At 37.3% G+C, this 61,949-nt stretch overlaps 1 protein-coding gene across 1 annotated transcript; it reads left to right on the top strand.

The window, feature by feature from the left end:
- The first annotated feature begins 2,366 nt into the window (after positions 1–2,366).
- Positions 2,367–39,513, top strand: SLC6A15 (solute carrier family 6 member 15). The gene is made up of 12 exons (XM_059473198.1): positions 2,367–2,524; positions 13,082–13,558; positions 22,238–22,395; positions 22,877–23,003; positions 24,540–24,721; positions 25,960–26,070; positions 29,472–29,713; positions 29,820–30,012; positions 31,237–31,429; positions 33,892–34,051; positions 36,644–36,806; positions 38,162–39,513. Exons 2-12 carry the CDS (start codon positions 13,270–13,272, stop codon positions 38,531–38,533), a joined length of 2,190 nt encoding a protein of 729 aa, XP_059329181.1. The 5' UTR covers positions 2,367–2,524; positions 13,082–13,269; the 3' UTR covers positions 38,534–39,513.
- Positions 39,514–61,949: the final 22,436 nt, after the last annotated feature.

The raw sequence follows: 61,949 nt of genomic DNA, 5'->3' as shown, positions 1-61,949 counted from the left end.
GAGTTGAACATGAGTCAGCAGTGCCCTGGCAGCCAGGAGGGCCAGCCCTGTCCTGGGGACATCAGGCACAGCATCACAGCTGGGAAAGGGAGGGGATTGTCCCACTCTGCTCTGCACTGGGGCAGCCTCACCTTGAGTGCTGGGGGCAGTTTTGGGCACCACCATATCGGAAAGACATGAAACCCTTAGAGGGCCTCCAGGGTAAGGACATGAGGTTGGTGAAGGGCTTTGAGGGAAAGCCACATGAGGAGTGGCTGAGGTCACTTGGTCTGCTCAGCCTGGAGAAGACTGAGGGGAGACCTCACTGGAGTTACAGCTTCCTCGTGAGGGGAAGAGGAGGGGCAGGCACTGATCTCTTCTCTGTGGTGCCCAGTGACAGGGCCCGAGGGAATGGCCTGAAGTTACGTCAGGGTTTAGGTTGGATATTAAGAAAAGTTTCTTCACCCAGTGGGTGGCTTGGTATTGGAACAGGCTCCCCAGAGAAGTGGTCCCAGCATGGAGCCTGACAGAGCTTGAGAAGTGTTCAAACAGTGCTCTCAGACACACGCTGTGTGAGGGGTTGTCCTGTGCAGAGCCAGGACTTTGGACTTGGATGACCCCTGTGGGTCTCTTCCAACTCACAGCATTTAAAACTCTACACGAGTGACAAGATAGCAAAACCTAGCAGAAAAATAAAATTGGCATAACTGCTTTTCTTCCAGTCATTTTCTCTCCTGCATTTTTTTTTCTCTAAAGGTTTGATGGTGTAGAACTATTGTACATCAGCATTTGGGCTTTGCTTTTTATGATAATGATTTTTGTCTTGCTGGCATTTCTTGCTTTCCACTTAGATTTTTTTCTCTCTGTCCTCAGATCTCCTGAGTCACAAGCAGAGACACTTGGAGAGTCAGACCAGCAATGAGGCTTCCTCTGTGTCTGTGCAACACACCACATCAGACCTAAGCTCACCATTAAGGGCACACAGAACTTAAAGGGATCCAGAAATGACCTCTTCCTGTTTCAATTAACTATGCAGTCATATGATCAACATTACTAGTTAATTTACCAAATAGAAGTATCACTCATGATCTGGCAAATGAAAGCATAAATTCTTCCTTTTATTAGTACTTAGTGTAAAAGAAACAATTCACAGTTAGAAACTTACTCAAGGCAAGTTCATTTTTTCTGAGTCGCAAAGAATATTCAGTGAGTACATAATCTATTATCTACAGGGCTAGTTTTACACATAATTGAAATACACTGTGGAAATTATTAGTTAAGTGAACTAGCACCAATAGCAAGAGACACACAATGCTCTGATTAATTACTTTTAATAATGAAGCCAAAATGAAAATAAGTTTGTATCACAGGTTTTGCAGTACAAGATGAAGGAAATACAAATCATACAGGCAGACTATCTTCCATACTCTGGAATTATTCTGCTTGATTCACGAGGTGTAATAAGACTATGTATGTTAAAACTGAAGCTGTTGCAATAATTGTTCTTACAGCGAGCATTAAAACCAGTTCATTCTCCATTCGATCGTGCCCATCGTCAGCAAAGCCAATGGGCCTCTCCCACCTGGCAGCCGCGCCTTCGAACAGCTCACTTCCTCATCTTTACTACGTCTTCCTTGCTAGGCAGGATCGATCTGCCTTTTTTTTTTTTTTTTCTCCCCAAAAGAGAAGTGCAAGCAGTGAAAAAACTGTCCGAAGGGCAGTGAAGACTTTAAGACAGAACCTTTCGGGGAGGCCTTGAAGCCAAACATCACCTTCCTGCGACTGCAGGAGTCAGGGCTACAAGAGCTGTGCCCCATCACCACGGGGATGGCCGCTGCCTTCCCCTCCTCTCACCGCCTCCCCATCCCTCCATCCCGCAGGTGTTGCACTTGCTGCGGCCGCCCCCCTGCTTCCGACAGACCTCTCTTCCTTCCTGGCTCCCACAGCCCTCATTCCCACTAACTCCCTTTTCTAGGAAAACCTACGCGTTCCCCAGGAAGCTCTCTCCTGTGTTCCTGCCTCCCGCCTCCAGGCCGCGCCCGCCCGTGTGCCGCTAGCCCACCAGAGGAAGGCCAGGGCGGGCCGCTCCAGCCCGCCTGAGCGCCACACGGACCTGGGGACCGCCACGAGTCTGGGCGCAGAGAGGCGGAGGCGGCAAGGAATGAGGATGAGGATAACAACGAGGAACCCGCCGTGCCTAAGTGTGGCCGCGGGCATTTTGGCGCGGCGGCCTCCTTGTCCTCTGGCTGCCGCGCCTGCCTCCTGCCCGCCCGCCTCCGGCAGAGATGCTGCTGCAGGCGGGTGGGTGGGCGCTCCTCCCTGCGTCAGGAGGTGCGGCTCCCCCGGCCCGGCGCTGCCCTCCCCTTTCCTCTCCCCCCGCCGCTTTTATGTCTGTCTTTAAACGCCGCCGCAGTGAGGGTTGGGCACATGTGGCTGCCGCCGCCTGCCCGCCGCTGAGCCCCGCGCCCGCACGGCCCCGCTCGCCATCCTCGCCCGCGGGGGCACCCGGCCCCCCTTTTCCGCAGCTGGCGCCCGGCGGGCGGAGGTAAGGCACGGCATGGCACGGCAGGGCAAGGCACGACATGGCATGGCAGGGCACTGCACGGCATGGCAGGGCACGGCGCTGAGCGTGGCTGCGCGGGGCGGCCCGCGCCTTCCCAGCCCTGCCATGCGGCTGGGGCCGCGGGGGAGCGTGGCCGCCTCCGTGTGTCGCCGGGCGGGAAGGGGGAGGATGTACGGGGGGTTCCTTTCCGCCCGGTGTCCGCCTTCCTGCGGCTCGGGGTCTCCCCAGCCCAGGGGGCTTTCGCCGTGGTGCCAGCCTCTCGCTGGCGCGGAGAGAGCCGGCGCCTCGGGAAACAATAGCGAGCGCCGGTTAGAAGCCGCCCATGTGTTTTAGCTCGGCGGTGGGTTAAAAGGATGTACGGGGCTGTTTTAATCAGTTTTATTATTATTATTGCTATTGGCATGGACGAGAAACTTATATCATTTTCCGAGTGAAAGAAATTTAATTCATCTCCCGTGTGTTGCGTAAAAAACCTCCGATGCAAGTGTAGCGCGTGTTCCGGGCAGCGCGGGCTGTCCCCGCCGGAGCACCGCGGTGATGCATGCGCCTCGCCGCACGGACGAGCCCGGCTCGGGGGGAGCCGGGTACCCCGGGAGCGGGGTCCAGCCCCGGCATGTGCCCGGGCGGACGCGCTGCATTGTTGCTGCGGAGCGTGGGCGTCGCCCGGCGGGGCCGCCCGGAGCCTCCCGCGGCTCTCGCCCCGCCAGGGCGGTGGCAACCCCCGGCCGGGGGCTGCTGCGCCCCGGTGTCAGCCATGTTTGGGTGGGTATGGTAATGAGGACCTTCTCCCCACCTTTGTGCCTCTGGGATGTATTTGCTGTGCGGGATTTTGATGGTTGCAGCCCGCCGTGTACTACGACATGTCCACAGGGTTGATTCATACCTACAGTGTTCTCCCAGTGATTCTTTTTCTCTTCGATTTGCTTATTAATCCTTCTGATTTTCTATGCCTGCATTGCCCGGTTTTGTTCTCGTTTTCCTAGTGTTAGAGCGAAGTGGAATTTCTTCGTAAGGCTTTGCTTTTGTTGTGGAAGCAAATGAGATGATTGTAATATGTCTGCACAGTCACACTGATCTGGCACACGTGAGAGTTGTGATGGGATTTCATCTATTTAAGTAAATTGCGCTGTGTTTTACTTGTTAAAGACCACATTATCATCAACGATTTCATTTTCAGTGTGCTACTGCTGCATAACAAGCTCACTGCTGTAGTGTTGTTTTCTAAGATAAGTCTAATAATTTCTAAATAGTATGTTACCATCCGTGTATCACTGTGGAGTACCATAGGATATGGACCCGATTTCCCCCCTACAAAGTGTAAATGAAGTTAAGATTTTGTTATCTGATGTCATATAAATGTATGCTGGCTATATTGTGAAGGCAGCTTTCTCCATTTGATTAAAAAGTGATGACAACATAATCAGTTTCTGTCTATTTAATAGTATATTTCCAATTATCTGCCTAACCTTAGAAAGGAAACTATGAAAAATACTTAGGAAAGATTGTTTCATTTCATTTTGGCTAATATACAAGTGGGTTTTTTTACCCACACCCCATATTAAGATAACTATAGACTCACAGCCTGCGCGCAGTGCATGTTGGACACTCCCTTTGGGCTCAGCTCTGCCTCAGACTCAAGAACAAACAATCTCATTGGTTTTGATCTGTGCATGAAGAACCAAACCATTCATAGCTGTTCAGATGTGTCACCAGTACAGGAAACTGAGAATGTGAAACTGCCAAGATATCTTGAAACTAGTTTTACAGCATAATCTGATTCCTTTTGACCTTTCATGTCTTGTCGTTCTTACTGTTGTCTTTTTTCCATATTGCAAAAGCCCATATGCACAAAATGTTTCAAATGCTGAATTAGTCAGAAAAAAAAATCACAAATTATTCAGAAACACAATCTACTGATTGCACCTCTTCCTTTTGATTTAGATGAGTAGTCACTGCTCAAGTGGTATGGAATTACCACTTGAAGTATTTGTGGTGGAATTTTTCTGGGAAGATTTTTTTTTTTAAATTCTCTAGAATAGCGTACCAGAAGTGTACGCAACATTAAGGACATTTTTACCTGTTTTCCCAACTACTTTCCATTCTTCTGACCATTTCACTCATCTCCATTAGTAATGTTCTTAAAAGACAAAATACCTGTTGATATTGGAAGAAGTTTTCAGTCTCAAATTTTAATAGATCAGCATAGTAGTGGTAGCAGCTTTTACACGTGACTTTAGAGATCTCTGAAATCTCAGTTGCAGAATAACTTTGACATATCAGCAGGTGGCTGCTTGGGCAACTTCATTTGTCCTTGAAAATTGATTCAAGGTAACCTTGCCATTACTCAGGAAACACATTGAAGTAATTTAGGGGAAAAAAAAAAGCATCATTGACAAATGACAACCAAATGCTATTCCACTGAAGAGCTGGAAGCACAAATCCTGGTGAGGCAGTACAAAGTGGTGTGAAAATGCAGTGGTAACTGCCAGAACGGTTGCATTAGGCAATGGCAGTAACCGGACTGAGCTTCCCATAACCCTACACTGAAGCAGAGCTCTGTGTTCTTATCCTTCACTCCTCAGGCTAGGGATGCCTTGTTTGTATGGGAGAAAGCAAAGAAAAAGTTAGTGTTATGTTGTGGACAGCAGTGCCTCGAGATTTGGTGCCAGTAGTCTATTTCCCACTTTGGGGAAAGAGTTTCTTGCTGCTGGCAAATGATAGTTTTGCATTTCAAGTGTCAGAAATGTGTACTGCAATATTAATAATTCAGCTTGCCTTAAGCCAAAATGGAGACGAGATGAAAATTGTAGTGGGACATTTACAGTGTTCATAACTTGAAAGCATGATTTGTGCAATGAAATCAAATAATCAGATGTGATGAGAAGTAAGATTTCTGCTAAAGCATATGTTCAGTTTGGCTTTTTGCTTGTATATAAAAATGAGGAAGAAGTAATCACATAAATTCTTCCCAAGGACAACTTGATTTACTTATTGATGCATTCTGAAGCACAGAGGTCAGAGAGTTAGGGTCTCAGGGCAACTATGTATCTGGTAATATCTAATTTTCAGTAATTGATTTTGCAACTTAAGTAACTTTAATACTTTATTGAAATAGCAAACATACTTTTGCAACCTCTCACTTCTGAGAAGTGTGATAAAATTGAACAATAAATTCACGGTTCTCTTGTATCTTATATGATGAGTTTTGAATATGGATATTTCGTTTCAAGTTGCCAATAGTTACATCTTTTCAGTTTGACCAACCAGGGGTAGAATTTCTTCATAATTGCTGATATTGCTTCACTTGAAGGAGTGGTACCACTAAATTTGTTCCTTCAATGAAGTACATATAAGAAAAGACCGCTGAATTAGTGACATACTTTCTCCATTTGAAAAGGAGGTTGCAGTTAGCTTATCCTGTAAGTCTCTGAAATAGTGAGGTTGATTTGAGAGAAGAAAATACTGAGAAACCTGTACAGAAGTGAGAAACTACAATAAGGCAAATTAATTCTTTAGAGATTATGTGCAGTGAAAAAAACCCTGACATTTAAGAGCTCTAGGTTGTAACACTCTGTCTCTAGATGTTTCTGTTGGGCCAGGGATTTGGCAGTAGTCATACAAGCTGTTAAGATCAAGTTTATTGATAATGAACAAACCTGGAAAAGAAACTTTGCTGTTTTTATTGTGTTTGTTCTATAATAGTAGGAAGTATTGTCCTGTAACTAAAATGTAAGGAGACTAATCTGGATGAGAATTTTTTTCCATTTGAGTCTGTGCAGGGTTTTGTTGTAGGATAAAGCCACGAACGATATTTTGTACGAATGGAGAACAAATTTCCCAGCAGTATGGAACATGCACTGTCACTGAAAACTGTATAACCTGTATGTGCAGCAGGTGTGAATTCAGTCTGGCATTTTTAAATAGTTTTCCCCTAATATAAATGATTCTGTTGTAGACACCAGAATAAAAACTTTCTTCTGATGCATTTAAGTCTCCCATAGCCCACAGAGCTCTTATTTTTTTTTTACAGTGTTGTGAATGTGTAACAGATTTCTCTGCATTCTTCAGTGATGTTTTCTGAGACATGCTAATACAAGTATAACTGTATAGAATATAATTATCTTTAATTGCAATTGAGTTAAGCACCTATTGAATCTAAATCTTACTGACAGGCTGTATTAAACTAGGTAGGGAAGAATGCTAGCTCATGTAGTTCATGCTGAAAAGCAGCATGATGGTTGCATCAGTTTATAGCTAGAGATGGGCTTGACTGGGCAAAAAGTTTATGGTGTGTATTCCTATTTCCACCAAAGAACACAATGCTGCATTGCAGCAGTAATTCAGTCTGTGCAATGAGTACTGTAACACAGTGTAACCCTTCCTGAAATAATTATCTGTACACAGATTCCCCCAGCGATAGCCGTTCTTCACAGTCACAGTACTCCCGTGAAACCTGGTTTGCTCCTGCAGTCTTCTTCCTCTCTTTTTCACTAGGTATTCCCCACATCCTGTCTGCATAGATTTCTTTTTTGCAGACTTACAGCCATCCATAGCTCCTAAAACTTCAGTTTTCATTTTCTGTATTGCTTGTTCCCATCATGCTTTTTCTTCCCAGCTTGTCAACTCATATTTGAGATGCATTTTGTACATTTCTTTTTAGTGCAAAAGGCTCCTCTTCTGCACTTTTGCATATGATTCTTCTCCAGTGATTTCATACAGACTGAAACATTTGGCATGAATACCAATAAAAATCATTTATGAACATGTGTCATGGTGACAATCCTGACTTTTAGTTCCATGTCCTCTGCTTAACCATACTGCTTTCTTCATTGGGAGTCAAAGGGAAGACTTGGTGAACAGCAATGTAGGACACAAGCTTGTGGGACTGGACTGGTACACTACACTAGCATAATCTACTTTCAAAACTGAGATTATAGTGATGTGAACTGGCTGCAGCTTTTTATTGCATTTTGCCTCCCTCACAGCAGCATGTTGGTATGTAACTGCTTCCTCAGGGAAGAAAGCAGTGTGCTGAAGAATAGAATGTTGATCTCTTTAACCCCTTCAATGGTAAACATTGAACCAAAAAAAGGTATTGAGGATTATTTGTAAAGCAATAAAAATGAAATGTAAGTAATTTTGTGAAATCACTGTGTTTCCATCAGAAGTAAAAATAAGATTATAAAATAAAAAAGTGCACTGTGTTAAAAAATAATATTTTTCACTCTCCTTTTCCGAGGGAAGTGCTGGTTTTAAGAAGAAATGCGATGTAAGAATTATTGTGTTGTAATTTATATTTGAAAAACACTGCTAGAAGTTCGTTAATACTTAGTTATATCAGTTGTTGCAATAGTATTGTGGGATGTTTTAAACATGAAATTGCCTTACAAATGGTTTTTTATAGAGGTTTGTGCTGAATTTCCAGGAACGTGGGGCAGCTGTTCTCATTATACTTTCAAATCTGTAAGTGAGGGGATTTTTTTTGTGCCTCTTTTTTTGTACATGTTGGGAAAATCTCCAGCCTTGTAACTTTAATTGTTTATTGGTATTAGACAGCTGAGAGAACCAGAAGTACAGTGTTCTTCTAGTAGGTATCTCTATATTGATTGGCATGCAGATCTGTCTGATAGAGATGCATGGGAAGGAGCCCAGCACAAGATTCACTGCCAGTGTAATGGTGAAGAGGAGCAGCAGTGCTGAACAGAACCAGGACAACTCCCTTACTAGGCATTCCTTGCAACAAAGATTGTGAGAAAAGGACATGCAGCAGTGTGTTTCAATGTATCTTTTGGTGCTTTGACTAATGACGTTCCTTTGGGTCTTACTGCAAATGCTTGCAAGTTTTGTCAGTGGAGGCATTGCAAGTCTTATCTTCCTGTGCCAGCATTTCTGAATGCAGGCCTGAAGCTGAAGCAAAAGTTCTATAGTGAGCTTGGATCTCCCAGGGAGCTAATTTGGGTCTGAATTCCCTGTGGCAAAGGATTATTATTGCTTAATCTGCTAGTGGTGTGGAGGTCTAATAAGGTTACTTTACTTGTGCATGCTGGTGCATTGGGTTGATTCTTTTTCCATGGAAAAAAATAACAAAATTCCTGCTGTGTTCTGAGAGAGAAAGGTGGGGTCTGTAGTTTGCTTGGTATCAAAAAAGTCAGAAAATACTTACTGTTTTATCTTTCAGTATGTGAAAGAATATTAGCATATCAAGGACAATGCTAGTAAGACGTAATTAAAATCTAGCTCATATGTTTGTTTTAGTAAAGTTTTTGCAAAAGTTTGTTTATGCCAACTCAGATTATTGATTGCGCTTATTTCAGTGACAGAATAATTTTCTAAATGTTCCTTTAACTGAACCATGTACTGTTCATCAATTTCCATTCTGTTAAATTCCATCAAACAATACAGATGTTTGTCAGGTCAGTTTAAGAGTAATTTTAGATTTCTTTATAAATGGAATTTTACATAAAAAAAGGAAAATCATTCTTATTTGCTCATTTCAGTCGTGGGAAATTCCAGAATAATAGTATATTCTCCAATAAAGGTGGTAATAAAAATTTCCCTTCAGTGTTTTCATCTGACAGGTTACGTCGTTTGAGTCATGAAAAGGATGAGATGCTGAGAACATAATCAATTGGTCAAATTCCGTTATCTAAATTGAAGACAGAAAAAAAATACAACCTACAAACAAACAGCTTTAATAAGGCTAAATTATATTTTAGGCATTTTACTTTTAATCCCAGGTACTGGTTAAGTCATAGTAATGTTTTAAAATAGCTTACAAGATTTAGGACTTGGAATCCTAATATAATGATAGTTTCTCCTAAGTATAATTTGAAAATTGACATAGCAAATCCCCATTTTACTAAGGATTTACAAAATTACCTGTCTCATCATATAGTGTTGAAGTGAGGGGAGAACGACCATCCTATAATGCATCGAACTCCAATTTATTGATCGATCAGTCACTTTAAATAACAGTGTTAATTAACTTCATGCATATTCCAAAATCCAGGCTTACGATAGGCTAACAGAGAAAACTCTAACCACTCCTTTTGTTTTACGATACCGACAATTGTTTACACAAAACAAAACCAGTGTTCCCACTGTGATATGAAAGGTTCCCAAAACTTCCATATCTGTTCCCAGGGTGCCATCTTTTCCCAGAGAGGGTGTTTTGCTTGTTATGGGAAGACTGCCTGAGAACCTTATTGTTTATAGAGTGACGCCTGAGAGAGTCTAATTGTTTATAGAAATCAGGCTGGGAACTGCTTTTGGAACTGCTTTGCAACTACCTTTTACTTTTCTCTCAATTGCATGGCTTCATGGCCTTTTTCTTTAAGCCATGCTTGAACTAAACTCTCGACAATATAGTTCTGTATTTATTTACAAGGCAATGTAGAAGGTAACAAGTACTGGAACTAACTGAAGATGTTTAACAGAATTTGGTGTCATATTTCCTAGTTTAATGCTGATGAGCTTCAGTACCGGATTGCATCCAAGTGGTGTGGGAGCATAGAATAGCATTTTATGTGGTGAGGTGCTCAGGTTCAATAATCTGATGAGGAAAAAGAAAGCTTGTTTAGTGGTTCGTGTTTAGCTAATCAGTGCTGGTGAGTAACTCTACTCTTCTCCCTATTCAGACTTGACACAGGAGCATTCATGTCTATACCTGGCTCAAGCTGAGTAGTTTGATATCAGTCTTCTTTGGATATCAGTCTTCTGTGCAGGTTTGTTCTGGATCAAAGAGCAGCTTCTGTGTGTGTCACTGACTGCGCTCTGGGAGTGCTGAGCACGGAGCAGTGGACTCCTTGCACAAACCTGCTGGGCTCGCACTTCAAACATTTGTACCTGGTGGTAGTATCTCTTGAGAGAGGACTCCTTATTTGCTTTAGTACCAGCTCCTTTAGTACAGAGAAAAGTTGTTAAATCTGACAGTAGGAGAGTGCTTTGGATCTGTGGTGTGTCCAGAAGGACTGTCCTCCATCCTTGGTGCAGTCTGGCCAGTGATAATGTGCTGAGTTAGGAAAGCAGTCCTGTTAGAACCATGCACCAGTCTGCTGAGCATGCCTCCCGCATTTTCTCAAGCCCTGCAAGTGTTGCAGTCTATACAGGGATATTTCTGTGGATAACATACTGCTTAATGGAAGGTTAATGAAAGGGAAGTTATTATGATACTGTGCTAGGAGTAGAAGTCTCAAGCCCAGCTTATCCTGAAGCGTAGCAGTGCAATGTTTAATGCATGACAGGATAGAGTGATGCAATTTTTGTTGGAATTGACTCATCAGTGGGAGCTCCAGAAAATCATATTGCTGCTCTGCAAGTTACTCTATCTAAAATAATTAAAACAGGTATGACCTTTTAAAACATTTCAGTAAATACCTATGTATGGCTTGTGTCTTTTTGACTGAAAATCTCTTTTTGTTATTACAGTTAGAGAAGGATTTTAGACTTAGAGACAACTACTGATGTCGTTTCACATGTGCAGCTGTTTCATTTTAATGTAATCCCTGAACTTATTACTAATTACTGGAACTGAGAAGCTGCTTTCTAATTTACATCAGTGGAACAAAGGGAAAAACAAGTTTGAAATGTGACAAAAAGTAATATTTGAAGTACCAGGTGCTGTGCCTTGTAGTCCCAGAGCTCCATTAGGATTGCTTAAATGCTTCAGCTTAATATATTGTTTGCATTTTGGTTCTACATAGGTATCTCAGTCAGAACTCAGAGCCACTGAATCATGTATGAACTAGAAGAGGATGTTGTCCTTTGAAGACTGCAATGCAAAAGACAGAACAGATGAAAAGAGGCCCACACAGACATTCATTTAGCCCAGATACACAGGATAGAGTATTAGGATTTCTCTCCTGTACAAACAAACAACTTTTCCCCTATTTTACTGTTCTCTGTATAGCTCATACACCTTTTTTTTTTTTTTTTTTTGAAGAACTGGTATCAGTCAAAGCAAAGCCTTGTGCTAGCTAGTCCCACCACATGTCAGAAGGAAGGTTTATAGGACCCTGAGCCGTTCAGTGACAGTAGTGAACATGAAGCAGATTACAAGCCAAGTAGGTTCTACTATGTTTTAAAAATTTGGGCTGACTGCCAGAGCTAGAGTTGCTGAGAGGAGGCAGTAACAGAAGGGAAAGTGAGAAGACAGTGACCGGAGTCTGGGGAATCAGTGAAAAGAGGTTACAACAAGAGTTCAGTAGGCAACTGGAGTGAACTTCAACTTCCCAATCCTTGGGAATTATTGGAAAAAGTAATTGCCTTGTTGGCTGGGAGGCTGGTGCTAGGACTTGTGGTGCAGAGGTTTTGTTCTGGTGCTGTGAAGTCGCATCTTGATAAGCTGCGGGCTGGGTTCCAGTGGCTTATCGCCTCTGCCGTGGCTCTGGCGCAGAAGCGGCTGCGAGGTGCTTGCCCTCTCAGTGACTGTGTGAGCAGTACCTTGCAGCTCTCCACTGCATGGCATTTTGTCAGGACATGATGCAGCCTTCATGCTATGGATCACATAGACGTTGCAGCAAGTCCATAAGCAAAAGCTGTAAGGTCTCATTTTTCCTGAAGTAATTTCTGATTCTCATCAGTTAGCAGTTCTTGATTAGACTTCTTGTGTATTCTTTACAGAAACCCTCTTTAGAGCTTTCATGAAGCTTAACACATAATCTAAATCCTTTTTAAGACTCTTAATTGTGCAGATGGCTTTGCACACACTAGTTTTATCCCATGTGATTAGTGAAGAATTTAGTGAAATACATTCCTACCCAAAATCTTATGGTTACCTTTTGTATGGCAGCTGCAAGCAAGTCTGTCTTTTTAAATGATTGTGTTTAAGAAAAACAAGTATTCAAATGCAGGCATTTTTGTTTCTGTGCATGCACATTTGAAGCAGTAGGCTTTTAAAATGGATTTGGCATTTCAAATATTTCAGATAGCTTCTTAGAAAGAGGAAATAATTAAAAAATATCTAAAGTATCAAAGCTTATAAGAGATGAGCATCTCTCCTTTCAAACTATGACTGTGATTATATATTCCAGGATGGAGAATAACAAGAAAATAAGTTACCATTGCTTTTGAACTACTAGGTGCATCCTCTCTATCAAAATTTTAATTGCTGCCTGACTTTATGAAATGGTCTGAAAAACTTAATTTACTTTGGTTAAAATATACTTTAATAAATTCAAGTAAAGCCATTAAATCAGGAAGTAAGGGAGTTGGGCTCCTGCATTTTATGCAAAGTGCATACCCTTTTATGCCTGATGTGAAGAATCTTGTTATGGTATCAAAGTATGAGCAGCTAGCCTATCAGTCCTTAGGAACTAAAACAAAACAAGTGAATGAAATGTAATTTATAAAACATTTTAGACCAAATAGTGGACTTACTTCCTACAATTTGAAAGTGGTCTAACATCCCTTTCTTCTTGTTTTGCCCTCTTGTCAAATCAATGAGCTATGCAAAAATGGGTAAAACAAAGGACACAATTTCAAAATTAAGTTTCTTCTGCATAATAATATAAAATCATTTTTAATTTCTTTTTTCCACAGATACTTTCAGTAGAGCAAGTGTTGAGAAACAGAAGGCCTTACTCTTGATTCCCTGGTATCAAGGACCCATCAGGCACCATCTTCAGTCTTTTTATTCAGTATTTTATCCCAAGCAGAGGGAGAGTCTGCTTCAGTGCCCATCTGTTTCAGCTGAACGTCATCTCCTTGCTGTTTGTTTCAAATCACAAATGCCTAAGAACAGCAAGGTAGTGAAAAGAGATCTAGATGATGAGGTCATTGAGTCAGTTAAGGACCTGCTCTCTAATGAGGACTCTTCAGATGATGCCTTCAAGAAGAGTGAACTTATGGTTGAGGATCCAGAAGAAAAAGATGTAGATGTTGAAGAAGGCTCAGATGTAGAAGATGAAAGACCTGCTTGGAACAGCAAACTCCAATATATTCTGGCACAAGTCGGATTTTCTGTGGGATTGGGGAATGTGTGGCGATTCCCCTATCTGTGTCAGAAGAATGGTGGAGGTAAGTTTTGTGATACAGCTGGTTGTACCTAGATGATGATGCTGACCTTTCAGATTTCAAAGTTAGCAGAGAGAGCCACAGTCAAACCTGCTCCAACATGTCAAGTTTTTCTTTTAGTTTTTGCCAGAGCCTATGAGGAAAAACCCACATTCTCTTTATTTAGAAAGAGGCATTTGTTAAAGTAAGTAGCAGATCCTTCCAAGATGCCATTTACTCATTTTAGGGTAGAAAGCTCTTGATACAGCCTTAGCTACTGCTCAAACCAGTGGCTACCCATAACACATAATTATGGAGGGTTGCAATGTTTAGGACCTGGTTATTGTGCTTAAGTGTTCTTTATAGTAATTTGACAATAAATCAAGACATTAAAGCTACATCCACTTTAAAGACCAAAGCAGCATTTATCTTTTAGTATTTAATGGTACTAAGTTTCACAGCTTTACTTTCTAATTGCTTTTAACTCCTGGCCATTTGATTGTTATTTACTTCTGGCAAGAACTTCAGAATACTCTGAAAGGGAAAAAGTAGGGGCTTTGTTTTGTTTTGTTTTGCTTTTTTACTGATGATCTGTTTTTGTGCTGTTAGACAGTTTACTATTTTTGTAAATAACAAGGTACCTTTCACTTAAAACAACGGCATCAAGCTGTTTCTTAGTTGACCATCTGTGGTCTTGAATGCAGTTTCAAGTATGAGGCTGGAAACTTTCCTTCCTCTATGAATGCAGGATTAGTATTTCATCCAATGCTATACCATACCCAAATGTACTACATTAATGCACACTCTGTTGCAGTTGATCACTAAGCTGAATTCAAAACAAACCTCTCACTTTTTGTGATACAGAAAGTGAATGTGTACAGAAAAAGAAGAAGAGAATTCTACTCCTGCTTTTTTGAAAGCTGAATGAAACAACTGATGTAATTGAGGAGTATAGAAATGAACTTGGAATATGATAAAAGTGTAATTCTTTATTTGTTTTGTCTCAATTCAAGCACTAAAAATTAAGTTTATGCATTTATGCTTTTAGGATAAAGTTAAATCCTTTTATATCAGTAGTTTGTTGGGTTTTTTTTTGCTATCATTTAAGTTTTGTTTTTTCTCTTATTGTGGAGAGAAAGTAATTTAATGATTGATTTAAAGTATGGTGTCAAGATGTAGTCTCAGAGACAATGGACTGCAGCAGTTTATTTTGTGAAGTTGTGTCCCTTTGAAAGTCTGTCTAATGTCAGGAATTTTGCAAGCCAGTCGGATTCTCCTTTGAACCAAGAGAAGGGATCCATTGGTGTGTTCCTTGGGCTGTTGGTTTCATGGCCTCAGGTGCTTTTAAAGTTACTCTGTCAGTGAGGGTAAATTTAATTCTGGTCAAATATAAATAAATTTAGTTAATAATTTCACATTTCAGGAAAAGAAAACCAAGAAAACCAAGAAAAACCACAACAGAACCCCTAAAACAGTAAACTAGCCAATCTTCAAGGATTATGACACTTAATTAATTATATTTGAAAAAGTCACTATGATGTCACTTGAGATTGTAGTTAAGTGTTTTCTCCTGTGCTGTGATTGCAGGAAATTGGATGCATAGCACAGCCTGTGGAGATACAGTGCTTTCTGCTCATGCTGAGACAAGAGTGTATTTGGCTTTTAACAATAATTTTGCACCATTTTAGCAAATGGCAGCCTTCTGAGCAACAGAGGAAAGGAATTTATCATTAGAGCTGAAGCTTACTTGGTTTTCAAGTTAATCATAATGCAAGATGGAGAAGGTGACACAAAGCTTGGAAATATGTAAAGTACATTGGTGCCTGTATGTGTGTGCAGATGGACAGATAATTGTCACAAGTGCATAGAAAAATAGGGGGAGGGAGTGAAAACTTCAAGCACATGGTAAGAAAACCTACACACATTTTGTATGAGATTCTGTTTTCTGCTACACATAATATTTCAAATAAGTTTCCTAGGTCAAATTGGAGTGGTTTTATGTGACCCATGTAAACGTTAGTGTCAGAACTGTTCTGTAATCTTCTGCTGATAAAGTTGATAAATACCTGTTGAAGTCTCTTTGTATAAGGTAAACTTTCCTAGTGTATACTAGGTCTCTACCTTCAGTTTAGACCTTCATTTTCTTCCCTGTGTTTAAGGAACTTATATCTGAAAAATACCATATGAGGGGAAGGAAGTATATTGAAAAGTAGTAAACCAATAGATTCAGTTCCAATTTAACCAAAAAGAAGTAAAAACCATAGTTACCTATTAGTTTCCTTCACAGCCTTCTTACAACACTAAAGCCACCAGTAAAAGAAAAGGCAAATCCTAACTGTGAAATAATCTCAATTTTTATCTTTTTTTTTAACTTCTGTGACAAGAACAGCACAATAAAGATAGGTAATACACAGCAAGGTTAGCCCAAATAGATATATGTTATTCAGGAATTTTGTGGAAGAAAATTTGTGTGTTTCCCACCCTGTTTTCAGTAGAGATCTAGTTTGTTTATGGCTGTGGCCCATGGTATAATGGCACTCCTAATGTCAGAGCTCTCTACTGCTTCAGTGAGATGCTTGTGATACAATCTTTAAAAGTAACTTGGGCAGCACTATGCTGCAGAGGGAATTTGGATGTCTGTAGATATGTTTGCAATCTCTGTTTCTGGGTCTGGTCTGTTTTAACCAAACCAACTTCCTTCAGTTTATTTCTTGTGATTATTGCTTTAATTCATAGCAGCTCATAAATATTTAGAGTATTACCTGGTATTTTTTGTAGTTAACTAAGTTAAAACTAGACTGAGAAGCTCTTTGCTGACTTTCACTCTTTTATTCCCAGAAAAATGTTTGTTGGGAGAGGTGAGAGAAAAGGCTGATATACAGCTGGGAGATACTTGGCTCCACTCTGGGGATGTAACTGTAATGCCAAAAGTATCAAGTGGAAAAAAGAGTCTGGGAGCAGCTAAGAGCACTCCAGGGTGCTGGTTTTCTTGACTTTGAGAGGGAGGGCGCAAAGGAGTTTTAGGCTCTGTGAAACATGGGCTGAAGATGTTCAGTAAAGTTTTGAGAACTGACTGTGGATCTCTCTGTCCTCACCACAGGCCCTTCTTACCCCTGGCAGACAATGCCCAGACTCCACCTGGCACTTAAGGCACCTCTGCCACTCTTTGCAGCCTAACAGATAAAAAAGCTGTTTCATTCTTGATTCTTGATAAAGACAATTTATGCTGGAGCTGAGTATGCTCAGTTTCATTTCTGCGCTGTAGGATTCGTTTGTTCCTCCTTTGCTCCATGAAGGTGAATATGTGTGTTTGTTCAGATAAGCACAGTAACTATATAACAATTTCATAACCTCTGTTAGCATAGCATAGGTTCAGAGCTGCCTCAGCTTCCTGTGCTTCATAGCCTTGAAAATGAACTGCTCAAGTCTACCCAGTCTTGCCAAGATGCTCATAAATAGTGACAAACTAGATTTACAATTTCCTGCTGCTCCTGTCATCTGGAGGAGATTACACACCTTTCACTATTTTCAAACAAAGAAAATATTTAAAGTTTCTTCTGTTTGGTTGTCTTTTCCCTTTAGGATTAGCAGATGTATAATGATACTGTTACATAATTAGAAGTAACAAAAGCAAAATACATTAGCTATTCTGCTAAAACGACTAAGTATTACTTTGAAGAAAAGTGAGGAGTCTCCAAGGTACTATATGTCCAAAGATTTTGTGTTGCATTTTTGTGAGCATTAACTTAATTTTTCCTTTCTTTTTTCCTTTTCTTTTTTTTAAGGTAAGTCTTTTTTAATATCTCTGTGATTTAAAAAGTCAAAAGAACTAAACAATTATAGATAAAAGTTGTAAGCAAAATAGGAGAGATGGTAGCAGATGATGCTGTCATTATGTTTTGAAAAGATTGACTTGGGTAGAGTCACATTGTGAGTTTTTACAGTTAATTAGTCTGAATTTTTTACTGAAACACCAACAGATTGACATTAAAGTTCTTTTCTCTAATGAAAAATCATGGCAGTTGTACTTTTCCTCTTAGAAGCAAACAACTAATGAAGAAGAAATGGGAGCAAAGCAAATATTCCCTTGTACTCCAACACTCGAGTATGGATTCAGAGGCTTTATTATGTAGCTTTGGATCAGTAATTTATATTCAGTGCCTTGAGTTCGCTGATAACTACAGTATAATCTTTTTGAGTTCAGTATTATCAGACTCAAAATTTAGTTGTACTTTGGTGTACTGAAAATGTTGTGTTTCTATTTTGCACGTGTAATTCTTCATTGAGGCGATTTGGCTAAGGTGATACTCACCCTTTAAGCACAATTCTGTAAACAGGCACACCTGAACATTCTGAAACTGAAACTAGTGACAGGAAGACTATGATATCTCAGGATACAGATAAAAACCTACAGATAAAACATAAAACCATTTATCAGAGTTTTCCTGACAGAAGCAGTTTCCATTTTGTAGAGGTAAATAATTTTACTTATGGAAGCTTAGTATACTGTTAATTTATAGTGTTTTGTTGCTCACTTGTAACTTCAAAAATTTAAGTATTTGATATTGAAAATCAGGTTATCCTCATCTGAATGTCAGCTTCTTGATCGCATTCTGTTAGAAAGCATCTAGTAAGCATTAAGAGCTGGGATCACTCTTCAAGACAGTAGTAAACTATCTTGATTGAATAAGAATTAAATCAGACACCAGACACTTAATTAAAATCTAGTCCAGCAGCAGCTGAAACAAATGTGGAAAGTTAATAAGTTTTTCAGGTTACAGCAAGAATTGCTAGGAGAAGAAAATTTGTCTGTAGTATCAGGGTGGTAATGGTTATGTTGCCTTGGGTTACTGCTTTTGAAAGTATTTTCTAACTCTTTAATCACTAATGAATCATGTAATTTTATGATTTTTTGGAGCATTTTTAAGAGCTTAAGTCAAAACCAAGGTCATTATTCCACTTTTGTCAATAATATTGCCAAATGCAGTCCTTATGGTAATCTCAAGACAGACAGTTTACCAGATATCACTTTCTGGTGCTTGATTAAATAAAATTAAAAAAAAAGGAAATCAAAGTAGTGCACAGTTTTAACAATCATGAAATCTTCCTGAAATCTCTTATATCTTTGTCATTCATTCTAGTAAAGAAGGATGAGGGTTTCTTTTTCTTATTGAGATTATTTTTCTAATATGGAAGCCAATGTTTAAGATCACAACAGGCAAAAACAAAAGTGACTTCACAGTTAAATAATTTCGTAAGCGTAGAATGGAGACCTGAGGATCCTGAACTACACAGAATTGTAATATTCTGAAGGCAGCTTAGATGATAGGTGTAGCAGACAACTGATTGTAGGATGTTGTTCAAGGCCAATTTATTATTCAAATTCTAATTAGAATTGTCCTTTTCCAGTATAATAACTGCAAGGTTCCATGTTTTCATGCACAGGCAAGAGTCGTGCTGGGATGTTTCCATAGTGATTCTTTTTTAGGATGAAATTAGGATGTCTTAGAGTTCTTTAAAGTAGGTCTAGCTTCAAGGGAAGACTTCAGCAAAATACTTGCCCAGTGGAGCTGTGGTTTCCTGTTGACTATGGGGCATAGACCCCTTTGCAGCTGTGATACAACTGTATAATCCAGCTATATCCAAGCTCTATTGTACCGAAACTCACTTGTGCACAATTTTCCATTGTGGCCATTTTGGCGACAAGAACAAGATCAGAAGGAAGCTCAGGAGGTTTGAATAATCAGAAGAACCAGCACTTCAGGTGCTTGGCACAAACCTAGCAGTATAGAGGTGAACTCTGCTGTCTGGCTACCCACTGAATTCCAGAGCTGTCATGTCTAGTGTAATGTGGATTTAGCACCACATTTATTGAACTCATTTAGTAGAGTCTAACTGATAAATCTTGCAATTTACATTTGATACTGCACCATAAAACACCCACATCAGCCCAGTCTTTAAACGTGTGCTTAACTTTGCAGCCTTGTGATTAAGGTTGTGGACTGGGACACTGAAGAGCTGGGTTCAGTTCCTGCTCTAGTACAGTCATCCAGTGGGATACAGGGTAAGTCACTAGGCCCCAATTTTTTTGAGCTGTATAGGTTTGTCTCTGCTCAACTATGGCACATCTGTCTAATTAAGATCTAAGGTATAATTTACAATAGCATTATATGATATAACACCTGTGTACTGTTGCCTTCAATGAATTGTATGAGCAGATTTTTTAAAGACAGTGGTGCCAAAGCTTCTCACTTGCAATGTAAATTCTGTGTTGCAGAAATTTTGAGAGTCAGTCAGGGTATTTAATTGTTTCTGTGTTATACGTTTTTAAGACAGGTAGTCCCCCTCATTTTTGAATGTGGTTGTTTCTCTGTTCCTCAGCTTTCCTCACATTTTTTTTTTTCTGTCTCTTTTATTAATAGCAAGTAAGTCTTTTGCATTCTTTCCTTGATGTGCACATAGAAGATGAACTGTGAGAGACACTAAAATACTGAGTAGGAATGTAGCTGCTACCTCAGTAAAAACTGCTTCAGTAGACACTGTCAGACAATATCATTGCATAGCATGTTATCATGGAGTTCATTTATAACATAGCCTATAGACTGTGAGGTATATTCTGTGACCAGTATTCTTTGTCTGGTGCAACAGTGGTTTTTCATAGAATCGTAGAATGGTTTGGTTTGGAAGGGACCTTAAAGATCTTCTGGTTCAAACTGCCCTGCCATAGGCAAGGAACCTTCCACTAGAGCAGGTTACTCAACACCCCATCCAATTGGCCTTGAACAGTTCTGGGGATGGGGAGTTCAAAACCTCCCTGGGTAACCTGTTCCAGTGCCTAATCAACCTTATGGTAAAGAATTTCTTCCTAATATCTAATCTAAATCTACCCTCCTTCATCTAAAGCACCTTCCTCCTTATCCTGTCACTACATCACTACATCACACAAGACCTTATTAAAGGTCTATAGCTCTCTTGTAGGTCCCCTTTAGTACTGCTATAAGGTTCTGTAAGGTCTCTCCAGAACCTTCTCTTTTCCAGAACTGAATAACCCCAACTTTCCCAGGTCTGTTTTGCTATCCTGTGACCAGCTTGGTGCCTGTGGACTCATTCCAGGTGGTCAACATCTTATGTCAGGGGTCCCATTTTTCTCAGATTTTATTTCTCCCTTTTTCCCCTCTAGTCTTGAACTCAAGACTGCAGTTAATCCATAATTAATATCTTTATAGGATCTTTGTAATGGAAGGGGGTGTCCAATTAGTGTGTACTTTGTGAGGAGCAAGATAGCAAGTGGACCTAAATGGGAATGAATGCTACCCAAACATCTGAGACCTCCTGCATATCCTAAGAAGGTTTAGCTTTTCTAACATAAACTGTATTGCATGAGATAAATTGCCCACTAAGGGTATGAAAATGCCAGTGCATTTTGATAGATTCCTAAAAAAAGCCCTAGAAAGTTGACCCTGGATGAGGGAACTTGAAGTAGTACTTAGCTGGAGTTGAGGATAAGTGCCAAAATGGTTTCTGAACTTTGCTCAGCTTCTCTTTCATCACAGGACGAAGACATTGATTATACAAGTTAGGAGCTCTGAATCTAAGCTTCTGAGGTCTTTAGATCTTTGCTTTGTAGCTTGCTTCAACATGCTGCAGTCTGCACCTCTCAAAGGTTTTCCTTTAGCCTTAAAACAGTTTCAAGCAGAAGTTCTAAGGCCTTTGAGTTAGTTGTCCAGCACAGTGGTCTATATTGCAGTGTTAGAGCCACACAAAGTCAGGTGCCATGTTGCTTATGCTGATGCCTGCATGTTTTGTTAGCTCTGGTACTAAATACGCCAAAACACCAAGGAGGAAGATAGGCTTGGAACTTGTCAGTGTGCTCAGTGTATGAATATATTTGCTTGTATTCAGGCTTCCTGAAATAAATGGAGATGCATCCTTAAGTTAGAATTGTGTATGATCAGTTCCCGGGAATAAGACCTTTAAAAAGAGGAATTGCTTTTTATATATATGTTTATGTAAAGGTGAAGTTACAGTTGCATTTTCAAATATGACTTGAAGAAGAGAGTTGGTGAGTACTGCAAGATAGAGATCTACAGTACTCCATTTCTCTTCTGCCTCATGTTTCTGTTTTCTGTCTGGAGCCTTGTGGCAACAGGCTGATACAGTTTCCTTGCTTGGCTGGGTAGCATCATTATTATGTACAGTATGAAATCCCCTTTTTGAGCATCTGAGAAATGGAGAACTCAAGAGATATCTTCTGAAACTTCTTATGATTGAAGCTCACTCAAAACGTTGTGTACACAGTGTTTTCTATATTTCCTTTATATTCAGTCTTGCTGCTCTGGTACAAGTCAAGCTCTAAGGTTTTCTAAGAAATGCTGATTTAGCTCCCGATGATTCTGTATCTCTAAAAAGTTTGATTGAATGTCCAATATTTCAAACCAATAACTCATTTCAGTAATATCTCACTTGCAGAAAGGCTTGCCTCAAACATGTTACAGTGCTTTATAGATTAGGTGTCTGGGTTTTTGGTATCTTACAAGACTTGTGACCGAGGTTCAGCTAAAATTATTCTTGCATGTGATCAAAAAAGTTTTGCAGTGAAGGACACTAATCAAAATTTGAAGCGATTAGAAATTTTCACATTTGTTCTGTCAAGTTCTGAATCTTCTTCCATTTACTCTGATTTATTCTTTGTTCCCCTCATAGGTGCCTATCTTGTGCCATACTTAATCTTGCTACTGATAATAGGGATTCCACTCTTTTTCTTGGAGCTTGCTGTCGGGCAGAGGATCCGTCGAGGGAGTATTGGTGTGTGGAATTATATCAGCCCCAAACTTGGAGGGATTGGATTTGCAAGCTGTGTGGTAAGTTTTTTAGCACTGTGTTGTTTGCTTTCAGATGTTATGATTTAGACTTGCTGTTTTGCTGCAGGGAAAGCCCATTGATTTATAGCTGGGCATCAAGGTCAGTTTTCAGTGTTTTTGAAGATCTTAGAACTTGAATCGATCCATTTAAACTGTTGCCATATATGTGTCTGTTAAGTCAGTCTGCTTGTATTCTGTGATTCTTTTGAAATTAGGAACTGTGGAACAGAGTACCGTTCTGGAGGAAAAATCCCTGTAACAGTATAGGTGTAACATAACTATGGAGAAAAGTGAAAATTTAGAAAATGTCAGGTACTTTAAGGGGACAAGTCCTTCTCTTCTTCTGATTTAGTTGAATAAAACTAAATTTAGTTAATCAGGTTCATTGACTGATGTAGAGAAATATGCAGAAGTTCAGCAGGCATTATTTTATTTGCTTCATAAATGTAACTTTTTGGTTGTTTTTTTTCCTTCCTACTAGGTATGCTTCTTTGTGGCCCTGTACTACAATGTCATTATTGGATGGAGCCTGTTTTACTTTTCACAGTCTTTTCAGCATCCGTTACCATGGGACCAATGTCCTTTAGTTAAAAATGCATCTCATACCTGTAAGTCTGTGTTAATATAAGGTTCTTAAAAATCATTAAAGTATATAAAATTTGAGGTTTTCAAACAAAAAGGAGAAAAAGTACAATTTAAGAAGATATTTGTGTGAAAAAGTGTTCTATTTGTGTGTTTTTAAGTGTCCTATAAGAGCACTGTTTTCTATGTAAATTAAATTTCTTTGTAAATAGAAATGAGATAATCAGTCCTTTGAGTTTTGCTATAATGAGATAATCTCTTACAGACATATTCTATAACAGCATGAAAAGTTCCTTGTCTTTTGGGTTTGGTTACCTCATAATAGTAGATATTTTGTATTATTATTGCTATTGAAATACGAATTATTTCTTCTTTTCCTTTTTTTTGCAGATTCTAAATTTTCTTTAGTTATTTCTTGTGGGTTTATATACCACTTGAATAAGGAACAACCAGGGATGTTTGAAAAGTTCTGCCTTTTTGTACTGTCTTTTCCAGAGTTGCTTGCTTCAGTTATTATTCAGAAATAGTACTTGTAAATGTTGACACACAGTCAAACTGAATGTATTCCACAAGCTACTGTCCATTAATTGAGCAGCAGTAGTTGTTTATGTACTCTTATCCTTCTTAAATATTAAGACACAGCATGTCAGCCTAAGTTGAGCAGAAGCCATCTGAACTAAGTTTAAAAAAAGAAAACTAATATATTTGATAACATCTTACCGTTTTTAGTAGGTTATTTCAGTGAAGATCTGTAATCTGTGTTAGGTTAGGTTAAAAAGAGTGTATTTTCCCCCTATTTTTCAGGACATGCTTACATGTATGGTTCATTGTTAGGTATAAATAATTTATAAAGATTATTAAGTAATATTTTCTCTGAAGAAATCTTTCTGTTTATGTGTTACGATTCTTGATACACACAGTTTCTTAAAACTGTTTGGTAACATGACTATAACAGAATTACAGTATGATCCAAAGAATCACTTCTGGAATATACATAGCAACTTTCATTAAATATATCTGTGTAGGAACCACTTATTTCCTTTTTTCCTTTTCTCATCACTTTGGTATCATTATGCTATTATTTTATTGTTTATAGTGGTAGTTAAATCCCAGTTTATTTGAGTGTCATATCAAAGGAGACACAACTATTCATTTTCCATATGTCTTCAAATTTGTGTTCATTGCAGAGAGGTAGTTTTCATAGTATGTGCTTAATGGTATCATATGCAGATAATGTAATTTTATTTGTGATAAATGGAATATATTCATCCAAGCCTGCCTACTGTTTAGTTCTGAAGTGAGAAATAAATTCTGCCTTGGAGTAGGTTCAACCATAATGCAGAGGAATACATTGTCCCAAAAGGATATTTTAAAAGATATACCCAGAAGCTTTCACTGATAGCAGTCACTTTTTCTTTTAGACAAAGTCTTAAGACTGTTTTTTGAGTTTAGTTTTTTAATAAATGATGATGGCACAATTAGAAATATTGAGAAGTGATAGAACACTGTTATGAAATATCTCTCCTGAACCCTTTCTTTACTTGCTAACATCTCTTTGACAGTTGTGGAGCCTGAGTGTGAGAAAAGTTCTGCAACCACTTATTACTGGTACAGGGAAGCACTGAATATTTCCAGCTCTCTGTCAGAGAGTGGGGGTTTGAATTGGAAGATGACTGTCTGCTTGCTGGCTGCTTGGGTCATGGTATGCTTAGCCATGATCAAAGGCATTCAGTCTTCAGGCAAAGTGAGTATACTGTTTACCTGCATGTCATTGCTTAATTTTGAGGCATTTCAGGACATTTCTGTTCACCACACTGTCTGTTTACTCTCACGAAATATGTAGGAGCAGGTTAAGTGCTTTGCACTCCTGCATTTGTATAATCTCAAGTAGAAGAATATTAGTAGTTAAGCATTAAAATTCTATCAGTTTTATTGGAAATGGAAATTATTTAGTGGGACTTGAGATCTGAAGAAGAATCATTTTGCTTCTCATCAGCATAGATGTTGCTTGTAACTGTACCTCAGCTTTATTGTGCAGCATAAGTCTCATAAGTGTTTTGAGTGTCTAAGGAAATAAGTTTCCATGTGTACTCACCGTATGACTGCAGTGCATTCACATATGCATGCTTCTGGCATGAACACAGCAGCTTTCCAGGATTCTGGGTTGTTTCTTTTGACTAATGATTTACCATCCCTTTGCATCTGAGTACTGTTAACTTGTCTTCTTTCCTTTGCATGCAGCCAGCTGGATTTGCTGGTGAAAGATTTACTAGATCTGTTGATCTCAGTGGGATTTTCAGAGGAAAAACAATTTGTCCCAATAGCAAAATTCTTGGCACTGACATGGCAATTTCTGTGACCTCCTTGGGGCATTTCAGTTAAAGAAATAAGTAGCAAGTTTAACTAGAGAATCATTTTACTAAGCTTTACAGAATAAATTTTCTTTTCAGTCATGGGTAATGAAATATCAGATTTGATTACTATTTTTTGTTGTTTTGACAGTAAGCATGTGATTGAATTCATTGGTTATGTGCTTTCTATTGATTCTTGGGCCCTTTCCTTCTGAAGACAAAATTAGTTTCTATTCATGCTGCATACCTTTGCCATACCCAATCAAAGTGCTTTTGTAAAGAGAAGCACTTCTCCAACAGTTTATTCTGTCTTTGTTTTCATCTCATTGAATTAATACTGAATTTCCCTGGAAGTCAGAGGTTCTTTATCGGTTAGTGGTAAATAATCAGGCAGTTGTACTGCCTTTGTACAGTACAGAATTTAATTTCTTTTACAATCATGTGATTTTGCCTTCTTCTGCAGAGACAAGGGGAAGGGGAAGTGTTCTGCATATGAGGAAGTGTTCTTAGACCATATGATCATCAATTCAGTAAAATATTCAAAGTATACTGTGCAGTGAATGAACATATTGAAAAGAAACTCCGTGTTAAATGTCATGTTACATTTTTTTCTTGCCTTCTTGTGTTTCAGATCATGTATTTTAGTTCCCTTTTTCCATATGTGGTACTTTTATGCTTTCTGATCAGAGGACTGCTCCTTAATGGGTCAGTGGATGGAATTCGTCACATGTTCACCCCTAAGGTATGTGCTTAATTTCTGTTTGCAGGGTATTGAAGTTTCAGTGGCAATATGACCATTTATGAATGCTGCTCTCATTTAAGCTTATTGTTCTCATAGAGCATTTGGCTGTATTTCTGTTTGCTTAAATTGCAAATTTTTTTTGATCTCAGTGGCACAGTATCAAGCCCTAAAGTCCAAAGGCTCTAGGTGTTCCCAGGGTCTGTAGAGTTACCTTTCTTAGGTGAGGGCTCCCAGAGCTATACATCTCTACAAAGCTAAACAACTGAGAGTGCAATTTAGAGGATTCAGGAAGTTTAGAGAGCTTTAAATACTGAAAGGAGAAGTTTGCCATTTTCTGATATTGAAATGTCTAATTCTGGGTTGTCAGTGCCTTACTTTGCACTTTTATCACGGCATGAATAATTAACTTGTCCCTTTTGGAAAAGAGTGGGTTTTTTCCCTCCTTTTTAGAAAAAACTTAAAGCTGTTTACATAGTAGCCCAAAGTACAGGTGACCTGCATTTAATAGTGATTAATATAAGTACTTGCCACTCAGCTTTCCTTATCAATTTTCTTATGACTTGCCAAGATAGCAGCAGTTCTAAGCATATTATTTTACTGCCAGTATTTTTGCCAGGAACATGCCTTATACAGTTTTAGGTTTTCTAACTATGGAGGTGATAAGGAGTGTTATCAATCACTTGGCTTGAAGATCTAAATACTACCCACACCTATCTCAAATGCTTTGCAACTACATCTATACTATAGGAACAGCATGTTTGAATAGTCAGAGCCATACTCAGGAATTAATAAGTCTGGGCTTCATATTGTATTGTGAAATGGACTTTCCAATGAGTCCACTTCACAATACAGCTGAGAAAAACAGGACTATTATTTCAAAAATGAAAACTAAATAATAACGTAATCAAAATCAATGCACAGAGTGGCTAATGCCAGATGACAGGGTGCTGTCAGTTGTTTTGATTCCAGGTGTTTTGAGTCTGGAGAACTGTCATCCTATGAAAATGACCTTTGTGGTCTCTCACATTGATGCAGTCATGTTCCACTTCACTCACTGTCACCACTTTAGAGAGTCATGCTTGTGCAGAAACTTGCAGGCTGCTCAGGCAAATTTGAGAAACCTGAGGAAGAGAGAAATGTAATGCCTGCTAACGAGAGAAAGTCTAAGCAAAGGTGAAACACAGACCTCTGTAAGATATAATTTGGTTTCTCAACCACAGTGTTAATACTTCCTTTGGCTGGAGAACTACCACTAGATAGTGAGGGAAAATAAATATAAAAACTGCCCTTGAATACCAACACCTCTTCAGTATTCACTATTTCCTCAGTTATACTTAAAAATAGTTGCAGCTGGTGTTTACTTTATGGTTACATTATACCTGATTATACAAATGTTTCAACTGTTCATTTAAATGATATCAAAAGAAAAATTGTTCTTAATTTCTTCTGACAGTTTCCAGTTTTGTATCAAAATTTAAGCTGTGGTTTAAATTTGAAGATAGGAGGCCTGTATGTGATATGTATTATATGTGAATATAAACCTTACAAAATATTTCCATTATAATTTTTTGTACTTGAGCACTAATTTGGACTGTAGGTTCATAGGAGACTACCTGAAGAAATTCAGACCCCCACACCTGTTGTTTCATTCACTCCACTGTGCTAACACTTTATTTGGGCATCCAGGCTCTACAAAGGAATGCTAAACCAATCTAGCATGAAATTTATCCAGGTAGATAGATGTCAGAGGGAGAAGCATCTTTTTGGCCCAATTAGCTGAACAAATGGCCACATTTTGAGCACAGATGATTGCAGGAAATTCCCATCAGTGGGAAAGGATTGGCACACATTGGTGCAGGTGTGAGAGTGCAAGACTAATGCAGAAGGGGAGGATTTCTCTGTTTGGCATGGCTGTTAAAGCAGAAATTCTAAATAAGAAAATTCGTGGAAAACCTAAAGAAAGGTATGTGAAAAGCCCACTTAACTACTGCAGTTAAATTGTAGGATTATATGAAGCTGAAGTACAGAGACTCCAAAATTTCACATACAATACCCAATAGCAAATCAGTCTAGAGTTAATTTTGAAATTTGGGCTACATGCATCCAAAAACATACTACTTCTGATGGTACCAAAGGATATATTATAGGAAGTGAGTAGGGTTTTGGTATTTCAAGCAATTGGAGATTTGTTACAGTTAAGTGTTCCTTGCTCTCCCTCTGGTGGGAAAGCTCTGGCATGACAGTCCCCGAGTTAGAATTACGTGCAGTAGCCACTTGTGCATTGCAATTATAATCTAAATTGTAATCAGGAATATGTTTATTCTCATAAACACCTTTTCCTAATTTTATTGTATTTCAGCTATATATAAGTGAATAAAGGAGATTTCTGCTGCTTATCTATAATAAATATATCTCCATGGGAAGCCGACATTTTATCCAAAATGTTGTAACAATAGCAGATTTTTTTTCCTCAGAGTAAGACAGTCAGTCTGATAATTCTGGCATCTATGCTGATGCTTTTATTTCTATGAATAAACCTAGGGCTTAAAGAAAATAAAAGTCACTTGAATTAATAGAGGCCCTGATTCAGCTTGAGCAAATCTGATGTTTAAATTTGACATGTTCTTCTTTAATGCTTTTTTGTGAACCAGTATCTAGAAGAATTTGAGATAGATGATGACTCATAACTTTGTAAAAACGTGGAGGTTTTTTGAGCAATGCAGTTGATCTGAGTGAGCAATACTGTTAAATTTTTTTATAAGACTTAGTTGCTCCTGTAATACATGACCTATTTAAGAAAGGGTTAAGTTCAAGGCATCTGACTTCAGAGGTTTGACTCAGGCACTATACAGCTTGTGGTGGCAAGTGTTCATTTCACGTATTTCGTTTTGCTTTACTTATTTGCATGTAATAGAATTCCATATAAGCATGTGTATCTCATGTTCACCTTCTTTTTGTACATTTGAAAAGTGACAGCAAGGCAACTTTAATCTTACTCATTGCATTTCTTAAAAGGGTTGATCAATCTAAAATACATCTTAAGTCTAGCAGAAGTCAGTACATATACTGTAAATAAAAAAGTATTGTAAAAAAAACCCCTCTCTTATTTCTCAGTATAACTTGCTGATATTTCAGTTAGATAGCTCCAGTAGTGTCTCATTGTTTGAAACATATGTATAGCATGTTTCTCCTCAATGTTTAGATAATATAAAATAAGTAGAAATTCTGGCCCATAAGTTTGCCAGCTTCAGGGGTTGCATTCAGCTTTCATTTTATCATAATTAAAATACGGTTGTAGTGGAGTATTAGCATTTTTATGATGTAGTGTTTATTCTGTTGTTTTTTTCATATAATAGAAATGCATTTTGTAGCTGACATATATTATATCTAATTTCAAACAGCTTGAAATAATGCTGGAGCCCAAGGTCTGGAGAGAAGCTGCTACTCAGGTGTTCTTTGCCTTAGGGCTTGGATTTGGTGGAGTCATTGCCTTTTCAAGCTACAACAAGAGAGACAACAACTGCCATTTTGATGCTGTACTGGTGTCCTTCATCAATTTTTTCACTTCTGTGCTGGCAACTTTGGTGGTGTTTGCAGTTCTGGGCTTCAAAGCCAATATCATAAATGAAAAATGTGTTACCCAGTATGAATATCCATTTCCTTTTTTAAAATTATTTTTACGGTTTATTTCATTTATGAATTAACACAGACCACTGAGTTTGTTCTCTCTGTTCTATTGTGTTTTACAGAAATTCAGAGAAGATTTTAAAACTTCTGAAAATGGGCAATCTCAGCCAAGATATGATCCCACATCATATCAATTTCTCAAGCATTACAGCAGAAGATTACAATTTAGTTTATGACATTATACAGAAAGTCAAAGAAGAACAGTTTGATTCTCTTGGTCTGAAATCTTGTCAAATTGAAGATGAACTTGACAAGGTGAGATTCAGTCTTGAATACAGAGATTAGGAAGAGATGAATATTTGCAACCATGAAGTGAGCTGTGACATGTACCTACATGGAGTGTCAGTACCTGTGAGCTGTGCACCTATAAAGACCTGGATGGAAACATGGTTGATTCCAGCTCACTTGAGGACTTTTGGGTCTGATGTCTTAATACAGTCTTCACTGATTTATAATATATTTTGGTCATTAAATCATTCTTCTCAAGAGGTGATAAGTTTTTTAAGCTCTGTTTTTCAGAAGAACTGAGCATAAGAGTTTTTCCAAAGACTAAACAGAGGTGTTACCTATTCAATGTCTCAGAGTGCAATTTATATTTATATAATTATATTTATTTATATAATAATATTTATATAATTTATTTATATATAATAATTGTATCTTAGTGTTAAGATACAATTATTAGATATAAATACTACTTCACTAAAACAAAAAATTATCTGCTTAGGTAGTTGTTTAATGAGTATCATCCTGTTTTTAAATCTTTCAGTAAGCCAAATCTGTAACAGAAATTATAGTTTTCTAGCTTTAGACAGGCAATTGCAGATTGAAGCACTGACTTCTATATAGTTGCACCAGCATCTGAAGATAAAATATGAAATTGGTGACTTAGACTTCTAAGGTTTCTATACTATGGCTGCTGTTTAGATTTGAAAAAAAAGTATAGAAATTAAATCCTTTATATGTTTACTGGAGAATGCAGAGTGTATTTTGTAACTGTCCTGTATAGTAGCTGTCATGCAGAATTATCATTGAAGGAGAGAAAGAAGTTCTGATTGGACAAGAGAGGAAAATTCTTCATAATGAGCGCAGTCAGCCCTCAGACCAATCTCTCAGTGGACGTGGTGCTTTCCACGTCATGGGACATTTTTGAGGTTCAGCTGGACAGGGTGCTGGACCATCGTGTTTAGACTGCTTTTGCCAAGAAGTCTGGACCAGATGATCCATGAGACACCTTCAAACCTCATAGCTTTCTATGAAAGAAATGTGTTCATTCTAATCAACTTACAAATTCTCATGTTTCAGTAAATAGTATTAATTGGAAGAATTATGTATTAGATAGCAATTTCCCTCTCTGCCTTCAAGAGGCAATCAATGACACCATATGAACACAAAGTCAGACTTGTCAGGCTGTCACACTACCAAAAAACCAAAAAAAATTCATGAATAATGATATAATTTTTTTTTCCTCACTGACAGGCAGTTCAAGGAACTGGTTTAGCTTTTATTGCATTTACAGAAGCAATGACCCACTTCCCTGCTTCTCCCTTCTGGTCAGTCATGTTCTTTCTCATGTTAGTAAATTTGGGACTTGGAAGTATGTTTGGAACCATTGAAGGCATTATCACGCCCATTGTTGATACCTTCAAGGTCAGGAAAGAAATTCTTACTGGTGAGTTACACAAACATTCTTTTCTCCATAGAGCAGTAAACGAAATTATTTTTGGCACTATGTTTTTTGGTTTTTTTTTTCTTTTTTTGGACATGAAGGTTTACAGAGCAGTAAATCGCTGTGTTCCAGACTGTACTTCCATGCACAGGCACGTTAATATCTGCAAATAAAACCTTTTTTCCTGAATGTTATAGTAGCATAAACACCCTAAAACTTAAATTTTAATTCAATTTCTGTTACAAGTTACAATGGTCGGTCCTTTTGGGCTCTTTCAGAATGCTTTCCATTCCATCCCGTGTCACACATTGGAGAAACAAATGAAAAGGGGAGAGTGAAAATACATTGCAAATTACTACAAATTATTCCTGAGTAGGCCAGATGAAATCTTAATTTATAATTAATTTTTATTATGTTAAAATCAGTACAGTAACTCTCTAGAGAAACATATTTTTCCCTGTTAAATGTTTATAAAGTCTTAAACAAGACGTCTAGTTGTTTTGTTTGGTTTTTTTTTATTATTTAAATGCCCTAAGTTACTTGTTTGGGGCTTTTTAAATTACTTAAATGCCCTAAGTTATTTGAGGTGTAGCACGTTCACATAGCCTTGACTTGTAGGGATTTCTCTTTTTTGTATAAAGCACCACCAAAGGTGTGAAAGTTAGGTTTCTGAAAACCTTCAGCAAGAGATTTGATGTGTTATGCACAAATTCAGCTTTCCTATCAATGCCTATAAAAGGTGGGATAGAAAATAAATTTTAAAAAATGGCACTTTAACATTGGCTAACTCTATGAAGAAAATAATAAACTTTATGAGAGAAATAATAGTACATTTTATGAGAGTTAACCCCTGATGTAGCAGAGCAACTGCTTTTTTCCCCAGTTGCTTTCCTTACTTTACTGAGATAACAAGTAATTTTTGATAGGTAAAAAAAATCAAATTCTTAAAAAAAGATAAATCCACTGATTTTTCAGAAGTCCTAAGTTACTGAGCCCTTTTTGGTCTGTTTGGTTTTTTTTTTAATTGGGTCTTAACTTCTTGCTGAATAACCAGTACAACAATTAGAATTAGCTGTTCTTCCTAAGTATGTGTGCAAGTACCATGATTTGTAGTCATTACACTGGAGTAATGGAGCATTTTACAGTAATTCCTTGTTACTCTCTTAGACAAAAAAAATAATTAAGATAAAGAAACATTCAAGAGCTGTCTTTCTCTTGTAACTTTTTAAAGTGATGTGCATGCATGATTTTAGTTAAACTCAGTTGTACTCAAAAGATTACAACTTGGTGTGCTATCCTGTTAATTAACAGAAAAAAATTGAAATATCTGGATTATTTTTCATGCAGTACTAGTGGTATTTTAGAAGGATTATAGCTGCAATAGATTTTGTGCTTACAAGACAGAACCTTTCAACTTTTACAGGATTGTTAGTACCTTTGCAACTCTTCGAGTTCAGAGAAACCAACTCAAATGCTTTAATTTATTTTGCATTTAACAATGCCTCATGCTGATTGATGGAAAGTCCATAAAGACATTATAGTAGTAGTTCCTACAAGGTTCAAGACTTCTACCATAGTATTTGAAACAGTTTTATTGTCTTACATTAAGTACTATAATCAATAATAATCAAATGTTTTGGATTCATACAATGGGTGTATTCTATAAAGATATTTTATATTTTGACCCAGATTAATTTCACCTAATTTTGGACTACTTAGATGCATCCTTAGCCTAAGTTCTCTGAGAAAAAAAAAAGAGCACTTAAAACTGTAAGAATCAGTCTTACTGATGCTCAGCCTACAACTGATCCCATGATTTATTGAAATTTGACTTACCCAAGCATTAAGTCCTGTTGCTGACAAATTTAGTTGGAGAAAATTACATTGATATCCATTATGCAGGATCAGCCATTCATCAGAAATATATTTTGGGTTGTCCCTAAAGAAGGGACAGAAATGTTGTTTAATGTACAAATACATTTAGACAGATCTAATAGAACTTTATGCCATTAATGATCTTCTAGGAGCAGTCTCTTCAGCCTTTGTATTTTTTAGAATCATAGAAACTTCTTCCTATTATTTTTTCTCCATATTTTCACTTCTAAGTTATTTTCGCTTCTGAATTCCAAAAGTTGAGCTGGTGACCAGTTAACATGATGTGTGATGTTTTGCCTACTGGTTTATTTTACCTCTGCATTTACATTACGTTTAGTGAGAAATAGTCACTTGATTAATCTCTGTTGATTAATCTCTTAATCAGGACTGCTGTGATATGGGGATTCTAGTAATTCTAATTTCATAATTCTCTGTTTTGTAGGAAAGAGGTAGGATAATTAATATTCTTAAAATTGAGAGTCCCTAAACAGTAGAATGTTACTGACTTGACTTTTGTGAAATAATGTGTTAGTTCCTCCTTGTCTATGGAACTTTGTAGTTGTAGCTCACATTTCTGTCCTTTATTCCAGTCATCTGCTGCTTGGTAGCATTTTTTATTGGCCTGATCTTTGTGCAGCGCTCTGGAAATTATTTTGTGACAATGTTTGATGACTACTCAGCTACTCTGCCCCTGCTTATCGTGGTCATTTTGGAGAATATTGCCGTCATCCGAATTTATGGAATAGACAAGTAAGTGAAGGAAATGTATCTCCCTGTCCACATCAACACCATTCTTTACAATAATTATTGCTATTTTAATTATATTGTATGAAGCGTCTGCATTTTACACAGGAATACAAGTAATTAGAAAGCATGACAGTCTGGTCCAGAATCTAGTCTCTTACTAAGAACAGGTTTGGAGCAAGATACACTACATCAGAACAGTGTACTGAAACCCAAAGAATAATTGCAAGAGGTCCAAAAACAAGAGAATGCAGCAAAAGAGACAAAATTAGAAACTTAGAAAGGCAGCTAGATAGAAAAGTATAGGGAATTTGTATTAACAAAGACATCAAGAAGATTTCATAAATAACCGTGGTGTAAGCAACAGATGAGGATGAGTATTTCAATGCAATATTCAGGCAGCCTGAGAAAGAAACAAAGCAAGCTCTAATGGCAGGAAAAAGAAAAAAGTTTCAATTTAAGTTTAAAGTTTCAATTGAGTTTGGGGTGTTATAGCAATTAATTTTTCTTTGCATTAGTTGTGAGAGAGGAGATGACAGCAAAAACAGGGTCAAAGCTTACTTGGAAGCAGCACAGCTGACAATGAAGTCAAGTGACCTGTTAGGGATGGATGAAGAGGAATGACCATAAATCCCATTTTTTTTGATTTTTGTTAAATTCATTTTATGTCTAAAATCAGCAGAATGTGTTCAGTAAGTGAGATCAGTATATGCCATGCTTAAGGAATAGAAGGGTTTGTATCAAAAATAACTTATTCCATGCACAGGTTAAACAGAACATGCTGTACTAACATGTTGTAGTAATTAAAATGTTTGTAATTCCTTTGCATGAAGAAAAAGTGTGACATAGAATGAGTGGGGTTTCATTTGACTTTTCACTTGTCTGATCTGAGTAACCAGCAATCATTTATCATAATAAAACAAAACTATAAGAAAATTTAATTTTATGTTTTCAGACATTGTTTCTGGACTATGCAAGTAGTACTTGGTCTGCTTGCTTGCTCAGGGAGAATTCCAACTTGGACCACATGTATAATCCTATAATTGATCATTTAGATATAAAAATGCCACATAGATTATTTTACACATGCAACCAAAAGATAAAACAGATGACCTGGTTATAAGGTTTGTAATGTCCAAGCTCCACTGTGAATAGAAGTAGATATGCCAAAAGTCAGCAGCTGACCTGTGAGGAGGTTGATGTTAAGGCATAGCTAAAATTTGGTAATCCTTTGCTTATGACTCACAGTGCAGGCAATTCATGTTTTCAGAAGGGATTCTGACAGGACACAGAGAAAAGTTAACAGCCAAGTTTCTAATTTATAATGACCACCCGAGTATTCCCTCTGCAGTATTCCTAGTTTCTTCTGATGTATGTTTCTGCAGAAACCTAGCAATTCAGTTTGCAAAAAATGTCAGTATCAACAGCCTCAGGCTGCCATTGGCTGTGATAGTACCAAGGGTTCCCTATAGATAAAGTTCTGTATGAATGTCTAATTATTAGACATTAAATCTTTGATCAGACAGTAGTAAACCAAAGCATAGCATCCAAAGTGTGCTATAGAAAAGAGACAACGTGTGAATTTCTGTAGCCAAGAAGTAAAATCTCCCACACTGTAATCAGTGCTATAAGGAGCTTCAGCTAAAGGAGACTTTGAGAAGAGGATGAGTAGGATGGAGACAATAGAAGACTACCTTTAAGTAAGGATAACAGATTCATGTTTAACTGGTAGAAGAACTGGAGATCTCAGAAAGAGAAGGCTACCTATAGAGGGTACAATCCATTTGTAAATTCAGCTTCCTTTTAATGATGTGTTTTATTTCAGCGTAAACAAACAATAGAATGCCTCAAGCTGTGCAGTTAAGTTTTTTTTCTGAGAGCTTACATGACAGAAGCTTAAAATGTGTAAAAAAAAAATAAATTGGAAAGCATCCTTCTATAAGAGCTTTTTTGAGATGCACATTTCAAAAGGGAGTGGGACCACAAGGGAGTTAAACCAATCATTGCTTGTGCACACTCCAAAAGAATTATTTCTAAAATCATTCTTTGTTTCTGCTGGCTCTGGAACCATGTACTCCATCATGAGTATGAAAATAGGAGTTTTGTTCATGTCTTAACTTAAAATTTTGAGGAGAAAGGTAGCAGTTTTATAGCTTGGAAGAGTTTTATTTCAGCAGCTTATATGATGCAAACCATAGCTTGTGCATAAAGTTGGTTTCTTTTAGACTGCAGCACATGTGTGGGTTCAAAATTAATGTTACACATCTGTAAGATGTGCTGGTAAACAACCCAGTAGACAATAGAAGAAAATGTAAAAAAGAATCTTCTAAAAGAAATGTGAGTTTAAATATCTTCCAGCACAGTCCAGCAAGCAGCTTACTAAATCACTGTAGTGTGCAGGGATTCCTTTTGTTCGTCTGGTCTGAACTACTAGTATAAGCTCTATTTATTCAGCCCATCAAGTAATTTAAACTATACCTATTTCTATATTACATTTTTTCCAGTGTGTTGATTCCCTCAGGTTGAGTGCTGTGTATTGATTATAGTGATCAAAATCTCTGTGTCTACACTAACAATAACTTTTTAATCCATTCACAGATTTATGGAAGACCTGAAGGATATGCTGGGGTTTTCTCCAAGCCAGTATTATTACTACATGTGGAAGTATGTTTCACCCTTTGTATTGTTATGTTTGCTGGTAGCTAGCATTGTCCAAATGGGATTGAGTCCTCCTGGTTACAATGCTTGGATTGAGGATACGGTATGTATATAGTATGTATGTGTATATGTAGGGTTTGTATTTATGTATGATACCATCAGCATCATCATTGTGATCATATCTGAAGCATTTGAAGCACATGAGCAGACAAAAAAGTTACAATTAGAAATTCAAAATCAGCATAAATAATGACATGATTGCTTTTATCTCAAGTAACTTTGATGTAAAACAAACAGTTTTTTAATTTTAAGTAGCTCTGCTTTAAAATATAACTGATTGACACAAACCTGTATGCTCTGGGTGACTTATTTCCTAACGTATGATAAAGAAATTCATAATCATGGGAGAGGTTGTTCACATTCATTAAGTCATATTTTACTGCAGAAAACAGTTGATAACTGCATAAATAATTTCAGATATCACATCAGGTTTTTTTATGTGTCATAATTTTTTCCCTTTGGGAACACATATCACAGTGTAGCAGCTGTATTAAAACCTGGCTCTGATAAGAACTTGTCTTGGTGAGCGTCAAGACAGTTCTGAGCTTCGACTTCAAAAAGAGATTTTAGTCAAGGGAACTCTGAAGACTTCGGCTAGTTGTAGGCCCATGAGCCCTCAGCTGTTTCTACAGGCTTTTTATGCAAAGCAGGCAGAGAGAAAATGTCAGAGACATTCATCTAACGAAACTTTCCCAAATTAGCCGGGGGGAAAGTCACAGCAAAGACAGGTAAAGGATAAACACAGGAGATTGGCTTTACTATTGATAGTATGCCTGCTTCTACCCAGACAGCTACATGATTCTCAGAAAAATGCTCTTGTCACATTTGAGTCTTTAGAAAGAGAGATACCTTAGAATACCAAACATGCCATTCCTTTCCACATACAAAGTCAGGCAAGCAGAGCCTGTTGGCTGTTGATGCCTGGATGCAGTAGAGGTGGGGGTATAATAGTGCCCCAGCATTACAGTTTACCTGATATTTATGCAAAGTGCAGTAACTGAGATGGTTCCTGTCTAGACCAACTATTAGCCTATGGAACAGGGGCTAATTTTCCAGGCATAGTTACAGATAACCACTGCACACTTGTCTGTTCTGGACATCCTTTAAAGGATCAGGAAGCTACAGAGGAATGTAGCAGAAAGCCTAAAGTGAAAATCTTCATTTGTGTGCTGCTGAAGTGCTCTCAAAAACTGTTCAACAGTGTTTTAGTCCTGCTCACTGGCTGAAAGATAGCAATCCTGCATCTCCATGGCTCTTCAAATCTGAGATCCGTAGTGGTGCCCACACTGAGTGCCGTGGAGTTTTCTGCTTGAAAATTGCAGACCTCAATGAGGACTGCAGGTTTTTGTTATTTTTCTGGTAAAGATGTATTAATAATTTTTCTGATGTGTTTCTCAGGCAACGGAAGAGTTCCACAGCTATCCAACATGGGGAATGATTGTCTGTATATCTTTGATGGTGTTGGCCATACTGCCAGTCCCAATAGTCTTCATGGTACGCCGTTGCAACCTTATTGATGACAGTTCTGGTAGTTTGGCATCTGTATCCTACAAAAGAGGTCGGATAATAAAGGAACCTGTTAATCTGGAGGGAGATAATACAAGTCTGATTCATGGGAAGAGTCCAAGTGAAGTGCCATCTCCAAATTTCGGCAAAAACATATATCGAAAACAGACTGGCTCGCCGACTCTGGACACGGCTCCAAACGGGCGTTATGGTATTGGCTACCTGATGGCAGATATGCCTGACATGCCAGAGTCTGATTTGTAACCACAGAACAAAAAAAGTGCTGTGTTTCTTCTCTCACTGATCGCGGCCCTGCTGTGAGAAGTGGTCAGCGTCACTTGCTAGGGTGCGATCTCACGTGCTCCACAGTGACAGTCTTTAAAATGTCATGATAGTACGTACTGGTTGAGAAAATTCTGAGTTTTTATTTGCACTGAAGGAAAGATTCAATTGCAATGGCAGCCTACATCTGCCAGAATAGCCAAGAATTTGATTTTTAAATTAACTTCTAAATTTAAAGCTTTCTATTTCTGAAGCCCAGGTCTCACTCAAATGATAAAATATTTCTGACGTTATATCATTGAAAATCAATTTCTTTCTGCTGAATTTCAGGTTGACTCCCAAGTATTAATGGTGAGCTCAGTAGCAGTTCACCAAACCTGTGTTTGTGTAAACACCTGTATATACCTTATGTAGATATGCTGTACTTATTTTATTAGCACTGATAATTACTTAGGCTATTAGCTGAGTAAAAAACAAACCTGCAAACTATTTTCTTATGTAATAGCTGTATAGAGCAATAGTATTAGAAAATCAAGGAGTAGACTTATAGGAAGGCGATCAAAGATTCCCTGTTCACTGGGGACTGCGTAAACTGTGGCTGTATATTTTGTGTAAAATATTTGCTTTTTCAGTGTGAAAACAATGTTAGAGTGAGTCACTCCAAGAATCTTAAGGATTGTGCAGATTCTGCATTTTTTTCTATGCTGTGTGCCTAAAAAAGACCTTGATATTTATTGTGGTTACAAGATTACATATATATTATATTTATATAATATACTTGTAATGTAAATATGTATATTATTCTGTATGTAATCGTTTCAAAAGTTGAAGCAAATGGCTTTTTTAATTAGTCTCCTTCAGTTTTGCTTCTGTTTTATGCAGATAATTTTTTTTCAGTCAGTAATTGTTAAGAACTGTATGGCATTACATTTTAACCAATGAATAAAGAGATTGATAAGGTATTTCTCTGTGGTATCCTAATACACTTACTATAACACAGCCTGTTTTTTCCTCATCTGCACTACCTGAAAGAATGATATTTCCTAGATGAATAGAGATGCTAAAAGAACTTGAAAACAAAAAATCAGTCAAAATAAACTTTTGGACAAGGCCGTTACTGTGAGTACAGGAGGTGATGTAGCTTTGTAAACTGGCAGGATACACTGGAAGCTGGTACATGATCTACTCCTTACCCCGAAGTGTTTTAAAATTAGGCATAAATTATGACTTTTCTACCTCTACTAAGCAAAGGGAAGAACTTGCTTACATTGTCCCAGCATCAAAGAACTAGATGAATTTATTTGAGGTAAATGCAAGTCTCTGAAACTCTGTGTCTCAAGACCACAGTTTGTGCATGTCAGTATGGAAAAGCTATGACAAATAAATGGAAAGAAGCAAAATGTTAAACCAAAACACTTTAGCAACTTGATAAAATTCCTTATGGATAACTCTTCTGTCACAGGAGAATAAACTCAGATAATTTCCCACTTTTAACCTGAAAGCTTTTGAAATCATTTCCAATCATCAGAAAGTTGAACTAGAAGCATTAGCTGACAAAAAGCTATATTTAATTATCAGGCTTATTTTACATGTGATAGAAATTGTGCACATAAAGAAGCATTTAAAGAAGTACTCTAAAATGCATGTATTGGAACGTAGGGGTAGAGTTTGCATAATTTAAGCAGATTGTTCTTTGATAACTGATGTATTGGCAACATTAGCGTGTGTGTAATGTCTCACCATTAGAGACAGCAAGCATGTACAAAATAATCCTGTTGTGGCAGAGCAGCAGCAAATTTCCACCATCATAACACATGAGGTTTCTACCATGACTCTTTGAGGTAGTTGCCATGCATCACTCTGTACCCAGTTCACAGAGGGCAGAACTCTTTTCTTACAGATGAGTTACCTGCACTGACACATGCTTTTACTTTTATAAACCTTAGTTTTCAATGGTCAAATGTTTGCTGCTACAGAAGAGCTCTTAAAATGAATGTGAGCAAGATCTTACTATTAAGGTGCAACAGCTACTTCTGTTTAATGCATCACAAAGGGGACTAATCCTGCTTTAGCCAACTGCTGAAGATCATTCTGACTAGAATATATGTCTGCCCTTTTGCCCTTTACTTCAACACTTTTTATAAGTATTAAGACTTTCCACTCATTTAAACCATTAGTTCTCAGTTGGTTGCTTCCTATTAACTCCAATTAGCACATGACCTGAGCTGCATGAAATGTTTCAGGCTTGAGAAAACCCAGAATGTATGTCTTGTCTGCTGTCAGATGTTCAATTCATAATTTGATAATAATTATGATTGAGCATGCTCAAGTGCAGAAGTTCTTTAGCTGTGGTTTAGTATGATGGTCTCTTAAAAAGGCACAATATGTCCAGCCTAAAGAAGCACTACTGGTCAAAAAAAACAGCCAGATGTGAAGACTTAAAAAATCTAAAAGTAATTACTATAAAGTGTGACATCCAGGTTCTTACATATTAATGGAAGAACTACTGAAGCAAAGAAATTTTATGTACATTTGTTTTAAAGCCAAGGGATTCTTCAGCTTTGGGAGCAGAGTAGTAAAAGGAGAGGGCAGAAGAGAGATGTTTCATATTTACCTACTTAAAGGTCTGTGTGTCATATCAGTTATAGCTGCATTTAATCTGGAGGGGTGAGGGGAGTGGTTTAAGGAAGAGATCATTGCAGAAGTCAGTCATGCTTAAAATTAAAGAAAATCCTAATTGAGTCTTACACAATTTTGTTCTTAGGAAATGGCCTAAGATCATCCATGTGGAAAGTGAAAATAGATTTCCAATATATTTATTGCAGAAGGCATAAGGTTCCTCTAACCAATATTCATTTTGGGATCTGATTTTGCTACAGAAATTTAAAAGAATCAGTCACCATTAATATGGCACAAATGAAGGCCACATAATTACCTCCATACTCATCAGTGGAGGTTCCCAAATTCACTGAAGTACAGGATAAACATACAGTCTTGATGCCTGGTTTTAGTCTTTTTTGATGGATCAAAATTTTATTGATACATTACAGAGTATCATGCAGTGATGAAAAGAAGGAGAATAGGGAGAAAAAAAAAAAAGAAAACTATATAAGCATGAAAAAAGGGTTGAACAATCTTAACCCTATTCTCAGGAAGCAGCAGATACAGTTTAGTTATGAATCCTTATTCTGCCATAATGGGAAGAGTGGTCTTGTCACTCTAGGGAGAAATCAGTTATGATTGTGATAGCAGTAGCAGAGAAAAAAAAGGATGTGTTTGCAAAAGAATTTTAGATACTCTGAAAATACTTGCCTATATTAACCAGCATGGAACACTCAAGTGCCCTGTTCAGGTGACATGCAGAGTATTTAAATAAAGCTTTCTACTTCTACCACTTCTTTGAGAAGTTAGCAGAAAGACGGTTATGTGAATTTTAAAAAAATGCAGAAATTTAATATCAACATCTAAATGCCTAGTTAGATTCTGTGGTTTGAGGAAAAAGGAGGAAGTCAAAATGCTAGCTGTAATTTAGGTGCCTTGCCACCTGATGGTGCTCGTATGTCACGTTGGGGAAATGTGACGCTCAGGAGGTTTGAAAAGGACAGAATAATATATTTTTATTCTCTATCAAGACAAGACTTCTGAATGATCATGGTGCTGCTAAAGCTCAGAACTTTATTAATCTGTTCCTTCAGCAGCTTTCATACATATTTGGGTTTTTATTTTCAAAACCCCCAAATTTTTAATATTATCAAAAGTAAAACCAAGCTGTCAGTATCCCACATTCAAGTAGTACACTTGGGTCTTGTGAGTAGGCAGTAGGTCTTGAGTCAGTATTTTGAAACAGTGCTTTCTAACATGCTTTATTATTATTATTTTTAAATATCTTAGTAGTAGCTATTTTTATTTCTTAAATTAGCAAATTAATCAGTTGACAAATCAGTGGAATAGGAGAATCTTTGACTCTAATATTATTACTAACACTGATAATTACATTAAAAACTTCAGGGCTTCTCACTGCCATCATCAGTAAATGATTAAAGCTGCCAGGAGGCAGATGAAAGGTGTTGGGGAGGTAGCAAGGAACTGAGAAGAGGCAGCAGCTGAAGGAGTGACTCTGGCCTGCAGCATTGTTTCTGAGGAAAGCAGCTACTGAGGTGTCTGGTTTTTAGGGGCTGGTAAATGTGCCTTGGGCATCTGTTTAACCCTTTTGGTAAGGAAGGTGTGAAGTATTTCTCACTAGCTCTGACAAAACCACCATGTCTTCCATTTATACTGTACTCATCATTACTGACAATTGAGTGAAAAGACTAACCCAGACAACCTTTTCTGAAATCAGCATCAATACATGTCTTTAGTGATTTTTATCCAGCAAAGTACACAGAATGACAATGAGAGCTCCCATGACACAGTCTTTAAATTAGGGTATTACAGAATACATTCAGTGAAAAAACAGGTGTAGGAATTCTCCCTTTTTATTCAGTCTGATGTAATTTTCTGGTTTTAGTGATGCCCTCTGAATCTTTCCAACCCAAACTCAACAGGTGAAAAAAAAAGAATGTGTTTTCCAACACTTGAGATTCTAAGATGTGAGATATTCTCTTAACTGAAAGAAGTTTGAAAGAAGAATGGTGTGAAAAGGCAAAAGAAATTTCCTTCAAAGCAAGTCTAGTAGATTTTCAGATTTTTGATTCAAGCAAAAAGGAAACATACAAAGAAAGAGTCAGGCTTGCAATCCTGCAAATAAAGAATTAAGAAACATGTCAAAAGATTGATGAAAGGGGGTGGAACTTAAATGGAATACATTAAAAAAGGAAAACGATACTGAGGAAATAAGACTGATTCAATAAATGACAAAGTGTAAATTGAACAGGTAGTAGTTGATCAGAAAGATAAAGGGGTATGGGTGGAAAAAAAAGGGCTTAAGAAGGAAAACAGATTTTGATGGCTGGTGAAGTATGGTGTAATCAAGCCTTTAGATGAAGTAGTCTGCAGTAAGATATAGCTGTTAAACAGAGGTATGAATCAAAGGTAGTTGAAGTTTTGTTAGCATCGTGGGAGAAGGAAAGAGGAGGAATGAATCAGGACAGGAGAACGCTGAGCTGGGAAGAAAGTCTTGAGCTGTGCCAGAATTAATTTCCCTTCAAGTGTTCAAGTGTCTCTGACTGTACTGAAGAGGTTGATTATTTTTCATAGCACATTTTGAGATGTTCTGGAGAAAGATGTTAAGGAAATGCAGCCTTCCAAAATTACTTCATTTTAGCTGTCTTGATCTGAAGACAAAACTTTCAGGGTAAAATAGCAGTGAAATTTTGCCATGTATTGAAGGTTTAAGTAGAAAAATAATTACTTAAAAGCACAGAAAACTCAGTGTATGAGAATATGAGGTGAAGAAAAATGAGTTAGTGACTAAAAGCTCGGAGTTGGAGATCACTGTGTTACTGTGATTTAACATTTTAGTAAATCTCTTGGGTATTCGCCTAGCATCAAGGATATGAGTAGTTCCAACCATTATTCACAGACTTGAAATTAGCCAAAATCTCCAAGCACCTAAATGATATGCATTATAGTGCCTGGTCCCTGGAATGGAAACCAGATACCCAGCCTCCCATATGCAGAGCATCTGGACAGTGAAGTGCTCCAAAATTACATGCCTGTAAATGGGCAACATTTGATGTGAGACTTAAGTGTGACAGAACCCCTTGCTATCAAAAAAAAGAAGGAACTGAGGCACTCTGGAGAAGCTGCCCAACAGACAGATAAGACATCAGTGTCTGTGGGTCACTGCAGAAATTAAATGTTCAGCTTTGTTCAAGTATGAAATATTTTGAATAAAACTATGTTTAATTATATGGATGTTGTGTTTAAGAAAGCTGTCGTGAATGTTCTGCTCTCCCATAGGCAGCAAAACCAACCTGCTTACCTGACACAAAAAAAAAATAGAGTGGCTTTCAAAAATGTTGCAAAGATTATATGTACACATTCCCTTTACCTAGATGCATACATAAACATATATATGTATCTACAGTTCATCTTACTTTCTGAGAGAAGAGCAAAAAGGAGATGGAACAGTTTGCATTTAACTGTTCTGGTCTTGAGGAGTTAAGGTCTGTCTTAACTCCTCAAGAAGGTTTATTTTTAAGTAAGTTTAGTATAAAGAATCTTCAAAGCAGCAAACAGCTAAAAAGGTCATTAGAAAGAGGTTTTGAATTAAGTAAATAAGAGGGCTCTTTAGACATATTTTCATAAGAGACTCTAAAAATTTCCTTAGACCTCAGATTCTTTAGAGTCAACTTAACAAGGCCTCCACAGACCTCACAGATGTCACAAGTCAAGGTTAGCCTCTTACACATCTTAATTCACACATTGTTATAAGCTTCCTTTTGATTTTGATTCCTCTCTGCTGCCCCAGGATTTATCAGATGGTTCCCATTTTCACCACAAGCAGCTGTGCAGGCACAAAGGATGTGGTGGTGTGGAGACAGGAAGGAAGGGCTGAGAGCAGAAATTCCTTAAACCCCCACTGCCACCAAAGAAAGAAACATGGGGTTTTGCCTTCAGCTTTAGAAATATTCAGTATTCTCTATGAAAAATATGTTACAAACAAATAAAAAAGTGCAGAAGTATCCAGCCTTTTAAGGGTTTTACATCATTTACAGTTGTCAGGCAGCTGAAAATTAGACAACCCATGGAGTACAGATATATGGCCATACAGCTGTATAAGAAACACTGTTGGCACTAAATCATGACTTTATAACAATCATTAAAAACAAAACTGAATCAGAATTCTTAGGTTTCATTATGCAGCCTTTTTCTTCTGTTTTCAGAGATTCCGTTTTCTATCCTTCCATATCTGTCTTTTACCCCTTACAGAATTATCAATCTTCAGGACTCAATAGTTTGTTGAAGCATCTGGAATTTGCAAAAACAGCCTCACACACACACAAAAAATCACTGTTGAATTATCTACATTTGTTTTCTGAATTGCAGTTTGAATGCAGAGAAGCTGAGCCTGTACTGCTGTGCTGGACAGAAAACACTTGTGCCAGTACTGCACAGGTCAGAAGGAGTCTGCTCCAGAAGACACTCTGACTGTGTACACATCCTGCACCTCTTTGTATTGGCTCTGTAAAGGACACAGGGATTTAATTCTCATTCTCTGCAACACTTCAAACCATTCTTAGCCGAAGCACCTGTTGTGGCATGTGCTGAACAAGCGACTGAACAAATCTAGCAATTTGGTGAAGGGGAGGAGGAGGAGATTCTTTCTATCTTCCTACTCTCACTCCTGCCCACTTCATATTCATCACACCCTCATGGACAGATCCATTTCATTAGCCCAGGAAACTCCTTCACCTCTTATTCCAATTATTTTTTTTTAAGTTGTGAATCAAACTGATTCATCACAGGACAAAGTGAATGCAAGCACAGATGCAGGAGGGAGGAGATGCTGTACAGTCAGGAAAGGAATGGACTGCTGGCTTTGGGTAGGGAATGGACACGTCTCATTTATTAGTAATGAAATTATTATATCTGCACAGTCATGTAGCATTTCACCGAGAGAGATATATGATGGGATAATCTAAATTTTGGCCTAGAAGAAGCAATTCTCAAATTCCCTATATCAATTAAAAGCCTATCTTATGTGTACATGAACTTTCACAATATGTATTAAATTCATAAAGCACATTCTTATTAAAGCACGTTAATGATCTCTGGAAAAATTGTGAGGGAAATATTAGAGCCTTATCCTGTCTTCAAAGTGAATATAATAATTTGCCATTCTTTTAGTTTTTAAATCTGCTTGCTTGCTGCTGCTGAACTCAGGAAGTTTCCCTGTCTTGAAGGGGATTGAGTGTGCAGTTGACCTTTCATCATCATAGTCGTAAGGCTGAATAGCTAATTTTATTTAACAGTATATAATTACTTAGCTATGGCAAACCATTTCTTTAAGACTTCAAATGTGTCCAAAGTCAGATCTGAGATTTGACTCCTAGTACATTTACAGACATATATGATATTTTGAGTGCTGCCTAGGCAAACTATTTCAGAAATCCAGAAAGTGGTGTAACAGATTTTAAGACTGTGCCTAGAAATGAAGAAAATTGGGGTTTGCTTCAGGCAAGGTACTGGCAGGCAGTGGTATGATAAACATACTCAGTGGGAGATACCTACTGTTCCCTCAAGACAGTGTTTTACTGACAAAGGACAAATGAGTACTGATCTTTAGGGAGACATGGATATAATTCTTTAATGGAAAGAAAATAAAAGCTTAGAGATCATGAACACTCTTACAGTTGGCCTTTTGGACAGAAGTCATCTGTGGGGTAGCATCACTGTTGCCCCAGTCATCACCCGAAACTCAGATTTATTACAATTGTTAAAATGGTTAGAAAAATGCAACAGCAACAAAAAGAGACATTAACTGTGACGTTCACTTATATTCCTCTTCACTTGCCTTTCTTGAAAGATAAAATAAGTAAACCACTCCAAAAGTGAGAAAATAATGCCTCTTTTTATTTTTTTTTTCATGTGTATATCATGCTAAGGAAGTGAGGTAGTGCACATAAATTAAAGGGATTTATCCCTCATTTTGTTGATTTCAAGTTTTAAGGGGAAAATATGATATTTCATTCTCTGTATGAAGAAAGTCATGCTACAATGTGGAAAGTCTTGAATGTGGGACAGAAGATTTAAGCTTTAAACCTCTGTTTACTTTAATGGGTGCCACACAACTCTTTGGAGATATGACTGTGCAACCATTAGGAATGAAGATTTTGTTTTTTGAATCTTTCATGTACTACACATCCTGACTCACATCACACAATTGTGCCAAACTGTGCTGTTAGTGCCAGTATCTTTTTGACTTGCAGTACTTTGGCTCCTAATTTATGTTGACAGTCCAGCCTTGAACTAATGTAGCTGCATCATCACCAGCATTAGAAAGAATTCATCTCTGCTGGCAAGTGCTTCCTTTCTACATGGAGGAGACAGTTCCACTCATTGATAGGTGTTATTAAAAATAATTATTTGAGTTGTAAAAAAATTCTTTCCCGTGACAATTTACTTCATGGGAGGGAAGAGTATGTTTGTAGGAGGTTGTGTTACTCGGTATTTCCTCACCTTTAACTTTTCATCTCTTTTCATAAAAAGTAGAAAATAAAAATAAATTAAAAATTAAAAGAAGAAGAAGAAGAAGAAGAAAGGAATAAAAACAGATTACAGATTTGAGAATTTATTCCTATGAGGTAGGTTTGTTACAAAACCTGAGAAATTGTCATCTTTGTCATGAATAATGCTTGGTAAGCTTGTAAAAACCTCCAAATCAGCAAGTGGGAGAAGTCTTCTTGTGCAGGTAGAACTGTGCAATTTCCATGGGATACACTTCCTTCCCAGCCACTACACTACTCCTGGAGAGGGGCAGGTGCCAATCCACAGGAGGCAAGATGCTGTCAGCAAATAGGAATGGGTTGGGTTGTTATTGCTGCTCATACATAGGACTTCTCTCTTTGCTGATGTTATGACAACACTGATTCCCCAATATTTTTAAGCCTATGAGAATGCAAGATTATTTTGGATCATTTTAGCCCCTTCCCAGTACTGTGGGACCCAAGATGCGTGCTTTTTATTTTTAACTTTTTTTTTTTTTTTACTTTAAATCTGTCCTTACACAAAGATCCTGTGAAATAGGATGTTTGATCTCTATTCCACAGGGAAGAAAAAACTAGAAAGAAACACAAACTAAATTTGTCATAGATTTAGAAACAAAGATCAGATCACAGTCACTGGAAAGGAGAGGAAGAAGCTGAAACTTTCCTTATAAAGACAAAGAAAGAAATGTGTCCTTACTTTAAAATTTATTTTGTGGGATTAAGAGATGATGGTACTGATACAATTTCACATACCTACTGCAGAGCTGACTAGCCCTATAACCCTTGGGAAATGTGTTTGAAGTAGGGGGTTTTTAATAGTTTTTTTTTTAACCAACAGAAGGAGCAGGCAGTTCCCTAGTTTAATTGAGGGGTTTAGCTATCTTTTTCTCCTATTACTTTTTTTTTGAGGTGGAAAAAAAATAATTGGGTTTTTTTTTTTCTTTAAAAGTAGAAAATTCAAATGCATGTTGACATTTCCTGATGGTGTGCAGTTATATCTATCACCCAAGTGTGTTTGGGAGAATGAGATTGTCTGGCAGCAGGTGCTGTACAAAGAAGGCACATGTGGAGCTGTGACATAGGTTGCAAAAATGTCCAAACAGCTGAGCACCAAGAATGTCAGGACAGGTACACAATGTAAGCTTGAAACCAGTTCGGCATGTGCAACAAGTAGCTGACAGGAGAGAATTTCTTAAGGTTCAAGTACAGAGTTATGCATCAGGGAATACTAGATCTAAACCTAACTTTGACTGAGATTTCTTGTGTGATTTCATTTAATTTATCTCCCTTCTACCTGTCTTTTTCTGCATAAAGTCTGAATATGTTGCCACCCTTATATAATAGTAATAGTAATAGTAATAGTAATAGTAATAGTAATAGTAATAGTAATAGTAATAATAATAATAATAATAATAATAATAATAATAATAATATTTTGTCACTTTTACATTGAAGATAGTCAAATAGCAGAGTCATTATTCTTTTTCTAGTTAATATTTAATATTCTATTATTATGTTGAGTTTCTTTTAAAGAAGGCATAAGGAATTCTAGGTGCACTTGAGTGAAGGAAAGTTATATCAGATTAGCAGTGATAAAGTCCTAGGTCTCCTGCAGTCATTTTTAGACTCAGCCAGCTCTACCAGGAGTAGAGAGTCCCTTGACTTTTTCTTTCCACCAAAAACAGTCACTGCCACCTGACTTAGCTAAAGCATAGCTCTTTCATAGCCTGGGATCTCAGGTACTGCTGAGGTTGCTTGTATCTTAAGCCACATAAGCTGGGACCACTTTGAGACATAAATATCTGCTCACACTTTCTCTGAAGGAAGCTGGCTTAGAACTTTCATATATAGGTTCATAAGTAATTTCACTTTCCTCTTTAGTTAGGCTGCGGCTGGTCAGGACAGAAATTGTCTTTGTAAAGGCAAGAGTCATTGATCCACTGATTCAGTTTTCTACCAGGATATGACTACACTGGGAATGAAATAGTACAACCATGAATCTGATCAATGTAATAACAGTAACAATACCTGATCTGCAGGATAATAAAATTATTCCACTCCTAAGGCATTATGAGATTCAGGTTAATTTTTAGCCTTTCAGTCAAAAGTTTGTTCACAAATTCAAAGGAAAATAGAAAAATACTATCTGAGATTAACAGATTTGTAAACAAATGTAGATTTTAATTTATTGTGAGTCCTTCATTGTACATTGTTAATGTGCTTTGGGTCACAAGATTTGCTGGAAAGAGAACAGATTCTAATCTATGCAACACATCTGGAGAAACTGCATATCTCTTGTGAAATAGATTAATGAAGACAGAAATATGGATTGGTACAGAGATCAGTAGATTGGTCAATCCACATGAAAACTATTCTTCTCAATGACAGAAGAGCCTGAGAGTTTTCTGTGACACTACATTATGGCAGTATAGAGCACACTATTCTGGGCAGAGTATCTACCCATTTCATTTTCAAGTGTAGTCATAAGGTGCATCCAGCCCATTCAATACAGTCTTGTGCATAATATTTCAGCTTTATGGACAGACGCTTGAGGTAATCAATTATGAATGGGTTAGACAGCATGATACATGATGCTGCCCCCACACAGAATGGAACATGAAATGCATCCAACAGGGACATCAACTGAAGCTCTTCTCAAGAAGTTCAATATTGTAATTTTGCACTCTTAATTCAGGCTTAATTCACATACAGGGGAATGTGGGAAAGGCTGCTTTCACTCAGAGAACTACAGGACAAAAAGAATGCTTTATGTGCAGGTTTCAAGGAGGGTTTGGGACTTAGTAATAATTTTGTGAAATTGACAAACTGAAGTTGATAGCTGCTTAGAAGTTCTGTGTGGTAGAAAGATGCTTATTTGATACTGAAATTTTCTTGAAAATATAATGTTTTCCCCAGTTATTTCCAGTAAAAGAATTAGAAATCAAAGAAACAGTATGAGAACAGTAGATATTGAAACCTTTTATTAATGCCTAATTTTATTTTTAATGAAAGGATATATTTAGCTTTTTCAGAAAAACTGCACCATGTATAGACTGGCACAAGAAGTTTTGGTGGCTTTTGCATGAAGTAAAACACCTCTGTAGCTAGTGCACATGCAGCTCTTCCTAGAAATCCAGGCCACATGAGACCTGGATTTCTTATTAGGACTGTTGTGTAATGGGGATCTGTGAGTACTCAGCTCACAAAATCAAAGCATTTTTTCTCAACGGTGTTGTGGCTAATAGTCACATTTAGATGCTGGCAGGTTATGCAGTCATAAAAATGAGCCTATTTTTGGCAGGGATGTTCTAATGCTCATGGGAATGAGGTGTTTTGTTGATAGTTTTCCTCAACCAACTACAGAAACTGCTGGTGATGAATAGGTCATCCACTTGGAGACACTTGCCAGAGCTGCAGATTTCATGAGGCTAAGTTTCATTTCAAAGAAAGTTTTCACTGCCCTCGTAAAAAATGTGTTTTTTCTTCAGCATGATTTCATTCTAACTGATAGGCTTGGACTTCAAATAAAAGTATCAGTGTATTAGTAATATCCCTGCAGATAACTTGTCAAGTGACCACCCACACAAAATGAGAGGAGTCAGAAGTCATGGCTCCCATCCATCGGGAACCACAGAAGATATTGTAGGTTGTCATTTCTGCTGCCTGTGCATTTTCATAGCTTCTTTGATTCAGACTTCTAAGCTTTGGAAACTTACAACTCATGGACACAAAAGACACAGTGAAGCATAGCTGAAAGTGTACAGTACTGCCAGCCAAATAAGAAGAAAAAAATTACACGGGATGCTGTAGTGTCTCATTCTGTCTAGTAACAAGGGACGACAGAAACCCCCCCAATGCAGAAAAAAACAGTTTATCACTGGATCTTCAATTTCTCTTCTCTATATATAGAAAATAAATTTAATTTTAAAATATGAAGGGAGACGTTTCTAAAGGTGAACACCACCCTGCCTTGAGACCTTTGTACCCTTTGTTTTAATCCACAAGTATGAGCCAGGCAGAAATTTCATTATCAATGCCACTGAAAAGAAATGTCTGCTTACCAGCCAGTCATATTTTACTACGAGCAAAGCACAGTTTTCCTAAATCAACTGCATGATCTGTTTTACAACATTTCTAGGAAAATAGCTTTTTGTTTTTGTGGATAGAGATGAATTACTTGCTATAATAAATGGTCTAGGTTTGTACTTGGATAGTACTCTTTATCCTCATGTAAAACAGGAACTGGATAATAGATAACTTGAAGCAAACCAATTGAATGCATCATCAATTTCATAAAACCACACAATGCGAACCCTGGTGTATCTTCTAAAATTTCACAAGTAGTGATATACTTTCCCCCAGTGACTCACACATAATCAACACCCAGCTATCTGGGCAATCACATGTGGAAGAGATTTCTAACTTTTTTTGAAGAGTGAAAGATAATAGAAATCAGCTGATACAAATTATGAATACTAAGAGATTTAATGATGTAGGATTACTCTTGGTAAATGTGCTTTACAGGATAAACATTGTTTAGAAGCAGGATAAAATATTGGAACGTGTCAGTGGCTGCCACTCCACCTATTGCACAAGGAAAGCATCAGCTCTGCTTGTTAAAATTCCTAGATTCTAAGGGATGTAGGAATGGAGGTTTAGTGCCAGTTTAGTTCAGAGTGGGTTAGTTAGTTAGCTAGCTAGTTAGTTAGTTAGTCAGTCAGTTAGTTAATGAATTGGCGGGCCCCAAAAGAAGAGAAACAATCAAAGGATACTTACCATAAAATTATTCCAAAATCTGCCTGTATTTGAATCCACATTGCTGTGGTTTGGTACAATGCTTTTTCCTGCAGACAAGGAGAAAATGAAAAAAAGGTTAAGGTTGCTACACCCATGCATCTTACTTTAGTACAGCAAGACATCCTGATCAGTATCCAGCTCTGCCTCTTCTTAAGAGACCATCCAAAATCCATTTAGCAAGGGGTCTAAGAACATTTGAGCTGTCATCCTCAATTCTGAGAAAGAAGAACTGCTCCAGGAAAACTCTGTTCCAGTGTGGAGCTGATAAATGAGCTGCCTGTGAATGCCATCCAGAAAAGGAGAGAATGCAGTTGGCTAAACCAGGTAGGCTGCTAAAGCCAGGGGAAGAATCAAACCAGAGCGGAAAATGGACTTCATACCAAATAACTTTCGCTGCACATGACTCCCAAATCTGAACAGCCCTCATACGAACTGGGAAGTACCCTAATTTCTATTTTTGAGGAAGTGCATAGCAGGATGTCAAACTTCAGACATTTCTTTTCCACAAGACACACTGTCCTTAAAAGAAAAGGGAACTATACTGATCATCTTGGTCTGCCCTCTGACAGACTTGGGATGTGCAGCCTTTGTGTGCACACAAGTGCTATGTGAAAATTTTGGCCTTCCTTTGGCAGTTTTCCTTGCTATTCCTACTGTGCAAAAGCAATCTTTAAGGGATGTAAAACAAAGCTGTTGGCAATAAACTCTGCATTTAAATTGAAGCATAGCAAGAACCACATGGTAAAGTAGAAAACAATGGCAAATCAATCATTAATCACTCTTATTTTCTGGAGCAAAGCATTATTGTTAATATAATAAAGCATAATGCTACTCTGATAGAATACAGAGACTGGAAAGAAAAAAAAACCAAAACCATTTGCATGGTGTCAGCCATAACAGTTCTTACACTTATCTGCTCTCTTGTAAGTTTGCTCCATGTTTAATGGTAGACAAGTTATTTTTGCTGTGTTCTTCTTCTGCTGTCAAGAGCTACATAAAAGTCAGCTTCTTGTGTTGAAAAATTCAGGGAGCAATGCTATACTAGTTGTTCCAAGCTGGATAAATTAAGGAGCAATTTCTTCTTCGTCTTCAAGCATTCTCTAAACACCTCCAAAAATCAGTGAAATTTTCAGCCTGAATGGAGGGACATGACTATAGTTATAACAAATGATCTGCGACTACATATGAAATATGGTTTGTGATAAACTCCTGGCCTCACCCTATTCTAGAGCTGTTTCTCCAGAAAATACAACTTGAATAATGAAAATAAAAATTATCAAAAATCTGGACGTGATGAAATGCTAGTGATCCTACTTTTAAACCAGATTTTTTGGGGGGTAGGTATACAGAAAGATGAGTGTACTGCACCATGTTTTCTTTCCTTTCTTTGCCATTTGTACCCATTGACTAAAATGTTACAATTCAAACATTAAATGTACACAATTAAATACAAATACCACAATAAAAAAAAAGAAGCTCTGTCCTATAGAATTGTTGATTTTCTCCAAAATCTTTCCAGTTTGTCTTACGAGATAAAACCCATAGTAAGATGCATTAAAATGAAATCACTAGTCACGCACTGAATCCACACATTTTTTTGGACGCAGACCTTTGTGTTTACAAAACAAGTCTATGTTGGCCTTTTTCACTTCTACAAGCACTTCACTAAATTTGTGCCTGTTTCCTTGTTGTTCTTGGCAATTACTTTTCCAACCTATCACTCATATTTAATAATCCGCTTAAGAATTAACAGAGATTTCAAGTCTATAAGGAATCATTGTAGCTTCACCTGCTTGTAGAAGCTGTGGACTTTAAACTGGTAAGTGATATATTCACTCTGCAACATCTGAGCTAGAGACATGCGAGAAAAATTATCTAGTCTTTATTTAAAGACTGCAGATGACATAAAATTCAATGGTTCATTAGGAAAGCTATTTCAATGGCTAGCTACTCTGTGTTAAAAAGGAATCCCTCAATATTAGTCTGAATTTGTCTTATTTAAGCCTACAGGACTATACTATAACATTTCTGCCTGTTATAGATGTCTGTACTTTAAGAAATTTGTTCCACACTTACCAACAGAAAGTAATGCAATTGCCTTATTTTTCTCTTGAATAAACACCAGAAGTGGACATCATCATCAAAAAATTATTTCTCAAGTGCCCCACAGAGGAAGACAATAGGAAATCACAAGATCTACACACTTGCACCTTCCAATCCTTATGCTCAGCTTACACATAAGAAATTCACCATGATATTCCCAAAAATTGCACTTATCAGAAAGTGATTTCAACCAACTATCCTTCATCTGGCTGTCTCTGTACCTTTTTCTTACTTACTGCTTTTTAAAAGTTGCCCACCAGTTTGTGTGGTTTATTGATTTTTCTTTTAACTGCACAGACTTTGCAGAGAACAGGGACATTGATAAGAAACTACCCTTTCATTGTTCAGTACTGCAGTGGGTTGACCTTGGCTGGCTGTCAGGTGCCCACCCAGCCACTTTGTCACTTCTGCTCCTCAGCAGGATAAGGGAACAATATAAGATTAAAAGCTGATGGGTAGAGTGAGGGAGATCTCTCACCAATTACTGTCACAGGCAAGAGATTAAAACTGAGGAAGAATAATTTAGTTTATTTCCAATTGAAAATAGAGTAGTCTAGTGAGAAACAAAACCAAAACTAAACACACCTCACCACTCCCACTTCTTTCCAGGCTCAGATTCTCCTGATTCCCATACCTCTGTCCCCCAGGCCCTTGAGTGGGGCAGAGGGAGGGGAATGGGGTTGTGGACAGCTCATAATGCTTCAGGTCTCCTGCTCCTTCCTCCTCTGCCCTTCCCCTGCTCCATTGTGGGGTCCCTCCCATGGGATACAATCCTTCATGAACATCTTCAACAAGGGGCTTTCCCATGGGTTGCAACTCTTCCAGAGCTGCTCCAGTGCAGGTCCCCACAGGCTGCAGCTTCCTTCAGGTTACTTCTATTCTGCAGCCCCAGATATCCCCCTCTCACCTCTATGAAGAACATATTTAAAAATTATCATTAAAATATGCATTCACCACACAGTCTACACAAACCTCACACAGAGGTTTGATACACATTGATAAATCATACATTCATAAACAGCATTGTCCACCAAATTTGAACTGATATCATGACTGCACTGATGCTGATGGACAACACATGCATGCAACACCCTTTTTCCCTACACCACATTACAACTACAAAATAGTTCTCAAAAATATTCTGCTTTTGGTAACATTCAGATCAAGATTTGCTGATCACCTCTCTTGGTTACTGCTCTTTTCTCAAATTCCTCCAGAGCACACATGTGGCAACAGAAAAGACTGTACTGGGTTAAGCTGATCTGATCTCACAGCAGCCACCCCAGCAGTTCCCCTGCTGCCAAACCCTGCCAAATAAATTGAATATAAATACCCTTTCTCTTTGTGAGTCATCTACAAATTTAATGAAGAAAAATTTCATGTTTTCCCTCAGTAAACATACTAAAAATCCTTAACCACACGCATAATAATTAGATTCCTTTGTATTCTTTTTTCTTGTACTTTAACTGCCCTGTCAGATTAGTGACAAATGCACATTGTATTAATAACTGTTCATTCTCCCTAGGTAACTAATAACTGTATTTAAAGCTTCCAAATCATGCATCAGTTTTGTGACAAGGAGCAGCTAATCATCTTTCTGGAAATTCAATACCTTTTGTCATAAAACTTTGAAAATGTTTCTTCAGACAGCTTTCGTACAACATAATTAGATGCAGATTATTTAACTCACTATGGAAAACAAAACACAATATGGAAAATGATGTTAAAGTATGGGGACATATTCTAAGTGGGAGACTCATTAATTTTTTGAAACAGCAAAGTTCCTCTCTGGCACAGTAATAATGGGCAAAAGAGCAAATATTGGTTTTTTTACTTTTTTTTCTCCTGCCTTCCCCTCTTTAGAAAAAGTTAATTTTCATAAAGGTTTTTCAGAAACTGTGGTTCAGGCAGAGGAGGCTGCATACTGTGCATAGTAAACATTCCCTTCCTTTTTCAGTGAAGGGTCTTAGCAACACAGAATCCTTGTCTGAATGCATCAAAGCCCAGCAGCATTGGCAATGTTGAAATAACAAGAGAATGGCAAAAAGGAAACCAAGAAAAAGTTAAATGATCCTGACACCTAAGCTCATATCTTGTGGACTATAGTTTGTAGGATTTTGTCCAGGATTCTGCAGCAGTGTAGCCTTTGGCTACACTTACAGATGTCCATCCTTCCTTTTCCTCATTGTAAGCATCATCTTCTCTTAGACTGGTACTGTGTCAGTGCTCTTATTGCTGCGACAAGCCCCTGACCCCGTATGTTAGCCTACGAATCATGAGGGGTTTGCAATCCCAGTGTAGGATGTCCTTGACATTTATCTTTTTCAACAAAATGAGACAGTACCATTTTTCTCAATCATGAGTGCTTGTGGCAGCTGACCTGCAGAGAACAGGAAAGAAGTTGTCTCTTGGTATGAAAACATTAGCCAAATCATTGGGTGACGTTCATTTCTCTAATCCTGTTGCTCAATGTCAGCCTTGAATACGCTACTATACATTTAAGGATACACTCATAAAGAACAGTTTCATTTCCATTTTGTTTATACAAAATTAGAAAATGTTTCTATAGTATGGAGAGCAGCTATCCTCTGTTCCATGTTGGATGAGGGAATGTTTCCTATATAGGGATTTCTTTTCAAATACATTGTTCCATACATTTCAGAGTTTTCAAAAGAAACACAAGTTCAGTGCTATTGGCACCAAATTGAGTTTCAAAAGCAACTTTAAAACCATTGGGGATGCTTATACAATAGTAAGCACAGGTAATATTTTGAAATAAAATACTCTATTTTAAAAGAGAATGGTGCATTATTGTTCCAATAGTGGGAAATATAATACTCATTAGTAAGATTTTATGTCTTGAAAGTCTCTTTCTTCACATGCATACTTACTGTAAATGTGGATCAGAATAACTTCATGCTGTATTCTTAAAGGTTTTCTTTTTTAAAAATGTGACTGAAGGTGACATGGTATTTTGATTTCAGAAGTGTTGATTTTCCTTAGTTCTAATCCATATACTGAAAATTACACCGGAACAAGAAATAGAACTATTTATAGTAGAGATGCTTAATATAAGCAGTAAATTCAAGGCAATACTATGAATAAAAACTTAGCAAATCTAGAGCTTTAAGAACAGAATAAGTATAAATATCTGAAATTTAGTCTGGCAGCCTCATTTCACCAGACTCACACTGCGGTTTTTATTTTATTTTTGTTTCAAACTGAGGTTAGAAAAGTACTTAAGTTAAAAGAAAGAGTATTTAACCCTAGGTACCAGATTATCTTTAAGTCTTTGATGAGTTAAATGTCTATTCTTTCTCAACAGGAATCAGATATGTGATCTTCAGAGCTCACTGTGAGTACAGAAAAAGAACAGGTTCCTACCTCAAGCAGCCATAACAGTAACTAAAATAAAGATGTACTTGATCCCAACTAGCTGGTCATTCAAGAAAATTTAATACCAGCTTTCATGGGACATCAGGAAAGTTGATAGAAACTTGATTTTTCTCTCTTATCCTTCCTCTCATTGAAGAAATTATTAGTTTTGTCCTTTGGTATAAAAATACATGCAAAAAAGTCTGCTTTTGTATGAAAAATCTTCTGTGTCCAGTTGTAGCCACTTTTCAGTCAAGAAAGTTGGAGATATTGAGCCTGCTATTGGGGGGTATCAGGGAAGGGCTGTGATCTTACCTTGTTTCAGGGAATGCATTTGCCAATGTAACAGCTGTAAAAAAAAAAAAATCTGTGCTTTTAGCGTGTTTCCAACTTCTGTGTTTAGAAATTATAAGAGAAAACCCAAACACAACAGTGCTGCACATAAAAAGTGACAGCTTTTGGTTTTACTTATGTAAAAGAATGGTTTCCCATTTTGATTTGTATATTTAAAATGAAGGTCAAGTCTTCCATTGGGGTAGGTTTTAGAAATGAACACATTTATTTCTTGCAGCTTTTTGTGTCATATTATTTTTGTACTCTGAATTAAATTCTATTTTATTTACTTTGAGTTTTATGCTTCAGACAGAAGTATTAATTTTTATTCTTTGGTTCTTTTCAATTTTTAAGTATTCAGGTTTTTGTTCATAATAATATTTCCAACCACTTTACTTTTAATTATGTTTCCAGTTTTAACTGCACATCATTTCACTTAGGTCAACTTTCCTACACATTTTGGATTTGTTTGAAGGGCCTTAACTCTGAAATAAATCTGCTTCTTTTTATTTCTTTCTTCTCTTGTAAATTCTGCTCAATTTACTTTAGCCAGTCTGGTTCTGATATATGTTTCATTTATTTACATTTCATTATTTTCACCTTTTAAACTTTTTTCAACCCGTGATTTCTCATTTTCTGATTCTTTTCAACTGCTTGCAAGTACCTCCCCCACACCTATTAAAAAGTCCTGTTTTTTTATTTTTATAGCTTTTTTACCCCATACTGAAAGAAGTCTTCCTTGAAATATTTTTCTTTTTTTTTAAACATGCTTGGTTTTATTTTCACCTTCTTTGCCTCATCCTTGTAAAACCAGTTGAAACTGATGCTCCTTAAAACATGGCTTGTGATTTTCTATTATGTTCAACACCTAAGATAGCTAGATTTTCTGTAACTAACACTTTGAAACGATCTAGTGTTTTATTGATATCTCATTTTACAAAAGAGAAGGAGAGGGTGGGATCACATCAGACTGGTATGTTTCCTCTCACCATTTGTCTATGCTAAAAATGAAAAAGGAAATGAAGATCTGTTTTGCTCTGTAGTAAAGTTGGCCCCAACATGGAAAGAGAAAAAAGGCCTTGTTAAAAAGGGAGATGACTGATAAAAATCATGATGGAATATTGAAAATAACATTAAAGGCAACATTTTGGCTCTAGTATTTTTTCCAAGTTGTTAAAAATGAAACAAAAACGTAACTTTGTCCTCTGTTATATTTCACACTTTTTGGAAAAGTCCTCTTGATTGAGACAAAAGTCTTATCTCATATTTCTGTTTTGCAAATATATTTTGTGTTTCAAGATTGGATTTTATTAACTATTTCTGAAGTCTAATAAGCTTTTCTTCTGCACATAATACAGTACCATATTTCCTTTTACATTTCAGTTTCACACCACTTGAAAAGGGTACAGCTTTTAAAACAGAACCTGACAATGCAATGGTAAATACACATTGTGCAGCATGGGACTGAGTAAAATGTTCAAAGGAAGGATTCCAATTTATTTTACAGGATGCTAAAGTAATGCCTGGTTTTTTCAGATTATAATTACACAATGACATCTGGAGTGTTCAATGCTTTTTACAGGAAATTCCTGTTCTCCTCTATGTTCTGTTTATTTTAGCTTGTTTTGTATTGTCAGAATCTGTCTTTCTTTCATATAAAACTGGTGAATTATTTAAGCATTTTAATCTGTAATCCTTATTGGCATGACAAAGTTGGTGCACAGGTGTTTCCAAGACTAGAATAAGCAATAAAGTTCTATTGCTTAGGTATGGAAACCTGACTTATTCAGCCTTCATGACACGAGGCAGAAGGGCAACTGTATGTTGATAACAAATCATTACTATCTGCTATCTTTTGCAGCCTCCTGTATTAAAGTACATTGTTTTATACAGGATGATTCCCAAACTGACTCTATATTAATTGCCTTCCCTAATCCCAACATAAAGCAGAGATGAAATCTGACCCATTATCGTAATTTGATCAGAAGTACCTGTCCAGACCACATAGTGAAATGTTTCTTAAGGTCAAAACGGGAAAGGAGGTTTTTGGGTTTTCTTTTTTAATTGTAGGATTTAATATACTGTTGGATTTTAAATGTTTAAATTAAAGAACTAAATGAAATCACTGCTTTTTTACAGATGCAAAATACAGGTTTCATCCAATAGTGGCTTCTTCTGTGGACTTCAGATAATTACATAATCTAAATCCTCAGAAATCTCATTGTTTTCAAAGGCAAAGTAGTTACTTATTATTTAGTATTTACTTTAACATAAAATAAAACATGAAATTGGTGGTTTTGTGCAAGTAAAAATTTCAATAATAATAACTTTTTTAAAACTATGTGTGATAGCAGAAAGATGAATAAATGGCTGTTCCTTTGGCTGGACAGCCTAAATCACACACTCTTTGGTTTAATATTGGTGCCAAGAAATATTTTCTATAAATGATTTTTCAATTGCTAAGTTAGTTTTCAGTTAAATAAAAAGAGCATATACTTTCCTCAAACTCTTTTGACAAACACATGATTTTGGCTAGAATGTTAACTCTTTAGCCAACACATACACAAATTTCTGAATTTTATGGACAAAAATGTCCAGATTTCAGTTTCTTAAAGAAGAAAAATCAGTGTTTGGGTTTTTAAGCTTGACCAAAAAAAAAAAATCCCATTAAAAATTGTAGAGAAAAGGGCAAAATATGTTTATGCAGAAACTTCTCAATCTTTACATTCCAATTAAATATAGTTTTTTGCAAGTAGTTGAGTTTATAAAAGTCTGCAAGTAAGGAAATTACACCCTGTAGACTGACATTTGAACTTGTTCAATTTCTCACTTGTTTTAGCTGAAATCCTGACACTTGCACATTTTTATTACTGATTCACATTATTTAATAATCATTTACATTTTATTGACCTGCCTAAATTTGATTCCTCTACCATTATTACCAATTATGTAAAATTTACATTATTCTGCTAATACATGTGAGTTCTATATTAAGAGAATAAATAATTACATGTGCAATTCTTTTCCTTTGGTGTGGCCAGATTTACAGCAATTTCAAAGGGGGAAGCCTTCTTCAAGAATAAGGACTGTCGCAGACATCTTTTTATAAAAAATCCTTTCCTTAGGATTTTTTCCTCCTGAGAAGATGAGAGGCCTCAGGAACAAACTGTAAACAATGGTTATCTGCTGCTGTGGAATGCAACAGGTGGATCTGTGATTGGCCCATATTGGATATTTATAATTAATGGCCAATCACAGTCCAGCTGGCTCGGACAGAGAGTCTGGGACAGCTGCCTTTGTTATCATTCTTTCCTTTCTATTCTTAGCTTAGCTACCTTCTGAGATGAAACTTTTTCTTCTATTCTTTTAGTATAGTTTTAATGTAATATATATCACAAAATGATAAATCAAGCCTTCTGAAATATGGAGGCAGATCTCTGTCTCTTGCCACAACATAAGACCCCTGTGAACACCGTCACAAAGGACTTGCACAGGTCTGAGTTCACAGGCCACCAGATGGTAAATAAATAAAACAATATATGCTTCCACACTAAGAGATATATTTCATAAGGTTTTTTAATAAAAAATCTTTATAAAACATGCAATATAATAATCTTTGTAAAAGATGCATATAATAT

The sequence above is a fragment of the Ammospiza nelsoni genome, chromosome 5, assembly GCF_027579445.1.
Source record: "Ammospiza nelsoni isolate bAmmNel1 chromosome 5, bAmmNel1.pri, whole genome shotgun sequence".
NCBI lineage: Eukaryota > Metazoa > Chordata > Aves > Passeriformes > Passerellidae > Ammospiza > Ammospiza nelsoni.
This window is presented reverse-complemented; position numbering and strand designations above follow the sequence as displayed.

Bases quoted from the DNA above. Each gene is read 5' to 3' on its own strand.
- SLC6A15 (XM_059473198.1), top strand. From the start codon at position 13,270: ATGCCTAAGAACAGCAAGGTAGTGAAAAGAGATCTAGATGATGAGGTC. The intron at 29,714-29,819 runs GTATGAATATCC...TGTGTTTTACAG, and splicing joins AATGAAAAATGTGTTACCCA to AAATTCAGAGAAGATTTTAA. The intron at 36,807-38,161 runs GTATGTATATAG...TGTGTTTCTCAG, and splicing joins ATGCTTGGATTGAGGATACG to GCAACGGAAGAGTTCCACAG.